The sequence below is a fragment of the Loxodonta africana genome, chromosome 7 (assembly GCF_030014295.1).
Source record: "Loxodonta africana isolate mLoxAfr1 chromosome 7, mLoxAfr1.hap2, whole genome shotgun sequence".
Taxonomy (NCBI): Eukaryota; Metazoa; Chordata; class Mammalia; order Proboscidea; family Elephantidae; genus Loxodonta; species Loxodonta africana.
Window position 1 is genome coordinate 68,646,671 of NC_087348.1, and position 61,732 is coordinate 68,708,402.

Consider the following 61,732-nt stretch of genomic DNA (forward strand, 5'->3'; position numbering starts at 1 on the left):
TGTGTTGAGGTTCATTCCACATAGTGGATAAAAAAAGACCCTATTCCAAGTCGTATCATTGTGAAATATGAGAACAATAGGAATAAAAAGAAGATCCCAAAAGCTTCCAGAGTAGACAATAACAAACAAACCCCAAGTCCCATAATAGGTCTTGGTGTCAAATTTCTCAATGGCACGGTGGACAGCTAGGAGACAAAGGAGCAATGCCTTTAAAATTCTGAGGGAAAATTATTCCCAACCTAGATTCTATACCAGACTATTATTCAATTGTGATGCTAAAGACATTCCAGGTGTCAAAAAAATTGACCTCTCAAGACTTTTTTACAGGAAAGTGTTGTAGGATGAGCGCCTCCAAAACAAGTAAGTAAATTAAAAGGAAGACATGAGGTCTAGGAAACAGGATTTCCAACAAAAGGATGATGCAGAAAGAATTCCCAAAATGATGAAAAAGAGAAGTCTCAGGATGACAGCTGGGCAGCTGGCCTAAGAACAACCAATAACCAGGACCTGGAGAGTGAAAGCTTCAGATGACATCAAGAAGAGATGTCCATGTGGAAACAAGTAAAACCGACAGAGTGAGAGATCGGCAATTCTGCCAGAGGCGCCAGAGTGAAATTTGTGATTGTTGCATGAAAACTGAAGTTAAATAAAGGCAATTATTGACCTAAGGGAAAACAAAATTATTGTATGAGATAGGAAGTATACACCAAGTAGCTCGCTTGTGGACAATATTTCCATGGGCACAATAATGTAAACATTAAAAATTTATTTAACTAAGATGGTGATATAATTGTAATGGGAGAATGAGGATAGGAGAAGGATATGTGTTGTAGAGCATGGTGTAAGAGAGCTAAAATCTCACCTTCCACATTAGGAAATCAAGAGATAATATCTGAAACTGGAAGGTCAAAGAAAAAAACAGTATAAGCACCAGAAGAAAAGGCTAAAAGATGGTTGGCTCTGGAGAGCAGAAATCAGAACCAGAGGATAGATAAAGAGACTGCCTGCCATTTTTTGTCATTGTTGTTTTTGTTGTTAGAAGTCTTATATTTTACTGTTTATACTATGTGCCTGTATGTTTTCATTTTATTTTTAAAAATACGTTAGAGAAGAAGTAAGAGACAAGAGAAAATTGGGGTAGAAAAAATAAGATGAAGCCAGAATTAGTATTAGGTTCAGTGTACATTATTGCTAAAGATAGGCTGAAATTTTGGTTCTGAGCTTTTTAGCAGCCAGCACAAAGGGGAAAATATAATCACTTATACAATTTCACAATGTCTGAGAGATAAAAACCACTTAGGAGAAATGCATCTATTCCTGGTACTGAGAGCTGAGAGACATTTTTTCCCATCTGTCCTCCTAAAGAGGACATCATGTGAGGTAGCGAGCCACATCCTCATCAACTTGCCTACAGTAGTATATGCAATAATAAATTTCATAGAGCTGTCTGTCACCATGTCCCGCAACGCAGGTCGATGGCAAAATGCCAGTGCAGAGTCCAGTAAAAACAATTCTGTGAGAAGATAAAAATCTGTTCACTTCAGAGGGGCAATAAAGTATGATGGTTAGCACATAGGCCTGGGTTTCAAACTGTCTGTCAACTAATGACTGAGCAGGTTACATAACTACTCTGTGTTCAGTTTTCTCATCTGTAAAATGGACCTAAATATTCCCACCTCTTAGGATTTTGTAAGGATAAAATGAGTTTATGCATGTGAAGCACTTAAAACAATACCTGGCATATATGAACACTAAAAAAAAAAAGATAGCTACTATTCAGAAAAATTAATTTTTTTCATGGTAAAATGTACATAACAAGAAATTTGCCATTTTAACCATTTTTAAGTGTATGATTCTTTAACATTAATTACATTCACCATGTTGCACAACCATCACTACTATCCATTTCCAAAAGTTTGTCATCACTCCAAAGAGAAACTCAGTATCCCTTAACCAATGACTCCCAATTCCTCCCTCTCCTCAGCCCCTGGGTATCACTAATAAACTGTTATCTCTAGGCATTTGCCTCTTTTAGATATTTCATATGAGTGGAATCATACAATATTTATCCTTTTGCATCTGACTTACTTCACTCAGCATAATGTTTTCAAGGATTGTCCATGTGGTAGTGTGTATCAGAACTTCACTTCTCTTTCTGGCAGAATAATATTTCATTGTATGTGTATGCCACATTTTGCTTATCCAATCAGACAAAAAATATTTTTTTAATGGATCTTATATGCTAAGACTACAGTAATCAAAACAGTATAGTATTGGCAGAGGGCTATACACATATTATCAATGGAACAAAATAGAGAACCCAGAAATAGATCCACACAAGGAAGGACAACCGATTTTTTTACAAATGTACAAAAACAGTTCAGTTGAGGAATGCAGTCTTTTCAACAAATGGTACCAGAACAACTGGATATCCATAGTAAAAAAAATGAACCTCAATATAAATCTCACACGTTCTATAAAAAATAACTCAAATTAGATTATAGATTTGAATGCAAAATGTCAAAATATAGAACTTACAGATGAAAACATAAGAGAAAATCTTTGAGACCAAAAGCACCATGTATAAGAGAAAAAACTGATAAATTGGACTTCATCCAACTGAAAATCTTCTGCTCTGCAAAAGACCCTGTTAAGAAGGTGAAAAGATAAGACTCAGACTGGGAGAAAGTACTTGCAAACCAAATATCTGACAAATATCTGACGGAAGACCCATATCTAGAACATATAAAGACTCTCAAAACTCAACAGTATAAAAACAAACAATCCAATTCAAAAATTGACAAAAGACATGAGAAGACATTTCAGCAAAAAGGACATACAAAAGTCTAACAGGCAAATAAAATATATTCAACATCACTAACAATTAGGGAAATAGAAAGTAAAACCACAATGAGATATAACTACTTATCTATTAGCAAAAAGCCAAACCAAACTCATTGCAGTGGAGTAGATTCCAACTCATAGTGACCCTATAGGACCGAGTAGAATTGCCCCATAAGGTTTCCAAGGAAGACTTATGGATTCAGAATGCCAACCCTCACGTTCTTAACCACTGAGCTAATGGCTAAAATAAAAAACAGAGAAAATACCAAATACAATGAGTCTTTCATACATTGCTAGTGGTGATATAAAATGGTATAGTCACCTGGAAAATAGTTTGACAATTTCTTAAACATCTAAACGTACATTTACCACATGACCCAACAATCACATTCCTGGGCATTTACTGAGAGAGATAAAAGTTATGTCCACATAGAAATGTGTACGAGAATGTTAATTGAAGTTTTATTTGTAATAGCCAAAAATCAGAAACATCCCAAATGGCCATCAGTGGGTGAATGGTTAAACAAACTGTGGTACTTCCATACCATGGAATACTACTCGGCAATGAAAAGAAATGAACTGTCGATATGCCAACAACTTGGATGGATCTCAGGGAATCATGCTGAGTGAAAAAGAGGCAATCTCAAAAACTGACCACGATATATGATTCCATTCATATAACATTCTTGAAATGACAAAGTTATAGCGATGGAAAACAGATTAGTCATCATCAGAAATCAGGAATGGGAGGAGGCAAAAGGGAGGAACATGGGTATAACTATAAAGGGGTAGCAGGAGGGGTCTTTGTGGTGATGGAACAGTCCTCTATCTTGATTGTGATTGTGGTTATATGAATCGATGCAAGTGATGTAAGTGCATAAAACTACACACACACATACACACACACACACACACCAATGCATATAAAACTGATGAAAACTGACTATGGTCTGTGGATTGTACCAATGTAAATATTCTGGATTTGACATTACACTATAGTTATGTAAGATGTTGACCACTGGAGAAAATTGGATGAAGGGTACATGGGACCTTCTTTACTGTTTTTGCAACTTTCTATGAATCTACAATTATTATAAAATAGAACATTTTAAAAATAAACCTTAAGAAAAATTTTAGGTGTGTGCTACAATAAAACCTTACAGACGTGGATACCAGAATTTTACTTTATTTAAAAAACCTCTTCTTTATAAATTGTATAAAATAATAATTTAAACATTTGGGGGTTAGGAAAAATTTGTTAAAGTATAGTGCTCCTTTCAAAAAATGGTGAAAGCAAAGAGGAACACTTGCATGTGCGTCTGTGTGTGTGTTTGCACACGTGCACATATCCATGAACACACTGTTTAAGGTCACTAGCATATGTCCAAGAGGATTCACAGAATGGCACTCGTATAGGACAGGCAAGTCCATGACATTTCCTCCCACTTCTGCAGAGAAATAGCAGACGTGCTAATGAAAGTATTGTACTCCAAATTTGCAAAGCGCTTAAAAGTAATTTTGATGGTAATTCCCTGTACATTTATCTATGTGAATAGAAAATATTATCCTTTCTATCTTGCAGGTGGTGAATAAGAAAAAGCAATTAAAAATAATAATAGAATACAAGGTTATTTTTCCCATAAAAAATTTAACCCATGGGAGAAAGAATAAAATTTAGGCTGAGTCTCTTCCCTCAAACTCTATCTATCGTTGTTAGGTGCCATTGAGTTGGTTCTGACTCATAGTGACCCTGTGTACCACAGAAGAAACACTGCCCGGTCCTGCGCCATGCTCACAATCACTGTTAGGCTTGAGCCCATTGTTGCAGCCACTGTGCCAAACCATCTCATTGAGGGGCTTCCACTTTTCCGCTGACCCTGTACTTTACCAAGCATGATGTCCTTCTCCAGGGACTGATGCCTCCTGACAACATATCCAAAGTATGTGAGTAGTAGTCTTGCCATCCTTGCTTCTAAGGAGCATTCTGGTTGTACTTCGTCCAAGACAGATTTGTTCATTGTTTTGGCAGTCCATGGTATATTCAATATTCTTCGCCAACACCACAATTCAAAGGCATCAATTCTTCTTCAGTCTTCCTTATTCATTGTCCAGCTTTCGCATGAATATGAGATAAGTGAAAACACCACAGCTTGGGTCAGGAGCACCTTAGTCTTCAAGGTGATATCTTTGTTTTCAACACTTTAAAGAGGTCTTTTGCAGCAGATTTGCCCAATGCAACCTGTCTTTTGATTTCTTTTTTTTTTTTTTTAATTTTTGCTTTAAGTGGAGGTTTACAAATCAAGTCAGTCTCTCACACAAAAACCCATATACACCTTGTTACACACTCCCAATTACTCTCCAGCTAATGAGACAGCTCTCTCTCTCCCTCCACTCTCTCTTTTCCTGTCCATTTCGCCAGCTTCAAACCCCCTCCACCCTCTCATCTCCCTTCCAGGCAGGAGATGCCAACATAGTCTCAAGTGTCCACCTGATCCAAGAAGCTCACTCCTCACCAGCATCCCTCTCCATCCCATTGTCCAGTCCAATCCATGCCTGAAGAGTTGACTTTGGGAATGGTTCCTGTCCTGGGCCAACAGAAGGTCTGGTGGCTATGACCACCCGGGTCCCTCTAGTCTCAGTCAGACCATTAAGTCTGGTCTTATGAGAATTTGGGGTCTGTATCCCACTGCTCTCCTGCTCCCTCAGGGGTTCTCTGTTGTGTTCCCTGTCAGGGCAGTCATCAGTTGTAGCCGAGCACCAACTAGTTCTTCTGGTCTCAGGATGATGTAGTCGCTGGTTCATATGGCCCTTTCTGTCTCTTGGGCTTGTAATCGCCTTGTGTCCTTGGTGTTCTTCATTCTCCTTTGATCCAAGTGGGTTGAGACCAATTGATGCATCTTAGATAACTGCTTGCTAGCATTTAAGACCCCAGACGCCAGGATGCAGAATGTTTTCTTAATAGATTTTATTATGCCAATTGACTTAGATGTCCCCTGAAACCATGGTCCCCAGACCCCTGCCCCTGCTACGCTGGCCTTCGAAGCATTTAGTTTGTTCAGGAAACTTCTTCACTTTTAGTTTAGTAAAATTGTGCTGACCTCCCCTGTTTCGTGTGCTGTCTTTCCCTTTACCTAAAGTAGTTCTTATCTACTATCTAATTAGTGAATGCCCCTCTCTCACCCTCCTTCCCTCCCCACCTCATAACCACAAAAGAATGTTTTCTTCTCAGTTTAAACTATTTCTCAAGTTCTTATAACAGTGGTCTTATACAATATTTGTCCTTTTGCAACTAATTTTACTCAGCATAATGCCTTCCAGTTTCCTCCATGTCATGAAATGTTTCACAGATTCCTCACTGTTCTTTATTGATGCGTAGTATTCCATTGTGTGAATATACCATAATTGATTTATCCATTCATCCATTGATGGGCACCTTGGTTGCTTCCATCTTTTTGCTATTGTAAACAGTGCTGCAATAAACATGGGTGTGCAAAAAATCTGTTCGTGTAAAGGCTCTTATTTCTCTAGGATATATTCCAAGGAGTGGGACTGCTGGATCGTATGGTAGTTCTATTTCTTGCTTTTTAAGGAAGCGCCAAATCGATTTCCAAAGTGGTTGTACCATTCGACATTCCCACCAGCAGTGTATAAGTGTTCCAATCTCTCCACAACCTCTCCAACATTTATTATTTTGTATTTTTTGGATTAATGCCAGCCTTTTTGTTGGAGTGAGATGAAATCTCATCGTAGTTTTGATCTGCATTTCTCTAATGGCTAATGATCATGAACATTTCCTCATATATCTGCTAGCCACCTGAATGTCTTCTTTAGTGAAGTGTCTATTCATAGCTTTTGCCCATTTTTTAATTGGGTTATTTGTCTTTTTGCAGTATCATGCAGATTTTAGAGATCAGGCGCTGATCGGACATGTCATAGCTAAAACTTTTTCCCAGTCTGTAGGTAGTCTTTTTACTCTTGGTGAAGTCTTTGGATGAGCATAGGTGTTTGATTCTTTTTACTCAGTTACTTAGTTTTTCTTCTACATTCTTTATAATGTTTTGTATACTATTTATGCCATGTATTAGGGCTCCTAACATTGTCCCTACTTTTTCTTTCGTGATCTTTATTGTTTTAGATTTTATATTTAGGTCTTTGATCCATTTTGAGTTAGTATTTTTTTGTGCATGGAGTGAGGTATGGGTCTTGTTTCATTTTTTTGCAGATGGATATCCAGTTATGCCAGCACCATTTGTTTAAAAGGCTGTGTTTTCCCCCTTTAACTGTTTTGGAGCCTTTGTCAAATATCAACTGCTCATATGTGGATGGATTTATGTCTGGATTCTCAATTCTGTTCCATTGGTCCATGTATCTGTTGTTGTACCAGTACCAAGCTGTTTTGACTACTGTGGCGGTATAATAGGTTCTAAAATCAGGTAAAGTAAGGCCTCCCACTTTGTTCTTCTTTTTCAGTAATGCCTTATTTATCCAGGGCCTCTTTCCCTTCCATATGAAGTTGGTGATTTGTTTCTCCATCTCATTAAAGAATGTCATTGGGATTTAGATCGGAATTGCATTAAATGTATAGATTGCTTTTGGTAGAATAGACGTTTTTATAATGTTAAGTCTTCCTATCCACGAGCAAGGTATATTCTTCCACTTATGTAAGTCTCTTTTGGTTTCTTGTGGAAGTGTACTGTAATTTTCTTTGTATAAGTCTTGTACATCTCTGGTAAGATTTATTCCTAGGTATTTTACCTTCTTGGGGGCTACGTAAATGGCATTGATTTGGTGATTTCCTCTTCAATGTTCTTTTTGTTGGTGTAGAAGAATCCAACTGATTTTCGTATGTTTATCTTGTATCCCAATACTCTGCTGAACTGTTCTATTAGTTTCAGTAGTTTTCTGGAGGATTCCTTAGGGTTTTCTGTGTATAAGATCCTATCATCCGCAAATAGAGATACCTTTACTTCTTCCTTACCAATTTGGATGCCTTTTATTTCTTTTTCTACCCTAATGCTCTGGCTAGCACCTCCAGCACAATGTTGAATAAGAGCGGTGATAAAGGGCATCCTTGTCTGGTTCCCGATCTCAGTAGGAATGTTTTCAGGCTCTCTCCATTTAGGGTGATGTTGGCTGTAGGCTTTGTATAAATGCCCTTTATTATGCTGAGGAATTTTCCTTCTATTCCTATTTTGCTGAGAGTTTTTATCATGAATGGGTGTTGAACTTTGTCAAATGCCTTTTCTGCATCAATTGATAAAATCATGTGATTCCTGTCTTTTATTTATGTGGCAGATTACTTCAATTGTTTTGTTAATGTTGAACCATCCCTGCATTAAAAAAAAAAAAAATTTTTTTTTTTTTTTGTATAAATTCTACTTGGTCATGGTGAATTATTTTTTTGATATGTTGTTGAATTCTATTGGCTAGAATTTTGTTGAGGATTTTTGCATCTACATTCTTTTCTTGTGGTGTCTGTACCTGGTTTTGGTATCAGGGATATGGTGGCTTCATAGAATGAGTTTGGTAGTATTCCGTCCTTTTCTGTGCTCTGAAATACCTTCAGTAGTAGTGGTGTTAACTCTTCTCGGAAAATTTGGTAGAACTCTGCAGTGAAGCCATCTGGACCAGGGCTTTTTTTGTTGGGAGTTTTTTGATTACCTTTTCAATATCTTCTTTTGTTATGGGTCTACTTAGTTGTTCTACCTCTGTTTGTGTTAGTCTAGGTAAGTAGTGTGTTTCTAGGAATTCATCCATTTCTTCTAGGTTTTCAAATTTGTTTTGAGTAAAGTTTTTCATAGTAATCTGATATGATTCTTTTAATTTCACTTGGGTCTGTTATAATATCAACCCCCTCATTTCTTATTCAGGTTATTTGCTTCCTCTCCTGTTTTTCTTCTGTCAGTTTGGGCAGTGGTTTATCAATTTTGTTGATTTTTTCAAAAAACCAGCTTTGGTCTTGTTAATTCTTTCAATTGTTTTTCTGTTTTCTATTTCATTTAGTTCAGCTCTAATTTTTATTATTTGTTTTCTTCTGGTGCCTGTGGGTTTCTTTTGTTGCTCTCTTTCTATTTGTTCAAGTTGTAGGGATAATTCTTTGATTTTGGCCCTTTCTTCTTTTTGGATGCGTGCATTTATTGATATCAATTGGCCTCTGAGCACTGCTTTTGCTGTGTTCCAAAGGTTCTTATAGGAAGGGTTTTCATTCTCATTGGATTCTATGAATTTCTTTATTCCATCCTTAATATCTTCTATAATCCAGTCTTTTTTGAGCAGGGTATTGTTCAGTTTTCAAGTGTTTGATTTCTTTTCCCTGCTTTTCCTGTTATCGATTTCCACTTTTATGGCCTTATGGTCAGAGAAGATGCTTTGTAATATTTCAATGTTTTGGATTCTTCTAAGGCTTGCATTATGACATAATATGTGGTCTATTCTAGAGAATGTTCCATGTGCACTAGAAAAGAAAGTATAGTTGGTTGCTTTTAGGTGGAGGGTTCTGTATATGTCTACAAGGTCAAGTTGGTTGATTTTGGCCTTTAGGTTTTCCATGTCTTTATTGAGCTTCTTTCTGGATGTCCTGTCCTTCACCGAAAGTGGTGTGTTGAAGCCTCCTACTATTATTGTGGAGCTGTCTATCTCACTTTTCAATGCTGATAGAGATTGTTTTATGTATCTTGCAGCCCTGTCATTGGGTGCATAAATGTTTAATATGGTTATATCTTCTTGGGGTATTGTCTCTTTAATCATTATATAGTGTCGTTCCTTATCCTTTCTGATGGATTTAACTTTAAAGTCTGTTTTGTCAGAAATTAACATTGCCACTCCTGCTCTTTTTTGATTGTTGTTTGCTTGATGTATTTTTTTCCATCCTTTGAGTTTTAGTTTGTTTGTGTCTCTAAGTCTAAGGTGTGTCTCTTATAGGCAGCATATAGACAAATCTTGTTTTTTAATCCATTCTGCCACTCTCTGTCTCTTTATTGGTGCATTTAGCCCATTTACATTCAGGATAATTATGGATAGGTATGAATTTAGTGCTATCATTTTGATGTCTTTTTTTGTGTGTTGACAGTTTCTTTTTCCCACTTGATTTTATGTGCAAAGTAGACATTCTTTATATTTTGTCCTTTCCTCATATTTGTTGTTGTTGATTTTGTTTCTGCTGAGTCTGTATTTTTCCCTTGTATTTTATTTTGACGAGTAGGATAGTTTGTCTGCTTTGTGGTTACCTTTATTATTTAGCCCTATTTTTCTAAATTTAAAACTAACTTTTATTTCTTTGTATCGCCGTATCTTCCTCTCCATATGGAAGGTGTATGATTACATTTCTTAGTCCCTCTTTATTATTTTAATGTTGTCTTCTTTTATATAATAACATTGCTGTTACCCTGTTTTGGGCTTTTTTTTTTTAATATAATCTTGCTTTGTTTTTTTTTTTTTTTCCCTGTCTGGATTGACTTCTTGTTGTTCTGTCCAGTGGTCTAGTCTTGGGTTGATACCTGATATTCTTGATTTTCTAACCAAAGAACTCCCTTTAGTGTTTCTTGTAGTTTTGGTTTGGTTTTTACAAATTCCCTAAACTTGTGTTTATCTGGCAATGTCTTAATTTCACCTTCATATTTAAGAGACAGTATGGTTGGATATATGATTCTTGGCAGGCAATTTTTTTTCCTTCAATTTTTTAAATATGTCATCCCATTGCCTTCTTGTCTGCATGGTTTCTGCCGAGTATCAGAGTTTATTCTTATTGGCTCTCCTTTGTAGGTGACTTTTCATTTATCCCTCGCTGCTCGTATAATTTTCTCTTTATCTTTGGTTTTGGCAAGTTTAATTATGTCTTGGTGATTTTCTTTTAACATCTACCTTATGTGGAGTTCAATGAGCATTTTGGATAGATATCGTCTCATCTTTCACAATATCAGGGAAGTTTTCTGACAACAAATCTTCAACAATTTTCTCGGTATTTTCTGTTATCCCTACCTGTTCTGGTACTCCAATCACTCGTAGGTTATTTCTCTTGATAGAGTCCCACATGATTCTTAAGGTTTCTTCATTTTTTTTTTAATTCTTTTATCTGATTTTTCTTCAAATATATTAGTGCCAAATGATTTATCTTCGAACTCAGAAATTCTAGCTTCTACTTGCTCAATTCTGCTCCTCTTTCTATTGAGTTGTCTAATTCTGTAATTTTATTGTTAATCTTCTGAATTTCTGATTGCTATCTGTCTATGGATTTTTCCAGCTTATTAAACTTTTCATTATGTTTCTGAATAATCTTTCTAATTTCTTTAGTTGCTTTATCTGTGTGTTCCTTGGCTTGTTCTGTGTATTGCCTCATTTCCTTCATGATGTCTTGAAGGGCTCTGTATATTAAACTTTTGTATTCTGTATCTGGTAATTCCAGGAATGCACTTTCATCTAGAAGATCCCTGGATTCTTTGTTTTGAGAGCCTGTTGAGGTGATCATGGTTTCTTTATGTGACTTGATATTGACTGTTGTCTCCAAGCCATCTATAAGTTATTGTATTAGTTTATGCTTGCTTACTGTGTTGTAACTCCTTGCTTTGTTTTGTTTTGGTATACCCCATGGGTTGCTTGAGTGAGCTAGCTTGATTATTTTCGCCTTTGGAGCTCTGGTGTCCTGTCCCCAGCTGGCTAGAGCTGTTACAAGTATATCAGTCTAGCAGTCCATTTAGTTCTCTTGTATGAATTCGGCTCAGGTTTCCAGGTAGCTGATCATCAAGTGTGTGGTACAGGCTCTGTCCTACAGTCTTAGAGGGGCAGGGGTGATTGGTGTATATACCGGTATCTGATTGCAGCAGGGGGTCACACTCTGAACAAGGTAGGGGGCTGACAACTGACCCCCAAGTGTCTCTGAGGAAAATGCGTCTCTGTTCCCTACAGCATGCTAGTGTGTGGGTTCTGCAGAGGGACCATAGGCGCCCAAAGTTTTTGGTTGTAAGGACGGGAGGTACCAGTTACCTTTGGACCCCTGTCGTGGATGGCTGGGTGACCTAAGTGGAGCTACCAGTCCTTAAGTCCCTGATGTGGGTAGGTGAGGACCTTGTTTAATAGGCAAAGCAATGTCAAATGTCAAACACCCACCTCTCCACCAGACAGCTGAAATGGTTGGAGTTTGTCAACAAGGGCCTATTCTCTCGAAATAGGCCCAAACAAGTCCACGCAGAAGGGAAAGTTGCTGAAGGTCCATGGACGGTTTATGCCTGGACAGGAGCCACTTCTGAGCTCCCCCAGTTAATGGAGCTAGCAAATTATCTTTTCCCCTCAATTGCAAATTTTTTCTTCCCCAAGGCTGGGAGGGTGGCTCTAGGTGCTCACCAGGGTCTATCTCAGGCCCAGGGATTCAGCCGCTGAAGCCTGCTTGGGGGTGGAGGAGGGTGTGGTAAAATATACCCAGGTACTTAGCTTTTGCCGAAAGCGCTGTTCTCCTCAGGTTCTAGAGGCGTGAGTAGGCTGTGTGGCTGGCTGCTTCTCCCTGAGGAAACTGCGGCCGAACACTAGTACCAGACCGCCATCGCCACTCTGGGAATAGTGCCTGAGGGCTCCCCGTGATTCAGGTCCAGTAACTCCTCTCCACTTTTGAACAGTCTCTTCCTCCCCCTGCCCCTCAGTTCGTTGTCTAAGTTTGCCTTTGATGCTCAGGGCTCCCAGTTTGTCACAAATACACTCGTTTCACTTGTTTTTTCGGGTCTTTGTTGTAAAGAGGACTTACCAGAAGCATCTGTCTATTCTGCCATCTTGGCTCTGCCTCCTCTTTTGATTTCTTGACTGCTGCTTCCATGGCTGTTGATTGAGAATCCAAGTAAAATGAAATCTTGACAACTTCAATCTTTTCTCCACTTATCATGATGTTGCTTATTGGTCCAGTTGTGAGGATTTTTGTTTTCTTTATGTTGAGGTGTAATCCATACTGAAGGCTGTGGTCTTTGATCTTCTTCAGTGAGGGCTTCAAGTCCTCTTTGCTTTCAGCAAGGAAGCTTGTGTCATCTGCATAACATAGGTTGTTAATGAGTCTTCCTCAATCCTGATGCCCCGCTCTTCTTCACATAGTCCACCTTCTCAGATTATTTGCTCAGATTACAGATTGAATAGGTATGGTGAAAGGATACAAGCCTGATGCACACCTTTCCTGACTTTAAACCATGCAGTATCCCCTTGTTCTGTCCGAACAACTGCCTCTTGATCTATGTAAATGTTCCTCATGAGCACAATTAAGCCTTCTGGAACTCCCATTCTTTGCAACGTTATCCATAATTTATAATGATCTGTGCAGTCAAATGCCTTTGCATAGTCAGAACACAGGTAAATGTCCTGGTATTCTCTGCTTTCAACCAGGATCCATGTGATATCAGCAATGATATCCCTGGTTCCACGTTCTCTTCTGAATCTGGCCTGAATTTCTGGCAGTTCCCTGTCAATATACTGCTGCAGTGGCTTTTGAATGATCTTCAGCAAAATTTTGCTTGCGTGTGCTATTAACTTTTTTCAAACTCTGTTTAGTTATGTCATATTCTTTAGTAACATTTTGCTTGTCTTATTTCTTTTTCAATTTTTTTTTCTTCTCTAGTTTTCTTAAAACAGCATAAGCAGGGTACCCCTTATTACTAATGAGCTCTTCCCAATCTTAATCAATTCATTATACCCAATAAAGCCAGAAATAATACCAGCCAATTGGCCTCAAAAATGATTTTGTAATAGTTCTTTCTATCCAGATAAATGGATTTATTGTAGCATCTTAGGGTTTCTGAAATAATTCCAGTACCATTTTAGATTCCATATGTAGTACCTGAGAAAATGAAGGTTTGTTTTTGTTTTTGTTTTAGCTCATTTCTACTGGTTTGGGAGTAAAATTTAGCATAATGTTGCTATCAAGTTTTGCTGTTTTATTTCAATTTGATTCCTTGACTATTTATGAAACACATGAATGTTTATGAAATACATGAATATATTTACTCTGAGAGTTGTTTTCCTCCAGCTCATGCATAACGACCCTTTTTTTCATTTAAACTTGAAATAATAAGCTAGATGTGTTCAGCTCTGTCTATTTAGATGAAGAGATGCAGTCATAGCCCCAGAGGGTAGTCATATGGTCTCCATTGCCTCTCAGCATGATTCAAGTAATGACTGTGCTCAGGATCTGTTCAGATGGCCATTTCACCTCAGGTACATTTTTGTTAAACACAGAACACCAGGCTTTTGGAGAAGATGAGGCTCAGAAGGGTTAACATGTTTTGTTAAAATAAAAAAGAGCCAGTCTTCGCATTGTTAACTATCGACTCCACCCTCTGGGGTTGGAGCATCAGGACAGAATCTTTTCAAGTTCTCACTGTGCAGAGAACTAGCCTTGAGCACACTCTGTGCCATTCATTTTACCAAGAGGATCCAAGGGCAGGAGGGAGGGGCAGGGCAGGGGGAGTGAGGGAGCTGCCTACTGCTGCTGTGTTTATGAGGTGGCAAGAGCGTCTCTTTAGATTTGATTTTTACTGCAGGAAATTACAAAATCAGGTTACTGCACATAATAGGGCTCACTGCAATAGGCTAGAGTGAGATTTAGAGGCCTTGCAGCCCACTTATCAAAATGCTTACGGCCCCCATTTCATTGCCAATGAAACAATAATAAATATTCAGCAAAGGAAGTTAATCCACATCTGAAGAATTTTATTAGTTAAACAGCAAAAGTTGTGCACATCCCAGGCAATGAGTTTCCTATTAAAATTCACAGCAACGTATGGGCATATTTCATCAAAAGCCACAAATAGACATTGTAATGTGTCTTTTTAGCTACTGGTTCTATCATGAGCCTAACTGAAAATCAGACATTAATAGCAGATATGTTTCATCAGTATTTTTCTTTCAGCAACATAGCAGATCTAGGATTGCCACAGACCTAGGATATAGTGTTGTCCACAGAGCAGTATCGAGGCATATTTTTCTATAATGAAATTTAATTTAACATTTTATAACACACTTTTATCTTCTAAACAAATCTCTTTATTTGATCTTTTAACCAGTATAGGCTGAGTGAGGGGAAAAAAAAAAAAGCCATTGCTGTCAAGTTGATTCCAACTCATAGCTACCCTATAGAATAGAGTAGAACTGCCCTATAGGATTTCCAAGGAGCACCTGGTGGATTCAAACTGCTGACTTTTGGTTAGCAGCCAAGCTCTTAACCACTGTGCCACCAGAGTTTCCAAGTGAGAGGAAGTAGGTCAAAATAAAGTTATTTCACAGCAGGGCTTCAAACCAGTTCAGACTGGTTCAGTCATGGCCAAGGAAGAGAAATAGGAACAGATGCAAATTTTTAAAATTTGGATGCAGGGGAATGACAACCAGATTGGGAAAAATTGCAGGTCAAAGCCCTGGAATGGGAGACTCGGAAGAGATGTAGTGACCTCTTTCGGGAACCTAATGTGGGAGATTGAATTATAATGTGGAGAACAAAACACATTTAATGCGATGCAGTAGGCACCATCTTTGCGCTGGACACCACTGTTACTGACAATGCTGGTCAAGAGATTTGGTTGCTATGCAACACACATGCTCCCCTTATTTTCTAAGGAAGAGATTAAATTTCTAGCAGGGCATCAACCCATAATTTTTCCCATTCTTGTTATGATCCAAGTTCATTCACATTTTACGAATTCAGGTCTATTCCAGGTTTATTTCGTCAGCCATAACTGAATCATGAAAAATCAGTTAGAAGCCCTGTTTCACAGTCAACTAAAGACAATAAATTTCTTGTAGTTAGTATATTTTAACTTTGTTTTATATTTGGGGATTTTTAATTTATTTGTGGTTTATAGTGTGAATTAATTTCATTATGTTTTTCATTATATATGTTACATATGTATATCTACCTGTGCATCTATGTGATATCTACATCCAATGGTATACTAGTAAACCAACTCTTTAAAAAAAAAAAAAAAAAGCCTGATTTATTGCCTTTGCCTGTTTCCATACTGTAAATGATTCCATCATGGCTGACTTCAAGTTACCAATATGTCACTGGATGTGAAGTTAGGAAGAGATATGTGCAATTGGTTCATGTGAACCAGTACAAACAGGCTCCAGCGCACCGTTGTATCTGTACATATATATATACATATGTACACACACACACAAACATATATATACCTGTGGGTATGGGTGTGTACAAATACCCTCATTAAGAGGTTTATGGAGTAATGATGAAGAGTGAAGTCAGTGCCTACCTTGAAATTTCAAGTCTACCACTCACTCAGTTATATGGCCTTGGGCAAATCACTTGACTATTCTGTGCCTTAGTTTCCTCAACTGCATAATAACCATAATAATAATAACACTTAGTAGGCTTGAGTTTAAAGTGTTAAAAAGCAAAGATATCACTTTAAGAACTAAGGTGTGCCTGACCCAAGCCATGGTGTTTTCAATCATCTCATATGCATGTGAAAACAAGACAATGAATATAAGGAAGACCGAAGAAGAATTGATGCCTTCGAATTACATTGTCGGTGAATAATATTGCACATACATGAACTGCCAGAAGAATGAACAAATCTGTCTTGGAAGAAGTACAGCCAGAATGCTCCTTAGAAGCAAGGATGGTGAGTCTTCATCTCACATACTTTGGACATGTTATCAGGAGGGACCAGTCCCTAAAGAAGGTCATCATGCTTGGTAAAATGGAGGGTTAGCGAAAAAGAGGAAGACCCTCAGTTAGATGGCCTGACACAGTGCCTACACCAATGGGCTCAAGCACAACGGTCATGAGGATGGCACAGAATGGGGCAATGTTTCCTTCTGTTGTACATAGGATAATTATGAATCAGAACTGACTCCATGGCACCTAATAACAAAAACAACAACAGTAGGCTTGTTGTAAAGGCCATTGGAGTTCACCCAGAAGTGCCTCGGAAGAAAGGCCTGGAGATCTCCTTCTGAAAAGTCAACGATTGAAAACCTTACGGAGCACAGTTCTACTCTGACATGTATGGGGTTGCCATGAGTCACAATCATCTAAACAGCAACTATTTTTTGTTTTTGTTTTTATCAATAACTTGGAGAGACTGGGGCAAGCAGGGAGAGACAGAGTTCTTAATGCATGTACAATACCTGATATGTTTTTTCTCACATCCATCTGCTTGGAATCCTGACTGATGACCTTGTTCTGGACCTGCCCCAGTTTTTAACCATTCTTACTGGGCTCCCAAATTCTCTTCATCTGGGATGCTTGACCAGAAATCTATAATTTTGATGACCATTTAACACTTAGTAGGCTTGAGTTTAAAGTGTTAAAAAGCAAAGATATCACTTTAAAAACTAAGGTCTGCCTGACCCAAGCCATGGTGTTTTCAATCCATGTTTTCCACAAAAGTGCCAATTTTTAATGTTACGTCTTTTGACTCTAGTGTTTTGACATACAAAGTATATTGCCCAGACAATGTTAGATGACAGAAAGAACTACGAGACCCCATTGTCAAATGTCTTTTTTTTTAATTCAGAAAATATGATCATGGTTTTCTAACAACTACCTTTTAAGTTCCAATACTGAAGTGCCCACATTTTCTAATGCCCAATCCCAAACCAGAGCTCAGGTTCTACCACTAATCAGAACCCATTGCCGTTGAGTTGATTCTGACTCATAGTGACCCCATAGGACATAGTAGAACTGCTCCACAGGGTTTCCAAGGAGTACCTGTAGATTCCAACTGCCGACCTTTTGGTTAACAGCCGAGCTCTTAACCGCTGCACCACCAGGGCTCCTCTACTACCAATAAGCAGTACAGTATCACATGGTAGAGGTCATTGGAAAGACGGCACAGTTCAGAGGAAGAATTACCAAAAAAAAAAAAAAAAAAACCCTTCCTCCCGCTTTCAAACAATGGCAGGAAAATACACGTTCCATTCTCAGATTTAAAAATGATTCTATTTGTCTGTGCATACTGTAATTATCTGATATGTGTTATCATTTGAATATAATGGAGCCAAACAACTTGTTCGTTTTCCATGTGTGTTAGCAGTTGTCTATCTAAATCTTTTATCTGATGGCTTGCCCTGGTAAACTCCCATCTCAACTAAGAAATGTCTAAATTTCTGCAAAATCCTAAATCAGTGGTTTGAGTTGTTACCCCACCCTGTTTCCAACTGACTCAATCTCTGCTGCCAGTTTTTCTGCCTCATCAAGCATTAAAAAGGCAGACTCTAGAAAACATTGCCTCTGGGTAACCTTCAAAATCCACATTTCCACCAGAGTGCTAAACCATAGCTGTTTCTCTAAGTTAATGTCTTCTATTAAAGGAATGAGCATTATATTATCATTTGGTGGCAGTGGTATGTATGTAAGGGTGGTGGTGACTGTGGGGGCAGGGCAGAGGTGGAGGAGGAAGGGGAGGGTCACAGCCAAATCATGTTTTCTTTTGAAACTCACACACAAGGAATGGAACCCTCTTGCCCGCTCTTTTAAGAAGTGACTCAGTCTCCTCCAGCAGGTCTCCTTCACTAAAAAGACACAAAGGGTAGAATTAGATAGAAAGAGCACTGGACTAAGTCATGAGATCTTGATTTTAAACCAGTACTATCACTAACCTTCTACGGAGTTTCTTAACCTTGTATCCACAGATCCCCAAAGGGATCAACAGATGGAATTCAAGGTGTCCATGAACTTGAAAAGGAAAAAAAATTACATCATTATTTTCACTGTCCTTGTTATGAACTGAATTGTGTCCGCCCAAAATGTGTGTCAACTTGGCTAGTCCATGATTCCCAGTATTGTGTGATTGGTCATCATTTTGTCATCTGATATGATTTTTCTGTGTGTTATAAATCCTACTTCTATGATGTTAATGAGGTGGGATTATAGGCAGTTATGTTAATGAGGCAGAACTCAATCTACAAGATTAGGTTGTGTCTTAAATCAATCTCTTCTGAGATATAAAACAGAGAAGTGAACAGAGAGACATAGGGATCTCATACCACCAAGAAAGCAGCGCCAGGAGCAGAGTGCATCCTTTGGACCTGAGGTTCCTTCAAGGAGAAGCTCCTAGACCAAGGGAAGATTGATGACAAGGATCTTCCTCCAGAGTCGAGAGAAAGAGAAAGCCTTCCCCTAGAGCTGTCGCCCTGAATTTGGACCTGTACCCTACTAGACTGTGAGAGAATAAACTTCTGTTTGTTGAAGCCATCCACTTGTGGTATTTCTGTTATAGCAACACTAGATAACTAAGACAGACCTCTAATGGAAATTTAGCTTTTTTTCCAGGATCTCCCCCACCTCTGTCCCATCTTTCACCTCCTCCCACTTGTAGGCTTAGATTGACCGTGTAGTCCTTTGACTATTAATGTAGACAAGAAACCATAGAGTATTAGCAGTGCTTTGTTACCAATAGAAATCACAGATATTTTCTTACTATTTTTATGTTTTTTGCAGATATCTCAAAATATATACATTCATCGTTACTTCAAAATTATGGTAGTTAATAGACCTGCTGCTACATTTTATAACTTAATGTGTTAATAAAGCACATATATCACTCTACCACAAATTTGGTTTTTTAATGTATTTTGATCATTGTGTTTCAATAGAATTTGTTTTCTTTGGAATATTATGCATTTTATTTTTATAAACGCCTTTACTGAGATTTTAAGGAACCCTGGTGGTGCAGTGGTTAAGCACTCAGCTGCTAACTGAAAAGTCAGTGGTTCGAATCTGCCAGCATTCTGTGAGAGAATGTGGCGGTCTGCTCCCATAAAGATTATAGCCTTGGAAACCCTATGGGGCAGTTCTGCTCTGTCCTACAGGGCCTCTATGAGTCAGAATCAGCTCCATGGCATTGAGTTTGTTTTTTTTATTTTATTGAGATTTAATGCATCTAACATAAAATTTGCCATTTAAAGTGTACAACTTAATGATTTAAGTACAGTCACAGAACTGTGCAATTATCAATACAATCTCAGTTTACAACATTTTCATCACCACCAACAGAAACATTGTGCCCGTTAACAGTCATTCCACACTCTCCCTCCCCACCTCAGACCTAGGCAATGACTAATCTTTTTGTCTCTATAAATTTGTTTATTCTGGTCATGTCATAAATGGAATCAAATGTTATATGGTCTTTTATGAAAGTATTTTATAATGCTTTCAAGGTTCATCCTTATTATAGCATATACCAGTATTTCATTTCTTTTTACTGCCAAGACGTATTCCATTTTATTAATCTATGATGAATGTTTGGGTTTTTTGGGTTGTTTCACTTTGGGGCAATTATAAACAATTCTGCTATGAAAACACATGTACTAATTTTTGTGTGGATATGTTTTCATTTCCTTGAATATATACCTAGGAGGAATTGCTGGGTCATACGGTAACTTTGGAGCCCTGGTGGCACAGTGGTTAAGAACTAGGCAGCTAACCAAAAGGTGGGCAGTTCGAATCCACCAGCTGCTCCTTGGAAACTCTATGGGGCAGCTCTACGCTGTCTTATAGGATAGCTACGAGTCGGAATCAACTTGACAGTAACAGTTCTTTGTTTTGTTTTATGGTAACTCTATGCTTAACCTTTTGAGGAACTGCCGGCCTGTTTTCCAAAGCAGCTGCACCATTTTACATTCCCGCTAGTGATGTTGAGAGTTATTTCTTAATATTTTTGTTAACATTTGTTTTCACTTGTCTTTTTTATTACAGTCATCCTAGTGGGTATAAAGTGGTGTCTCAATGTGGTTTTGATTTTCATTATCCTAATGGCTAATCATATTCAGCATCTTTTCATGGGCTTATTAGCTGTTTATATATCTTTATTGGAAGGAGCCCTGGTGGCACAGTGGTTAAACGCTTGGCTGCTAACCAAAAGGTTGGCAGTTAGAACCCACCAGCAGGAGAAATATGTGGTAGTCTGATTTTGTAAAGATTTACAGCCTTGGAAACTCTATGGGGCAGTTCCTTTGGCCATTTTTTAATTGAGTTGTTTGTCTTTTTTTATTACTGAGCTGTAAGAGTTCTTCTGATATATTCTGGATACAGTTCCTTTTGAGATATATGAGTTGCAAATATTTTCTCCAATTCTGTGGACTGTCTTCTCACTTTTTTTTTTTTTTTAGTTTTTATCTTCTCACTTTTTTGATGGTATCACTTGCAGCACTAAAGTTTTCATTTTGATTTGATCCAATTTATCTATTTTTCCCTTTCGTCTCTTATAGCTAAGAAATAATTGCCTATGTGATGGTGGAACAACTCTATAAATACTAGAAACTATTGTATACCTTAAATGGGTAATTTGTATGGTATGTGAATTATATCTCAATAAATCTTTTTTTTTTTTTAAGTCCAATACTGTAGAGGAAAAGGACAAGCTAAGAAAAATCCAGACCTAATTTTGATCTTCTCAGTACGTGAGCCCCTAAAAAACCAAACCAAACCTATTGTCGTCGAGTCGATTCCGACTCATAGCAACCCTACAGGACAGAGTAGAACTGCCCATGAGCCCTTAGCCCCCACCTTATTGTTTAAAAAAACAAATAAAATTCTAAAATTATATCATGATGATAGTTGCACAACTCTGTAAACATTGAATTGTAAATACTTAAATGGATGGATTTTATGGTATATATGAATTATATCTCAATAAAGCTGCTTTAAAAAGGAAAAAAATAAAAATTGCCTAATCCACAGTAATGGAGATTTACTCCTATGTTTTCTTCTGAGGGTTTTATAGGTTTAACTCTTATATTTAGATCTACTATCCATTTTGATTTTGTTTGTGTATGGTGTAAGGGACGGGTCCAACTTCATGTGATTAATGCTCTGAAAAATGAATTCCCACACTTCCACATATTGCCAGGGTAGTCCGCGGCATAGAAAACGTAAAGAAATCTTGCTGTGGAACATGGATGACACTCTTACTTCTCTGGGGCTCAGGTTCTTTGCATAAAAATTCATGGATATGATTAAATGACTTCAAAGCCCCTTCCGGCTCTGCCGTACCATTCCCTGTGCAGACATTATGGGTGGAGAGCTAAGACTCTTACGAAACTAGCTCTGGTCTGTGACACCAACTGCTTCTGAGTTATTTTTCAAAGGAAGCCAGGGTCTGGCAATCACCAAAGGGTTCAGCCAGAGCTTTGTGAAGTGTTTTAGGGGGTGGAGGTGACACAATAGGGGAAGGAAATGTTTTCTATTGAAAAGCAGTCAATTGCCTTCAACAAGTTGCCAACAAACTGTTTGGAAAAAGCATTATTTTTCTGGTTTCAGCTGCATGCCAGCTTTTAAAAGGTAAATTGGGTGGGTTAGATGAATGAGTTACAGACACCTCCAAATGAAGGAAAGGGTTGTTTGTACAAAGTTGCCACAAGGAGAAACGGTAAGCATGCAATTGAGCCACAGGTGAACAAAAATCAGAAAAATATAATCAAGTTTTTACTTTTAAAATTGCAAAAATACCTTCACAATTTTACAATTGTTATTCTGTACTATTTACATATTAAAAAAAAATTTAAACATGGTATGGGAGGTGTTAAATATAGATTGGTTGGGTCTCTTTTGAAATTAATTAAATGACTACGAGATAAATCATTTTAATTCCTTAAAAGCTTTTGCATCAAATTTTATAATCTATTTGATCACTGTCTGCATGCATTATAATTTTTCCTGGAGTCTATCTCTATACAGTGGAAATGCTGATAATAATTATTATATAATGAAAGCAAAATGTTTATGTTTACAAAAGTTTCATTAAATATGAAGTTTAAAGAAGACTACAGGATATTTGCAGAAGGACTAGCATATTCTCCTGAGGTTTTTTTAAGCTCTCTACTCTGGTGCATAAAAAAAGGCTGTGCTAAATTCTCTGTGTTCTTGCAAATTTTGCATGACATCCTTTTAAATTAACAGCACCATTCTTTTGTCCAGGAGCCTTGTGGAGCAATGGTTAAGGGCTCAGCTGCTAACCTAAATGTCTTTGGTTCCATGAGGGATCTGCTCCCATGAAGATTTCAGCCTAGGAAGCCTTATGGGGCAGTTTCACTCTGGCCTATAGGGTAGCTACAAGTTGGAATCAACTCGATGGCACAGGGCACCAACAATGTGGGAGACAAGAAAACTGTGGGCAGTGAGGAAGGAGGATCCAAGATCTAGAACCCTGCCAATTAGTTAAAGGTCAGCACGGAAGGGACTGTCTGCGAGAGGACAAGGAAGCTGTACTTTTCTTGAGCCAACTGAACTGGATGGCAGCCAATCTCTATCTGCTTCCTGGGCTAGAGTTGAGCTCCCCACAGCTCTGTGTCCCCCTGCATAAAGGCAAAAAAGCTCTGTAGAAAAAGGGTCTAGTTTTACTTTTTTAGGTGAACAGACCGAGCCAGATCTCAGCAGGGTGTCAAGGGACAGAGGGCAGAGAGGACCAAACTGGTATTTGCTGCTTATTTGTAAAGAGTAAAATTAAATAAAAGTTACTTGTTAGCACAGAAGTAGAGTTGTGAAATCTGGTAAAAGGGTTTTACATATATATATGCACCCCCCCGCCACACACACCAAAACCAAACCAAACCCAGTGCCGTCGAGTCAATTCCAACTCTATAGGACAGAGTAGAATTGCCCCATACAGTTTCCAAGGAGCACCTGGAAGATTTGAACTGCCAACCCTTTGGATGGCAGCTGTAGCACTTAACTACTACACCACCAGGGTTTCCAACACACACACACATACACACACCCATATATATACTCTTATGGTGATGGGAAAATATACAGGGAACTACATTTTAATTAGGGGAGAAAACTATTATTTTTTAAAAAATTTATAGCATTTTTCATGTCAGTAATTTTTTCTTTTTCAAACATGGAAATGGAAATTTTTGCCCCCAAAATGAAGGGGGGAGTAAAATTCTTTTCACAGAAATGAAATGTACACTTTTTTTAAAAGAGCATTAAACCTACATTAGATGACTTATTATAAAACAGTTTTCGTTATTAATTGGGCTTTTCCTCAGATTTTTAAGAGGAAAAGTTGACCTCTAACTCCACATGTTAGTTTCTTTTCTAGTTCCTTTTTTGCTTTCATAAACTTTCTCACATTCATTTTTTGGTGGGTGCAGTATTTTATGGAAAACCTAATTGCATTCTGTAAAATATCAGTTATTAGCAAGGTTACTGGTTACCTGTTGCCATTGAATCAATTCCAACTCATGGTGTATAAAACTAACCCCAGCTTATTTTCTGGAAGTATACATTGAACTATAAGTGATATCATACTTCTCCTGGGGACATAACATTTCCTATAGGCCTATAGGCCTGGGTCTACTTCACTGTGTCTCTCATGGGGGAGAAGAATCCCAAGGACTGGGTCCAACTGGGAAGAATGTTACCCAGGGTGGCCTGAGACAACACAACTGGATGGAGAGTTCCAGTTTTCATCATTTTAGACAAGGTCATGACACAGAAGGCAACTTTGTGCATTAGTGGGCCAGGCAAAAGCAAGTAGTGAAGCTAAACCCAGGGGAGTGAAGATCTGGACAGAGCTAGGCCAGTGGGGATAGGGTCAAGGCAAGGGTTTCAGTACTGAAGCCACAAATGGGAAGCTCTTGTCAGAGTGCCCCTTTTATGGTAGCTGTGGGGAGGTAGCTCAGCTACCTAGAGTAGCCACTCAGAGCTCCAGGCTGGACACTGCAAATCTAGATACACCATATTAAGTTTTAGTCTCTATATACTCCCTTTTCATTTTGGTGCTATATGGCTTTTTATCCCTTAATTCTTCTTCCATGGGTCCTGTTTTTAAGCTCCATTTGCTACAGCTTTAGGTTCCTTTAGGGTTTGTGCTTTGTTTTTGTTTTAAGAGCTCTGTAAAAGCTAGCACTTTTCAAGATTTTCTTTTCTTTGTGCATGCAGTCTGATCTGGAAACCAGGACTTTATGTTGGGCTGGATTTTGCCGGACTCTAATCAACTCTGTGGAAAATGGGGTGGCTTGGCGATAGGCATAATAATAATTAAAAATAACAGTGAACACAGAACTAAGAAATAAGATTCAAAAATAAGAAGGAAAATGACATAGAGTCATAAGCTTTCATCTGAAAATATCTATTTTGGCCAACTGAGAAGCCCCTTTGAAAATCAGCTAATATTTCTCTAAGCGGAGAAAAGCAAAACCATAGGGAAATTGGGTTTGCTTTGTATATTACCTTCTGGTGATATTCCTACATAGAAACAAATCTTTAAAACACAAATGAAAACAATGGATGCCACTAGGAAGATTTCCAAGGGTATTTTTAAAGCACAGAGTCGATTTGTTTTTCCGGCACAACTAATCAGAGACGTTCCCATTTAAATCTATGCGTGATCATTTTTTATCTCCTGTTACACATTCTTGTTTGCTGAATGTATGTTTTGTCAACGAGTTATTTTAAAAAATACTTTTGAAAGTACCCACACCCCAAACAGCAGAACTGTTGTGTGTATACAAATGTTCTGGAGATGCACAAGTCAAGTATTGGGTGTAGGCACAGGACAAACCGCATGGTCTGCCTTGGCAGTCCTGTCCTCACCTGCAAGCTGCCCACACACACTCCTTTCCAAACGGGGCTCCTCTGATGCCAACTGGCTGGCTGAGCTACTTTGGGAGGAAGCCTATGGGAGGGGAGTGGTGAGGCGGATAAATGTTTTATAAACTAAACTTCAAACTTGATTTACCCTTTCAAGCAAATTCACATTGGAAGTCCTATCTCTTCTTAAGATTCCTGAACGTTGAAGAGTTAAAGGGGTATGAAGCTGGTGTGCCCTGGGGCTGCCATCCAAAGCCAGCTTGAAACGGCAGCAGGAAGGGTTTGGTTCTGGCCAGGCTACAGACCGGCCATCTGGATGCAGGGAGGCCTAGAATGCCAGAAGCAGCTTTTCTTTTTGGTGTTAGGCTTCATTAAGTTCAGCCTGGAGACAGCCTTGGTCTAAGACCCAAACTGAGTCTCTTTTGAACAAGGATTTGATATTTTGGATTTTAAATAAAACAAACCTCCACTACCTATATTCTTTTGGTAAAGAAGGTCAGAAAGAGTAATATGTACACTAATAAACTTAGAAAAAGATGTAGCTCAGATTCACCAGACTTAAAAATACGTAGAAAATATACGTAGTCCTTAAGTAATATTGCTAGGAATAGATAAATCTAGATAGGTTTTATAAAAAAAAAAAAATTAAAAATTAAACTTTTAGGTTTTTTATATTGCATCCCTCTGCGACTCTTATAAAGAACTGTTTTATTGCTCTTCCTATAGTTCACTTGAAAAAGTTATTTTACTACATTTAAATTGCTTCTAGGTCTTTAAAACTATTTTTCTTCTCCATTTTTGTTTTATAACTATATTACATTTATAATTAATTGTGCTTGGCATAATGTTATCCTGGGCCAGTTGCAATTTTTTTCACAGGAAATTTTTCTTTCGTAAAATCGAAAAAAAGAAAAGAAAACCCTACAGGGAAATTATAGCAACTTCCTCCTCTGTATCACTCATGAACATACACTCTTTTTGGAAACCACCCTCTTTAAAAGATATGATCTCTTTTTCCTTAGCTATAGCAGTCTATGTTAGATTTGTATGTGTTATTCTTAACAATTAAAGGAAAAGGTGAATGTAAATTCACTGGGACAAAGTAAAGCAGAAAAAAAAAAAGAATATTACCCTTAAGAGAATTCTTACCTTCAGGAAGAGAAAATGCACGTATCTTTCTGAGCAAAGAGGGTGGGTGGGTGAAGGGGAGAGAGGATTTTTTTTTTTTTTCTTCTTCTCTCCAAGTCATTAATTGCCACCTAGCAGCAGAGAAGGGAATTGCATGCTAAGCTTATGACCCAAAATGACAGATTCTAGAAAACATTGGTTTTAATCAGCACACTGCTGTTACTGTGACTAATACCTTAGGTGTTTTTAGCCTACTGATAGACTAGGAGGAAACGCTGATGGCTTCGTGGTTAAGAGTTTGGCTGCTAAATCAAAAGGTCGGCAGTTCCAATCTACCGGCTATTCCTTGGAAACCCTGTGAGGCAGTTCTTCTCTGTCCTATAGGGTTGCTATGAGTTGGAATCAACTCAACCGCAACGGGTTTGGTTTTTTGGTTTTGGTAGACTAGGAACTGAATTTTTTTTTTTTTTCTTTTAACGTGAAGGGAAGAAAAGTAAAACAAATGAAACAGTTAAGTTTGCTTATTTTATAAGAATACTCTTTCCCATCATAAAATGGTTCTGTTCTTTTGTTTCTCAGTGGTTCCCCCTTGTCACCCCAGCAATAGACCAAAAGAAAAGAAATTCTGAAGTAGCTCCCACACTAAGCTTAAAAATTCTGGCATTGGCCCATTAGAGGAAGAAATACATGTCTTAATACTGAAAGGGGTTTCCCAGATAATCTCAGGGTGAGTTGCTATAAAAATGAGATCAGAACAGATTTTCATTACGTGAAGATAATAACAAGACAATAAGAGGAGGTTTATTTTCAAAATTAGAAAACTTTTTATAAAAGATGAAATAATTTCCAGAGCAAGTTATTCAAATATGTGAAAGAAGGATATCCTTATTTCAAACTTCACCAACCATTTTTTATTTTTGGAGCAGTCTTCCATCCTGAATGTCAAAGCTTTAAAGGTGAATCTATTAAAAGAGATTAAAGCCAAAATTAAACATTTAAGGGATCTCAAAAGCTAGCAAGAAGAAAAAGGATTTTGCCTAAAAGTGTAATTTATTTAAGAAATTAGATATGGGGCAGGGGGTGGCCCATTGTCCAGTTTGCAACTCACTATCTAGATTAAAAAAAAAAAAAAATTAGGCATCACTACCACATTGGTTACCTAAGTATATTATCACTGAATCAACGCATGAAATTTTGGAAGATAAATGCTAGTTTTAAAAGTAATAATTGAGCCCTGGCGGCACAGTGGTTAAGAGCTCAGGCTGCTACCCAAAATCTACCATTCTGAACATTACGTTCTATGCATGTATTGGTGGCTCTGTGAGTTGAATGGAGCCCTGGTGGTACAGTGGTTAAGAATTCTGCTGCTAACCAAAAGGTTGGCAGTTTGAATTCACCAGATGCTCCCTGGAAATTCTATGGGGCAGTTCTACTCTGTCCTATAAGGTCACTGTGAGTCAGAGCTCCTGTGAATTAAAGGTGGTTGGCCAAAGCCCCACTTGTGGCCCAACAGAAGAGACATTTGGTCTCCTGGGGTTTTAACGGCTTTCAGCTCCTGGCGTAGTGGTCAAGTGCTACAGCTGCTAGCCAAGAGGTCGGCAGTTCGAATCCACCAGGCGCTCTTTGGAAACTCCATGGGGCAGTTCTACTCTGTCCTATAGGGTTGCTATGAGTTGGAAACGACTCAACAGCAGTGGGTTTGGATGTGGTTTTTTAAGCACGATTTGGCTCAGGATACATCCTGATTCTTAACCAGGAGTTAAAAAATTGGTAGCTGAAAAGCGTTTTGTAGGAAAAACAGGCCAGAAAAGCATTACTGCTTCCCTAATTTAAAAGCTATTAGAATTAAATAAAAATAAATCCTAATAAGAGCCAAGTTAAAATTTTCCCACGGACATGTAATAGTCATTGTGTTACTCAACTAACAAGCTGACATTCTGTAATACTTGGTTATTTCTGGAAAAAAATATTTCTAAACCACTTTCAAGTATGCCAGCAGCTTTTGTAGAGGCTTCTCATTTGGTCACATACAGAGAGGTGGGAAAATTATATTACGTAGTTTAGATAGAACTGAATAAAACAAACAATTGGTATTCTTTCGAATTATGTCTGTCGATTCCAATTTGCTTGATTTCAAGCATTGTCTATTACAAAAGAGAATCTTAGCTTCTGAATAACTCATAAATAAACAAATAAGGTGGAAGTAGGTGCAGACAAGGCTAGTTTTATAGTAAGCTATCTAAAGGCTATCAAATATTGGTTAAATAAGTGATGTTACATTTATATGATGGAATACCTTCTGGTTATCCAGACATTTAAATGCATGTGATGTGAAGAAATGTTTGTGGTATAATGTTGAAACACATAACACATTATAAAGAAACATATAATTTGACACAAATTTTTTGTGGCTGTTTGTTTTATTGAGCTATTACTTCTATGTGCTCTCCCTGCTCCCCAACATCATCCAAGCAGGTATCCAGACCCGGGGCAGGGGGGAGTTGTAAAGGAAAAGAAAGAGCTGCTTAAAGATAATGGAGGCCCTCTTTCTTTACATTTTGAAATGAGAAGGGAAAAAAAGGAATGCCTTTGAGGGTAAGGTGAACGAGAGATTCTTCAAGATTAGAAGTCTGAAGCCTATAGGTTGAATGAACAGCTAAGAAGACCTCTATCTTGCTCTTTGGCAGAACCCAAGAGGTGGCAAAATCTCAAATAGGGCACCTAGGGAGGTTGCACCCTGGGTGCAGGGGCTCCCAGATTCACTCAAGATTCTTGACTTCCAAGGGGGATAAAGGAATATCAGAAACACCAGACCTGAAGGGAAGATAGCACAAAAGGGTCTCTTAGCAGTAAATCAATGTAGACAGATGACCAAATAATTTGAGGTACATTGGGGCACTTCCACAATATTTAAGACCCTAGGAACTTTGCACGACTCTAGATGGAGAGGAAATGCTTAATGATAACTAAGATTGAACTCCTACCAGCATGGCAGGATAGAAACTCAGGGTTAGATTCAAGCTGATCCAAAGAAATACAATATTTCTTTCTATGGAATGAGTCATACCCACAGTGTGTGTGTATGTGTGTGTGTGTGTGTGTGTGTGTGTGTGTTATACATATTGAAAAATATATGCTCGGGATAATTTCCCTTCCTTCTCTAGATAGATACTATTGGAGGAAAAAAATAACCACCAAAATTTTAATAGTGACTTTATCTCTCTAGTGGATCCTAAGGGGTTGTTTTTCATGCTCTTTGAATTTGAAAAAAAATTAAAAATAACTGTGTATTCCTTTCATAATTGGAAAAAAATTTTAAAACCAACTGTAAGCTGATTTTTTCCTGTATATTTGAGCAGGTAAAAAACAGGGAAGGTCATATGTCATAATCTTGAGTTCGATTTATCCAGCTGTTTCAGACCTAACGATATTAACATTCCAAAAGTATTATATGAATTCAACTTCAAGAAAGATGGGTTTTTCTCATGTTAAAAAAAAGATATAACGTATACCTCCTACCCACCCAAACCAAAACAAACCTACTGCCATCAAATCAATTACAACTCATAGTGACCCTATAGGACAAAGTAGAACTGCCCTATGGGGTTTCCAAGGTGGTAAATCTTTACAGAAGCAGATTGTCACATCTTTCTCCCCAGGAGCAGCTGATGGGTTTGAACCACTGGCTCTCTGGTTAGCAGCAGAGCGTTTTTCACCACTTTACCACCAGGGTTCCTATACCTCCTACACCCTATAAAAATTAAAAATATTACTGTATCAGTCAGGGTCCCAGCAAAATACAGATGGCACGCTCAAAAGGAGCAACCGAAGAGAGTTTAATCAAGACCTGGGTAGAGAAACAGCAAGGGACGATGCAGTACCACCGACAACCTGTGGCAAGCACGGAGGGCGGGAAGGTAATAAATACCCTGACCTCTCTGCTACAACCTTCTGATCTCCTGCTACGTCTTCCATTAGCTGAGCCCAGCTGGAAGCCAGAAGGGAAGGGAGCTTGCAGATGTGATCTGTAAAGGGCGAAGCAGATGTATAGCGGCAGCAGAGGACAGCTAGCACAGTGAAATCAAAGTGCAAGCAATTCTACAATTTTGCTGTAAATCTTTGCAAATGTAAATATTTCTACTAGAAAGGTACTAGAAACATAGACTTTGGGAAGTCAATCTTTTTTTTTTTTTAGTCGTGGTAAAATATATATAACGAAAATTTTGCCACGTTAACCCATTAAGTGTACAATTCAGTGGCGCTGATTACATTCACCATGGTGTGCAACCATCACCACTATTTCCAAAAGTTTTTCATCACCCCAAAGAGAAACCCCTTAAGCAATAAGTTCCATTCTTCCCTTCCTCCAGACCCTGGTAACCAGTAATAAACTTTTGTCTCTATGCATCTGCCTATTCTAGATATTTTAAATAAGTGAGATCCTATGATATTTGTCTTTTTGTGTCTAGCTTATTTCACTTAACGTAATGTTTTCAAGGTTCGTTCATGTGGTCACATGTGTCAGAACTTCATTTGGTGTCTGAATAATATTCCATTGTATGTATATACCACATTTTGTTTATCCACTCACCTGTCGATGGGTGGATGCTAGGGTTGTTTCCACTAGATCTCAATCTTTGGTGCTACATAATGTATTTGAAATTATTGCAATTATTAAACTACCTCTATTCATTCACTAACTCTTTCAAATAAACTTTATTGACTACCTAGTTTGTATGACACATTAGCTAAATATACAAAGGTAAATATGACACAGTCCTGCCCTCCAGAGGCTTGCAATTTAATAAATAGAGACAATATGCAATGAAATATTATAGGTGTGCAGCAGGATGGTAAAATGGGGCTCTTTCTGTCTCAATTTTGGCTGAGGCTACAAGAAAGTGAAGTGCCAACTACTCCCATGCTCCACAGTAAGTTGGAAGACTACCAAAGAAGAAACTGAAAAAAAAAAAAACCAAACACGGCTTTTGCAACCCTTAACTGTCCACTCTCCTGTAATCTAGAAAAAAGTTGGAGTTCAGAAGATTTTGCAGAGGCTGGTGGTGTTCTATGACTGGACATTATTTTTGCCTCATGTTGTGCCTAGGGAAAGAGGTTTTAATGGAACTTTGATATATGACCCCTAGAGCTGGGAGTGGGGTGGTGATCACAGTGGACTGCCATCTGGCTCGTGTCTGAGGGATTCTCTCATTCAATACTTTCGCAGCAATTTTTAAGTGACAGTCACTATGCTAGCCACAGGTGAATACAGTGGCAAACAAAACAGACTAAAATCCCCTGCCTTCAAGTAGCTAACATTCTCCTGGCATCTAGATAGCAAGAAATTTTGGCTGGATGAGTTTTGGTCTGGGTCAAAGTCTGCACTCCCAGAGGTGTGAGGCAAAATCAGTTTGTTGAGTTTCTATGGACCGGGCATGGGCTACCAAAGAGGATCGCTTGAAAGGGTGAGGAGACCGCCACAGAAAGAAGCTGAAGGTGTTCCACAGATGCCAGGAGCTGACAAAGAAAACAGTGATCTGCCACCCAGATGAGATATATTTCCCCAAGTGCAAGGGAGAGATTACTAGTATTTGCTCACTGGGATAAGAGGATGATAGTGGTATTTCTGAAGGACCATAAAGTAACAAGTGTCAACTTTAAACATTAAACAGCAGCCAAGCTCAGAGTACACCCTTAATCACATGTAAAAACTTTCTTGCCTCTTCCCGTATTTCATCTTGGAAGAAGCAAGGTGACCTAGCTGTGTGGTAGTGGTAGACTTTTTGAGAGAAATGTTAGGCAGGGCTATATAGAAGGAGGTGCCCTGGTGGCACAGTGGTTAACAGCTCAGCTGCTAACCAAAAGGTCGGCAGTTCAAATCCACCAGCCACTCCTTGGAAAACCCAAAGGGCTGTTCTACTCTGTCCTATAGGGTCGCTCTGAGTCAGAATTGACTCAATGGCAATGGGTTTGGTTTGATTTGGCTTTACACAGAGGGAGGAGTCCCTGGGTAGCACAAACGGATAAGCTTTTGACTATTAGCCAGAAGTTTGGCGGTTCCAACCCACCCAGGGGCACCTTGAAAGACAGGCCTGGTAATCACCTTCCAAAAGGTCACAGCCTTATAAACCCTGTGTAGCAGTCCTGCTCTGCACACGTGGGGTCACCATGAATTGGAATTGACTAAATGGCAACTAACAACAACATAGAGAGGAAGTCAACCATATCCCGTTTTGCCATGGTAAGCTCAAGCTGGGATAGGGAAGAAACTTCACCCTTAAAATTTTTGTTATGATACTGGACAAATTAATTACTGATCTGAGGCTGCTTAATTGACTGGTTAACTCTTTTTTACTTGACTGACCAGAAAAGGCATGAAACTGGTGCAATATTTCATTCAAGGAGGAGGAACTAGCTCCACAAGCAGCGTTTGAAGAGATAGAGGAAAAAAAATAAGTTACTTTCTAACTGCATCATATACATTTCATTTGTTCAGTATATTGGTTACAGTTGCTAAATAAAATAACACAATGGGATTTACATGTCCATGGGAAAAAGTTTCAACTTAGCTTTTCTTTAAAACATAATTTTTATTTGATTCTAAGACTGCCTGACACGACTTAGCAATAACTTTTAAATTAAAGAAGTAGTGCTACTTGCTCTGGCCTTGTCTTCCTACAAAGTATATTTACTGATCAATTTTTCAGCTCCTAGTTAAGGATCAAGACGTATCCTGAGACAAAGCCCCAAAATTTGCATAGAGGAGCTGAAAGTCATATGAAATTTTGACGAAAAGGCCAATCAAATATCCCTTCTGGTGGTCTACAAGGGGACCTTTAGAGCCACTCTGAAAAGCCTAGTCAATCGCAGTAAACAAATGATACATAACAAAGTTCCAGATATTTGCTTCAGGCATAATAACCAAAAGGACAGGTTTTTGAGTGAGAGACACATCCATTTTTCTATTTATTCATTGAACAAATCTTTATTGAGGGCTTACTATATGCCAGACACTGTTGTTCTTGTTAGGTACTGTCAAGTCTATTCTGGCTCATAGTGACCCTGTGCACAACAGAATGGAAAACTGCCCAGTCCTGCACCATCCTCACAATAGTTGCTATGCTTGTGCCCATTGTTGCAGCCACTGTGTCAATCCATCTCATTGAGGGTCTTCCTCTTTTTCACTGACCCTCTACTTTACCAAGCATGATGTCCTTCTCCTGAGACTGATCCCTCCTGATACCATATCCAAAGTATGTGAGACATAGTCTTGCCATTGTTGCTTCTAAGGAGCATTCTGGTTGTACTTCTTCCAAGACAGACTTGTTCATTCTTTTGGCAGTCCATGGTATATTCAATATTCTTCACCAGCACCACAATTCAAAGGTGTCAATTCTTCTTTGGTCTTCCTTATTCATTGTCCAGCTTTCACATGCATATGAGGTGATTGAAAACACCATGGCTTGGGTCAGGTGCAATTTAGTCCTCAAGGTGACATCTTTGCTTTTCGACACTTTAAAGGGGCCTTTTGCAGCTGATTTGCCCAATGCAATGCATCTTTTAATTTCTTGACTGCTGTTTCCATGGGTGTTAATTGCAGATCCAAGTAAAATGAAATCCTTGACAACCTCAATCTTTTCTCTGCTCATCATGATGTTGCTTATTGGTCCAGTTGTGAGGATTTTTGTTTTCTTTATATTGAGGTGTAACCCATACTGAAGGGCATGGTCTTTGATCTTCATCAATAAGTGCTTCGAGCCCTCTTCATTTTCAGCAAGCAAGGTTTTGTCATCTGCATGATGCAGATTGTTAATGAGTCTTCCTCCAAACCTGATGCTGGGTTCTTCTTCATCTAGTCCGATTTCTCAGATTATTTGCTCAGCATACAGATCGAATAGGCATGGTGAAAGGATACAGCCCTGACTCACATCTTTCCTGACTTTAAACCACGCAGTATCCCATTGTTCTGTTCCAGCGACTACCTCTTGATCCATATACGGATTCCTCATGAGCACAATTAAGTGTTCCAGAATTCCCATTTTCCACAACGTAATTCATAATTCGTTATGGTGCACACAGTCGAATGCCTTAGCATAGTCAATAAAACACAGATAAACATCTTTCTAGTATTCTCTACTTTCAGCTAGGATCCATCTGACATCAGCAATGATATGCCTGGTTCCACGCCTTCTTCTAAATTCAGCTTGAATTTCTGGCAGTTCCCTGTCAATGTACTGCTGCAGCCACTTTTGAATGATCTTCAGAAAAATTTTGCTTGCATGTGATGTTAATGATAAAAAAAAAAAAAAAATTTTTTTTTTTTTTATAGTGTTCAATAATTTCTGCATTCGGTCGAATCACCTTTCTTGGGAATATGCAGAAATATGGATCTTTTCCAGTTGGTTCACCAAGTAGCTGTCTTCCAAATTTCTTAGCATAGACGAGTGAGCACTTCCAATTCTGCATCCGTTTGTTGAAACACCTCAACTGGTATTCCGTCAGTTGCTGGAGCTTTGCTTTTTGCCAACGTCTTCAGTGCAACTTGGACTTCTTCCTTCAGTACCATCGGTTCCTGATCACGTGTTACCTCCTGAAATGGTTGAATGTCGACCAATTCTTTCTGTATAGTGACTCTGTGTATTCCTTCCATCTTCTTTAACGCTTCCTCCATCATTTAGTATCTTCTCCGTAGGATCCTTCACTGTTGCAACTCAAAGCTTGAATTTTTTCTTCAGTTCTTTCAGCTTGAGAAATGCTGAGCATGTTCTTCCCTTTTGGTTTTCTATCTCCAGGTCTTTCCATATGTCATCATAATACTTTACTTTGTCTTTTCAAGCAGCCCTTTGAAATCATCTGCTCAGCTCTTTTACTTCATTATTTCTTCCTTTTGCTTTAGTTACTCAATGTTCAAGAGCAAGTTTCAGAGCCTTCTCTGACACCCATTTAGGCCTTTGCTTTCTCTCCTGTCTTTTTAATGACGTCTTGCTTTCTTCATGTATGATGTACTTGATGACATTCCACAACTCATCTGGTCTTCGGTCATTAGCGTTCAACACGTCAAATCTATTTCCTGAGATGGTCTCTAAATTCAGATGGTCTTTAAATTCAGGTGGGATATACTTTGGCTCTCATGGACTTGTTCTAATTTTCTTCAGTTTCAGCTTGAACTTGCATATGAGTAATCGATAGTCTGATCCGCAGTCAGCCCCTGGCCTTGTTCTGCCTGACGATATGAAGATTTCCCAACTTCTTTTTTCACAGATGTAGTCAATTTGATTCTTGTATATTCCATCTGGTGAGGTCCATGTGTATAGCCTGTTTATTCTGGTGAAAAAAGTTATTTGCAATAAAAAAGTTGTTGGTCTTGCAAAATTCAATCATGTGATCTCCAGCATCATTTCTATTACCAAGACCATATTTTCCAGCTACCAGTCCTTCTTGTTTCCAACTTTCACATTCCAATCACTAGTAATTATCAGTGCATCCTGATTGCATGTTCAATCAACTTCAGACTGAGAAGTTGGTAAAAACCTTCAGTTTCTTCATCTTTGACCTTAGTGGTTGGTGTGTAAATTTGATTATTAGTCGTATTAACTGGTCTTCCTTGTAGGCGTATGGATATTATCCTATCACTGACAGCATTGTACTTCAGGATAGATCTCGAAATGTTTTTTTGACGATGAACTCAATGCCATTCCTCTTCAAGTTGTCATTCCTGGCATAGTAGACCATACGATTGCCTGATTCAAAATGACCAATACCAGTCCATTTCTGCTCACAATGCCTAATATATCCATGTTTATGTGTTCCATTTCATTTTTGACAATTTCCAATTTTCCTGGACTCATACTTCATACATTCCAGGTTCTGATTATTAACAGATGTTTGCAGCTGTTTCTTCTCATTTTGAGTCATGCCACATCAGCAAAGGAAGGTCTCGAAAGCTTGACTCCAGTCAACTTTACTTTGAGGAAGCAGCTCTTCCCTAGTCGTGTTTTGAGTGCCTTCCAACCTGAGGGGCTCATCTTCCGGCACTATATCAGACAATGTTCCACTGCTATTCATAAGGTTTTCACTGGCTAATTCTTTTCAAAAGTAGACCACTGGGCCCTTCTTCCTAGTCTCAGTCTAGAAGCTCAGCTGAAGCTTTTCCACCATAGATGACCCTGATGGTATTTGAATACTGGTGGCATAGCTTCCAGCATCAAAGCAACACACAAACCCCCACAGTACGACAAACTGACAGACACGTGGGGGGGAGGGGGTTCCAGGCACATACGTGTGTGTGTGTGCACGTGTGTGTTTTCCAGGCACTAGGATACTGTTATGGACTGAATTGTGTCCCCCCAAAAATGTGTGTCAACTTGGCTAGGCCATGATTCTTAGTATTGTGATATTTTGTCTTTGATGTGATTTTCCTATGTGTTGTAAATCCTACCTCTATGATGTTATTTAGGCAGGATTAGTGGCACTTATGTTAATGAGTCAGAACTCAATCTATAATGTTAGATTCCCTCTTAAGCCAATCTCTTTGAGGTACAAAAGAGAAAAGAGAGCAGAGAAACAGAGGAACATAATACCACCGAGAAAACAGCACCCAGAGCAGAGAGTGTCCTTTGGACCTGGGGTTCCTGTGCAGAGAAGCTCCTAGACCAGGGGAAGATAGATGACAAGGACCTTCCTCCAGAGCCATCAAAGACAGAAAGCCTTCCTCTGAAGTTGGCATCCTGAATTCTGACTTCTAGCCTACTAGACTATGAGAGAACAAACTTCTGTTTGATAAAGTTATTTGCTTGTGGTATTGCTGTTATAGAGCACTAGATGACTAAGACAGATACCTTAAACCAAAACCACGCCCGTTGCCATCGAGTCCATTCTGAGTCATAGTGACGCTACAGGACAGAGTAGAACTGCCCCACAGTGTTCCAAGGAGCAGCTGGTGGGTTTGAACTGCTGACCTTTTGGTTAGCAGCCTGAGCTCTTACCCACTATGCCACCAGATCTACAAGATACCTTACCAAAAACCAAACCTGTTGTCGATCAGATAAAAATGTTAAAAATTTCTTTCTTTTTATGTTTATGGAAACCCTAGTGGCATAGCGGTTAAGAGCTATGGCTACTAATCAAAAGGTCAGTGGTTGTAACCCACCAGGCCCTCCTTGGAAACCCTATGTGGCAGTGCTATTCTGTCCTATGGGGTCACACTATGAGTTGGAATCAACAGCAACGGGTTTGGTTTTTGGTTTTCTTTTTTTGTTTATGCGTTTCCCTAGTATCTATTCATAATATTCCCTCTCCCTTAAATTTAACTTGCACTAACTTCAGAAGATTTCTTTTCTTTGTATCTAAAGGCTCCTTCTTATACAAGTAACAAGCAATACAAGGTTGCCATCCCTAACGGTAGGAAGCTCTTACAAAGCAATGAGAAAATGATTAACATAAAAATTAACAATTGAGAAAAGGAATGAAGTGGAAATTCTTCAAAGTAATATAAATAGTCGAGAACTATCTCAAAAGGTATTTGTACTAGTAATAAAAAAAATACAAATAAAATTAAAACAAGAGGGGTTTTCCACCTATGGACTTGGTAAAGGTAAAAATACTTAGCATATCCAGAGTTGGTGAAGGTACAAAACAAGTGAACTTCCAGGCACTGCAGAGCTTCCAGACTAAGACAGACTAGAAAGGACCTTGCGATCCACTTCTAAAAAAATTGACCAATGAAAATCTTACGAATAGCAGCAGAACATTGTCTGATATACTGCTGGAAGATGAGCATCTCAGGTTGGAAAGCACTCAAAAGATGACTGGGGAAGAGCTGCCTCCTCCAAGTAGAGTTAATCTTTTTTTTTTTTTTAATCGTACTTTAAATGAAGGTTTACAGAACAAATTGGTTTCTCATTAAACAGTTCATACACATACTGCATTATGACATTGGTTAACCACCCCAGACATGTCAACACTCTCCCTTCTCAACCTTAGTTTCCCTATCACCAGCTTTCCTGTCCCTTCCTGCCCTCTAGTCCTTGCCCCAGGGCTGGTGTACCCCTTTAGTCTCCTTTTTTTTTATGGGCCTGTCCAGTCTTTGGCTGAGAGGGGAACCTCAGGAGTGGCTTCATTACTGAGCTGAAAGGGTGTCCAGGAGCCATACTCTCAGGGTTTCTCCAATCTCTGTCAGGCCAGCAAGTCTGGTCTTTCTTTTTGAGTTAGAATTTTGTTCTACATTTTTCTCCAGCTCTGTCTGGGATTACAAAAAAGAATCATTCTTAGTGACATGGATGGAGTAAAGCTTCCAGGAACTTCATTTGCTGATGTCACACAACTCAAAATGAGAAGAAACAGCTGCAAACATTCGTTAATAGTCAGAACGTGGAATGCACAAAGTATGAATCTAGGAAAATTGGAAGTTCTCAGAAATGAAATGGAACACTTGAAGATCAAAATCCTAGGCATTAGAGAGCTGAAATGGACTGGTACTGGCCATTTGAATCAGACAATCAATGGCCTACTGTGCCAGGAATGACAACTTGAAGATGAACAGTGTTATGTTCTTGGTCAAAAACAACATTTAAAGATCTATTCGGAAGTTGAAACTGAAGAAAATTGGAACAAGTCCACAAGAGCCAAAGTATGACCTTGAGTATATCCCACCTGAATTTAGAGACCATCTCAAAAATATATTTGACGCATTGAACACTAATGACTGAAGACCAGACAAGTTGTGAAATGACATCAAGGATATCATACACGAAGAAAGCAAGAGGTCATTAAAAAGACAGGAGAGAAAGAGAAGACCTAAATGGATGTCAGAAGAGACTCTGCAACTTGCTCTTGAACATCGAGTAGTGAAGGCGAAAGGAAGAAATGATGAAATATAAGAGCTGAACAGAAGATTTCAAAGGGTGGCTCAAAAAGACAAAGTAAAGTATTATGATGACATGAGAAAAGAACTGAAGATAGAAAACCAAAAGGAAAGAACATACTCTTTCTCAAGCTGAAAGAACTGAAGAAAAAGTTCAAGCCTCGAGTTGTAATACTGAAGGATTCTACAGGGAAAATATTAAACAACACAGGAATCATCAAAAGAAGATGGAAAGAATATGCAGAGCCACTATACCAAAAAGAATTGGTCAACATTCAACCATTTCGGGAGGTAACATAAGATCAGGAACCGCTGGTACTGAAGAGGGAAGTCCAAGCTGACTGAAGGCATTGGTGAAAAACAAGTCTCCAGGAACTGACAAAATACTAATTGAGATGTTTCAACAAATGGATGCAGCACTGGAAATGCTCACTTGTCTATGCCAAGAAATTTGGACAACAGCTACCTGGCCAACCAACTGGAAAAGATCCATATTTGTGCCTATTTCCAAGAAAGGTGATACAACCAAATGCAGAAATTATCACACAATATCATTAATATCACACACTTGTAAAGTTTTGCTGCAGATCATTCAAAAGTGGCTGCAGCAGTACATCGACAGGGAACTGCCAGAAGTTTAAGCCAGTTTCAGAAGAGGACATGGAACTAGAGATATCATTGCTAATGCCAGATGGATCCTGGCTGAAAGCAGAGAATACCAGAAAGACATTTACTCATGTATTATTGACTGCACAAGGGCATTCGACTGTGTGGATCATAACAAATTATGGATAACTGTGCAAAGAATGGGAATACGAGAACACTTAATTGTCCTCATGAGGAACCTGTACATAGATCAAGAGACAGTCATTCGAACAGAACAAGGGGATACTTGTACTGAACATTGAATATACCATGAGCTGCCAAAAGAACTAACAAATCTCTTTCGGAAAAAGTACAACCAGAATGCTTCTTAGAAGCAAGAATGGCGAGACTACGTCTCATATACTTTGTACATGTTATCAGGAGGGATCAGTCCCTAGGGAAGGACGTCAAGCTTAGCAAAGTAGAGGGTCAGTGAAAAAGAGGAAGACCCTCAATGAAATGGATTGACACAGTGGCTGCAACAGCGGGCTCAAGCATAACAACCATTGTGAGGGTGACACAACACTGTTGTACATAGGGTCACTGTGAGTTGAACTGTCTTGTTGGTACCTAACAATAACAACAACATCCTGAAGTACAACACTGTCAGTGATAGGATAATATCCATAAGTCTACTCTATCCTATAGGGTTGCTATGAGTCGGAATCGACTCGACAGCACTGGGTTTTGTTTTTTTTTTTTTGTAGAAGGAAGACCAGTTAATGTGACTATTATTCAAATTTACACACCAACCACTAACACCAAAGGTAAAGACATTGAAGATTTTTATCAACTTCTGTAGTCTGAAATTCATTAAACATGCAATCCAGATGCATTGATAATTACTAGTGACTGGAATGTGAAGTTGGAATCAAAGAAGAAGGATTGGTAGTTGGTAAATATGGCCTTGGTGATAGAATTGGTGCCATATACACATGATGGAATTTTGCAAGATCAATGAGCTATTCATAGGAAATTCCTTTTTTCAATGGCATAAATGGTGGCTATACGCACAGATCTCACCAGATAGAATATACAGGCATCAAAACAACTACATCTGTGGAAAGAAACAATAGAGAATCTCAATATCATCCATAAGAACTAGGCCAGAGGCTGGCTGCGGAAGAGTCCATCAATTGCTCGTATTCAAGTTGAAGCTGAAGAAAATTAAAACAAGTCCATGAGAGCCAAAGTATGACCTTGACTATATCCCACCTGATTTAAAAGCTTAGTATTTCTCAAGCTGAAAGAACTGAAGAAAAAATTCAAGCCTCAAGTTGCAGTATTGAAGGATTCTATGGGCAAAATAGGAGCCCTGGTGGCTGCAGTGATTAAGGGCTTGGCTGCCAACTGAAAGGTCGGCAGTTCAAACCCACTCGCTGCTCCACAGGAGAAAAGACCTGGCTACCTGCTTCCTTAAAGACTACTGCCTTGGAAACCCTATGAGGCATTTCTACTTGGTCCTATAGGGTCACTATGAGTTACAATCGACCTGATGGTAACAGGTTTGGTTTTTGGTTGGGTAAAATACTGAACAACACAGGAAGCAACAAAAAAAAAAAAAAAGGAAGGAATATCCAGTCACTGTACCAAAAAAAATTGGTCAATGTTCAACCATTTCAGGATGTAGCATATGATCAAAAACTTGAAAGAGGAAGTCCAAGCTGCACCGAAGGAATTGTCGAAAAACAAGGCTCCAGGAATTGACGGAATACCAAGTGAGATGTTTCAACAGCTGGATGCAACGCTGGAAGTGCTCATTCATCTATGCTAAAAAAAATTTGGAAGACGGCTACCTGGCCAACCATCTGGAAGAGATCCACATTTGTGCCCACTCCAAAAAAGGTGGATCCATCAGAATGTGGAAATTACAGAAAAATTTCATTAATATCACATGCAAATGTTAATTTTGCTGAAGATTATTCAAAAATGGTTGCAGCAGTACATTGACAGGGAACTGCCAGAAATTCAAGCCAGTTTCAGAAAAGGACTTGAAACAAGGGATATCACTGCTGATGTCAGATGGATCTTGGGTGAAAGTAGAGAATACCAGAAAGATGTTTACCTGTGTTTTATTGCAAAGACATTCATCTGTGTGGACCATAATAAATTATGGATAACATTGCGAAGAATGGAAATTCCAGTACACTTAATTGTGCTCATGCAGAACCTATACACAGACTAACAGGCAATCATTCGAACAGAACAAGGGGATACCGCTTGGTTTAAAATCAGGAAAGGTGTGAGTCAGGGTTGTATACTTTCACCATAATTATTCAATTTGTATGCTGAGCAAATAATCCAAGAAGCTGGACTGTATGAAGAAAAAAAATGGGGCATCAGGATTGGAGGAAGACTCGTTAACAACCTGCATTATGCAAATGACAAAACCTTGCTTGCTGGAAGTGAGAAGGACTTGAAGCACTTACTGAAGAAGATCAAAGACTATAGCCTTCAGTACGGATTATACTTCAACATAAAGAAAACGAAAATCTTCACAACTGAACCAATAAGCAATATCATAATAAACAGAAAAAGATTGAAGTTGTCAAGGATTTCATTTTACTTGTATCCATTATCAACACCCATGGAAGCAGCAGTCAAGAAATCAAACGACATATTGTACCAGGCAGATCTGCTGCGAAAGATCGCTTTAAAGTGTAAAAAAAAAAAAACCAAAGATGTCACTTTGAAAACTAAGGCGGTTCTGATCCAAGCCCTGATATTCTCCATCTCTTCATATCCATGTGAAAGCTGGACAATGAGTAAGAATGACTGAAGAAGAATTGATGCCTTTAAATTATGGTGTTGGCAAACAGTATTGAGTACACCACGGACTGCTGATTAAAAGCTGGCTGCTAAGCAAAAGGTCGGCAGTTTGAATACACCAGCCACTCCTTGGAAACCCTATGGGGCAGTTCTACTCTGTACTGTAGGGTCGCTATGAGTGGGAATCGACTTGACAGCAATGGGTTTATACAGACAAATCTGTTTTGGAAGAATTACAGCCAGAATGCTCCTTAGTAGCGAGGATGACAAGACTTCATCTCACATACTTTGGACATATTATCAGCAGGGACCAGTCCTTGGAGAAGTTCATCATGCTTGGTAGAGGGTTGGCGAAAAAGAGGAAGACCCTCAAGGAGATAGACAGACACAGTGGCTGCAACAACGGGCTGAAACAGCAATGATTGTGAGAATGGCACAGGGCCGGGCAGCGTTCTCTTCTGTTGTACCTAGGGTCGCTATGTGTTGGAACCGACTCAATGACATCTTGAGTACTCAGGAAAGTACTCAAAATGTGTGAATGTACAAGAATTATAGCATTATCTATAACAGCAAAAGTTTGGAAATAATCTACTCACCAGTAGGTAAAGTAAATTACTGCATTTCCACTCGGTGTAATACTATATGACTATTGAAAATAATATAGACATAAAAGATGGCCATAACTTTTTAAGTGTGCTATTTTTTTTAGTATGGAAGAGCTTAGTATGATCTTGTCTGTGAAAAAAATTGTATGTTTATTATATCTCTGTGTGAGTCATAAGTATACATAGGTAAGTGAAAAATGATTTTCAAAATGTTTCTGTACTGTAAGTCAATTTTAAAATGAGCATTTATTTAATCATGCATTTGATATTATTATCTATCCATTCAGCAAATATTTATTAAGCATGTAGTATATTCTAGGCAAGAAGCCCTGATGGTGCAGTGGTTAAGTGCTTAGCTGCTAACTGAAAGGTCAGTGTTTTGAACCCACCAGTCGTTCCATGGGAGAGAGATGTGGAAGTCCCCTCTCATAAAGATTACAGCCTTGGAAACCCTATAGGCCAGTTTTACTAGATGGCAATGGGTTTTAGGTTTATAAGGTCACTATGAGTCAGGACCAACTTGATGGCACTGGATTTTTGGTATATTCTAGGTATGATGCTGGGTGCTGGGGAAACAATAGAGAAGAAGCTCTCATAAAGCTTATGGTCTAATGAAAACCATACTTTCTCTCATCAGGAAAAAGATATTTTCATTTAGGGGAAAAAACTCATCTTTTGGAAAAATGTATATATGCAGCACATATGACAGAGTTAGTGTCATTAATATTTTAAAAAATTCTTGCAAATTGAAAAGAAAAAGACAAACACCTTGAAAAACAGGTAAAGACCATGATGAGAAAGTTGCAAAAAATTACAAATAAGCAAGAAAAAAATGGCTAGCTTCACTACAAATCAAAGAACTATGAGTTAAAATCTTACTTTAATCCATTAAATTAACAGTATATATTTTTTTTAATGACAACTAGTATTGGTGAGTTAAGGAGGAAGGCAATGTCATGTACTATGTCGAGGGTATAAACTGGGAAAACATTTTTGGAGGGCAATTTAGAGCTTTTATTAAAAGCCTTAAAAATGTCTATTTCATTTGATCATACAATTCTATTTTTAGGAACTTATTCTAAAGAAAAGAGCATGGATGTACACAAATATATATATATATATATGTATACAGCAACCCATAGATGAGTTGCTTATGGAAGAGAGGGGGAAAATTAAATATTCAACTCTAGGGATTTTGATAAATAAAATAGCGTAATGCAGAATGACTCCGGAGTCATGTTTAACATGTTCCCATGTTAAAAGCCACAATATATAAGTGGAAAAAGTTTTAAAGGAGTGTGTTCAGTGTTATCACATGCTGTAAAATATAATAAATATATGTACATAAAAAGAATTAAAAACGAAACCTCAGATAATATTGAAAATTCACAGTGCTTATTTTTGAGTGGTGGAATTCAGAAGTTTTCATTTTATTTTAGATTTTCTACAATGATCTTGTTTTATTTTCGAAATAAGAAAACATTTAAAAGTATACTGAAATTCTTAACAGCAGTGAGACTGTTTAAAGAAAGGACACTTGAAAGCACTTAAGCAAAATGAAGACAAACTTGCTGACCTAGGAAAGGGCACGGGACCTAGGTTCTGACACTAAATTGCTGTGAACTTGAGGGGATCATTTAAATATTCTGAACCTGTTACTTCATCCGTGAACTTCAGAGTGGCCTGTAGGATCCTTAAGGTCCCTTTCAACTCACCTTTCCTGAGTCTCGGGGCTCAACCTTAAGGAAGAAAGTAAAAGTCCCCATTATCAGTGCACATGTTAGGTATTTCCAAAGCTATTTAACCCACTTCATTTGAAGATTTATCAAAAAACGATCTCAAAAGAGAAAACATCCACGTTTTCTCAGCAGCCTACTCTACCAGGCAACGTGCCTGGTTCTGAGGGCTCAGAAAGACTTTAGTGCCCTCATAGAGTTCAAAGCCTGATGGGAGAAATCAATACTTAAAATAAAAAGTGATAACTGACAACAGGGCTTGAAAGATGAGTTCTCCAGAGAATAGGGTAGAGTATTCTAAAGAGAAAGAAAAGCCCCGTACACACACAAGACACTAGAGGGAGGCCGTGGCTAACACACACAAAGGGACCATTGTTTTGTGGTCCTTCTGGCAGCCTCATTCTTCTCACAGTCACACAACACCCAATCTCTGTGGAGGCTGAATGAGAGGATCTAGAGGAATTGCAGCAGTCGTTTCCAGAGGTTTCATGTGTATTCGCTCCGGCGGGTGAAACTGGAGGGAATCGGCAACACAGAAAATTTTCACCAAGGCACCAGGAAGGCCCAGGTTGTGAAGGTCGCTTCGCTGCTCTTAGCCGCCCGGGGCACTTTCGATTGAGGGTTTCCCGCCAATCTCGGTTCCTCTGTCTTCTAAGGCCCCGCCCACCCCAGGGAGGCTGCAGGCTTTGAGGGCCCGCACGCATCAGGAACCTATCGATGTCTCTGGAATAGACTGCCCTGCCCTGTCCTGCCCTGCTCCGTAGCACCCAAATCCCGTAGTCTTCTCTGTCGATTGCCGAGCGATAGTTTCGGCCGCGCTGTTTGATCCGCCGTTTTACCGGAGGCCGCCGCAAAGCCGGAGCTGGAACCATGGTACGTTGGGTCCCGTGCCACTGCAGGGTTGGGGTAGAGGTCCGATATCTTGGGGGATGGCAAGTCGCTTCTCCTGTCACGCTTTGAGCACCCCGGGGTCTCGGGAGCCTCAGCCGACGGGAGAGCCTAGACAGTGATTCAGCATCTCCGGCCAGGCCGGGCGAGGAGCTGTCGGTAGTCGGTGCGGCCTTTACTCCGGGGCGTATTTCGTTTCCCGCGGGACTTTGAACACCTCCTACCCGAGTCTGCCCCTCAGAGTCCTTCGCTGGTGTAGATTCCGAGTAATCCAGAGTGGCCCTTTATGCTGTTTGTGGAAGAGAGAGGAGAAAATAGGGATTTAATTTGGAGGCTTTCCAGTACCTCCAGTGAGGACTTGACCCCAGGATTTGGGTTCCAGGACTGCGCCCATTTTCCTGGTAGGCCTGTGTGATTTACTCTCCCCTGCGACTCAGTCAGAAAATGCCCTTTTCGGTCACTTTTCTAATCACCTAGTTCAATAAATGAGAGGGAAAGTGATGGAATCAGGGCTACAGTACTATGTTTGCCTTTCCAGCGCTCAGCCTTCTCACCCCATGGTTATTCTTTCAAGGACTGTGCTGATAAATTTGTCAATACTGTCATTACAGCAGTAATAATTCTGTTATTGCACTTATTTGCATCCACCTCGAACTTCTGAGGACAGTTTTCTGTTTATTCAATATGAATGTATGCACACTACATTGTTTTAAGTGCCATGATGGTTCAAATATAAATCAGGTATGTCCCTAATCAGAATATAAGGTAAAAAGGGAAGTGTAGGTAAAGAATTATGAGAGTCTGCATTGGAAAGATTTTTGGAGAAAAGATGGAGAAGACTTCAAGGAAGAGACTTTGAGCTAGTTTAAAGAAGAGGAAGGGTTTGGGCCATATCTTAGAGTCCAGTATAAGGGAACAGCATACACAAAGATATATGGGGAAGAGAGAAGAGAAAATAGGGATCTGACTTGGACGCTTCCCAAAAAGTTGTATGAACTTTAATAATTGACTGAACCTGTGGGGTTGCCATGAGTTGGAATCAACTTGATAATAGTGGGCTTGGTTTGGCTTGGAAAGGGAGTGCTATGGAGAGTGGTAGAATAGGAAGTTGGGGAACCATGACCCATCCAGATTTACACACTCCCCTCCATGACAAATGTATGTAAAATTGACTTGCAACTGAGTAGAGTAGTAATCTTACAATAAGGTTGTATTAACAACATTGTTTTTGTGTTGAATGGAAACGTATCTGTGAACATTTCTTAATGATACAGCATATTGAGAATTGGGATTTGTAATGTTCTTATTAATAAATCTTTTTTCTTTTACTTTCAGTTTCGCAACCAGTATGACAATGATGTCACTGTTTGGAGCCCTCAGGTAAAATAAGTCATGTGCCATTTCTATGAAGTGGCTTTTGGTGGCTACCATATGTTTAGAAAGTTATGAGATTGTATGCTGTGAGAACGTGGAATATAATCATTTTAGATATTTCTGGAACTTAAAATTTTCGTTAAAATATTTCCTGGTTTAAAAAAAAAAATCATTTGAGATTTAACAATGCTCGCCTGAAGATTGGAAGCTCCACAATAACTTCTACTTTGTAATAGTCTTCTAACATGACTCTAAGATGTGTTGTTTTTTTCTCTTCAGGGCAGGATTCATCAAATTGAGTATGCAATGGAAGCTGTCAAACAAGGTTCAGCCACAGTTGGTCTGAAATCAAAAACCCATGCAGTGTTGGTTGCATTGAAGGTGAATAAAACAATAAATATGTCCTTCTCCTTTAGAAACAGAACTACCAAACATAAGTTTCACTGTATAGACAATAAAGTCATAAATTTTTTTTTCATTGTTCTGGTAAAATATGCACACCAAAACATCTGCCAATACAACAACTTCCCCATGTACAATTTAGTGACATTGATTACATTGTGCCACCATCATCACTACCCTTTTCTGAAGAATTCCACCACCCTTAATATAAACTCAGTGCCCCCCCAAAACCAAAGTGCCTCCTTTCCCTCTCCTTCCTACCCTTGTAACCATTAATAATCTTTTATTTCTGTATGTTTGCTTATTTCATCATAAACTTGCCTTTTTGTCTTATAATGTCTCTAGAGGGCACAGTCAGAGCTTGCAGCTCATCAGAAAAAAATTCTCCATGTTGATAACCATATTGGTATTTCAATTGCGGGCCTTACTGCTGATGCTAGATTGTTATGGTGAGTATGATTATGAAGAACAAAAGAAATACCCTTTTTAATTCATATTTGACTAGTCTACATTTTAGAAAAGATCTAGGTAAAGTATTTTAGGAAGTTGTTTGCCAGAATGTTTATAAATTAAAATTGTGGGCTTAGTGGATTTGGGCTCAGTTACTAACTGTTCCATTGCTTGGTCCCTGTGTGGTAACTAATAGGATAAACCGTATTAACACTGTTGAGAAAAAGTTGAATAACATGATACTTGTTGATTCAATGTATATTGTTTGAGTCCGTGTCTGAGAAGAGCTAGACGCTTGTCTGGTTTCTAAGGATGAGCTGAACCACCTTGCTTCCTTTCATAAGTATTTACCATATTAGACATTTATTGTTTGCAAACCTCAACCCTGGATACTGTGGAGTATACAGAGGTGAATCATACGTGAATCTTGATTTCAAAGAACTTAAAATCTAGTTGTATATAACGAGCCTAATAGAATACAAAGTAGAAAGTGGAGAGTTTTCAAAAAGTAACATGTAAATTTCTGTGAAAGTCTGGAGGAAATAGAGATTATTTCTCGTTGAGAGGCAATATGTAAGTGAAGAGCTGGGGCTCTGAAATCACATAAATTGGGATCAGTTCCTACCTTCACCACTTTGAGACGGGGCTAGTTACTTACAACTCTGAATTTCCATAATATTTTCTTTCTTAAAGGTTATTGGTAACCTTTTCATGGGTGAATTATTTTCTGTTTGGAATTTTGTGGTGATGCCATATTTTTTCACTAATGGAACGGATGCAGAATCATTGTTTATTGGTAGTTTTTTATTATTTGAAAAATTGGGGTACCAATTACAACCAGGACATATTGGTCCCATGTGCCATGAAGCATATCACACATGCAGGACGTATCCCATGGCCCAAGTAATGCATCATAAACTGTTTCACCCCCAAAATAACTCATTTACTTGAATATTTCCAAATGCCGGTAACCGTACCTTCTCACTTAGACAAAGGAAATAGTAAACATACTTGCAAGCAATTTCTTGCTGTGCAGAAGCCAAAAGATACAGAAGTTTCACACAATCACTCCTCCAGGAAGCATCTTCTCATATGAATGGCTCTCAACAGTCAAATGTGGCACAGACCAACTTCTTTGTTTTTTTAGGCAGTTGCACCAGTGTCTGCCGTGACACCGGAATGTACTAAAGTGGCTCAAATGCCTGCCAGTAAACCTCCAGGGGCAGAAAATGTAACTGGAACATGTATACCCCAGGGACTATGAAAGGGTTTTAAATAGTCTAACATGTAGAGCACTAAACATGGTACCTTTCAGGTAGCATGTGAGAGTTGTATTGGGAGGTGGGAGGTGATTAGCCCACACTTATCTTTTAAGTCCATGATCTGATTGGGAAGGAAAGAATATAAACACTAAGAGAAAAATAGTAGTGCTGATGTTTAAGATTTTCAAGTTATCCAGCCAGACTTCCTCTCTTAGGTTAGCCATATAGTGGCAGCATTGTTGGTTTGTATCAGCTCTTGAAAATGGAAAACATTTTCAGGTACTACAGAGACTTGGGCACAGCCCTCTGGGCCAGCACTCCCTAAAAAGTAATATAATGCAAGCTACATATGTAATTTAATGTTTTCTAGTAGCCACATTAAAAAACATCTAAAGATACAGGAGAAATTAATGATCTATTTTATTTAAACTGATCTGTGTAAAATGTTACTATGTCAGCATGTAACCAAAATAAAAATTAAGATATTTTACGTTCAAAGCTAAGGCTTTGAGCTTTGGTGTGTGTTTTGCACTTACAGCACATCTCAGTTCAGACTAGTCACTTTTCAAGTGCTCAGTAGCCACATGTAAATGGTGTGTTGGACGGTGCAGTTTTAGGCATCACTGGGAAGTGGACTTAATTAAATGTATTGAACAAACAGCTTGGTGCCTACAGTCGAAATTTGATCAGATATGACAAACAGTAAGCTGGACCAAGTAACGGGGAAAGAAAGGCACATATCCATTTCTTGTTGTTTATCCTTTTGACTCTAATAGTTATACTCACTTGAATTTTATCATTTTTAACAATGAGACTCAATAGTGCTTATGAATAGAAATAACATTGGCAGGGACTCATAATTATGTTCTCTGGTATGAATTCTATTTCTTGCAGTTACTTTATTGGGGAAATTTTAGTCTGTCCTCAAGAAACAAGCAGAGTACCATAGGTGCTCTTTTGCTTATTCAAGACCTAGAATTAAGATAAACGATTGCTGATGGTAGGGAGGATAAGAGAAGATTGCTTCTCTTCCCTTGATCAGCCTTCTGTCCGTTCTGTAAAGTGCTCTGAGACAGAAGTTTTCTAAAGCTACAGAATATTTCAGTCTTAGAAAAACCTCATGTGGCCCCAGAGTTTGGTTCAAAAATATAGCCCTGTAGCCATGTCTTTTTTTTAACCTTTCTGATTTTCCTATGTGGATGTAATGCATGTAAATGCCTGAAAGAAAGCAAAATGAAATTAAACTATTTTATTTAGAATGGACTTGCTCTATGTGATTTGAAATTACTAATTTTTCTTGTTTCTTTTTTAGTAATTTCATGCGCCAAGAGTGTTTGGATTCGAGATTTGTGTTTGACAGACCTCTTCCTGTGTCTCGTCTTGTATCTCTAATTGGAAGCAGTATCCTTTTTTTGTTAACATTTATGGATGTGAACTTTAAAGTATTTCGATACTTAATCCTTGTGTTAGTTATTAGGAATTTGATAATACATAACATAGGTACCAAAACCAAACCAAACCCAGTGCCGTTGAGTCTATTCTGACTCATAGTGACCCTATAGGACAGAGTAGAACTGCCCCATAGAGTTTGCAAGGAGCACCTGGCGGATTCAAACTGCCGACCCTTTGGTTAGCATCCGTAGCCCTTAACCACTACACCACCAGGGTTTCCTAACATAGGTAAGCTTGGGAAAATGTTAAAGCCAGGTATTTTTCATTTAAATTTAGAACTGGATTTCCACATAATGTTATGTTAAGTGTTTGTGTGGGTGTGGGTGTAGGATTTGGAAATTTTCCCTTGGAAGAATGGGTACTAAGTAAGGAATTGGGTTGACTCTTTCATCAGCCCTTGTAAGCAATTTGTATTTTCCAGGTATAGATACAGGTACCCCCTCTTTTTGAAGGTTCACTTTATGCCACTTCACTTTTATGAAAGACCTATATTGGTACCTGTTTTTGCTAACTGAAAGCCAAAGAGGATTTTAGCTTTTACAGAAAAAGGTGAAAAATGGAAATGGCATTCAGCCTTTGTTTTGCAGTGAACCGTTAGAGAGGGAACGTACACCCGGAGCAGCGAGAGTGGCATGGCCAAGCTCCTTTTTATATCATTCGTACTCTGACTGTATGTTAGTGTTATTTTACGTTTTATGTGTTATTTGGTATGATTTGGTAGGTTGTTTTTTGGGTCTGGGAACACTTAAAAAATTTTCTCATATAAATTAATGGTAATTGCTTCTTCTCTTTACACCAATTTAGCTTACAAAAGTTTTCATAGTCACGCTCTAGTTTCGGATAGCTGGGGAAACCAGTGGGCCTGTTTCCAGAAAACTATTCAAGCATTTTTCGAGACAATTTAAGGTTTCTCATTGGTGGTTCTATGTCCTGGACCTCTTATATCCAAAACGATTGAGGTACTACATGGAAACAGATCATTTTACTAGCATTCATTCTTGGATTTGGTGGAGGGTCAAGTATATTTTAATATTAAGCCAAAGAAATACTGCTGTATTTTATTTTGTTTTTCCTGTGTGTAATATGTGGTAGATTATACGGCAATTAAAAAAGAAGCTATAAAAAAAAACCATTAAAAGCAAAAAATGTTTGATTAGTTTGAGCTATATTGAAAACAAAGGTAGAACTTTATTCCTCGTTAAAAACAGGCTCTTTAACTAGTTAAGAGACCCAGATACCAACGCAGCGATATGGCCGGAGACCATATGGGGTGGGGCTGCTCATTGCTGGTTATGATGTAAGTTCATAGAGTATCATTACATTTTTTGATTTAAAAAAAACTACCTAAAAATTTTTGTAATTTTTAGCTAAAGTAAAAAATTATGTGATGTATTTTTTTTCTGTTTGTAGGATATGGGCCCTCACATTTTCCAAACCTGTCCATCTGCTAACTATTTTGACTGCAGAGCTATGTCCATTGGAGCCCGCTCTCAATCAGCTCGTACTTACTTGGAGAGACATATGTCTGAGTTTATGGAGTGTAAGCGATAGCCTTTTTTTTGTTTGTTTCTTTTTTTTTGCCTTCCAGTTTTTATATAGTGAATAAATAGTATCATCCTAAACAAAGAAAATGATCAGCCCTACAGAGTTTTTTTTTTTAATTAAGCTATGAAGTGTTTATTGTTCCTGTCACACATACTAGTTTTCCCCCTTCGAGCTACCACAGTAGTTTCGGTCAGCAGCGAACTTTTTCAAAATACAAATGTGTTACCTCAACCTTAAAGATGTCTTGATTCAGTTAGTTTGCAGTATGCCCCAGCCAGAGTTGAGCACCACCCTACTAGCTACCGATTGTAAGTTCTGTTTATAACTTTAAGTTTTCTGCCATTCTCTTATTTTTAACCACACAGACATTTCTGCAGCAAGTAGTCCATAAACCAAAAGTAAAAAGGCAATGTAACTGTGGGAAAGAAAGGTAGAAGATGTAAGATGTGCTGATAAGGCAGGTTTTGCTTCACATTGGAAGAGGGTATAGTATTAAAACACACACACAAAAAAAACTTTTTTTAGTATTAGAGCTTTAATATTTCTCTTTGGCTTTTTATCTGTTTTCTTGTGGCATTAGGACACCTTAATACAGTGTACAGCATTCTGTGGAGGAAATATTTGGAGTTTAGTGAATTTAATGGAAATAATTGATTCATAACCATTACTCAAAGCAAATTCTTGTAGGTTTATAATAGGTTCAACTTTGGGGAAAATGGTTTCTTGGCCTGATAAGCTTGGAAGATGCCTGGTTAAACATTTTTAATTGTGGTAATTGCTTCAGAAGTCCCCAAGATCACCCCACATTTGGAGATTTTTCTTGGCATATAACTTTACTTGTAACTAAAATGTATTATAGTAATATAGTCAAGATACAGACCTGGATCATTAGGCAAAAGGGCAGAGTCTAGAGGAATCCATGTGCAGTCTTCCATACGCTCTCTTTTTCCCATAAGTGGTCACACAGAGCACACTCAGCAACAAAGTGCAGCAGTGTGTGTGGTATTTATGTCCAAGGAAGTACATTAAAGACTCAGCATCCAGGGTTTTGATTGGGGGCTAGTCATGTGAGAACCCTCTGCCTAATATGTCAATCTGGAGGTGAAATTAATAAGGATTGTGTTGGATCTGTAGATCAATTTGGGGAGTATTGCCATCTTAACAATGTAAGTCTTAACGATCTATGAGCATGGGTGTCTTTCCATGTATTTAGGTGGTCTTTAATTTCTTTCAGCGATATTTTGTAGTTTCTAGTACAAGCAAGTGTATAGAAATAAAATTGGCTTTTGTGTGTTGGTCTTGTATGGTGCAATCTTGCTGAACTCGTGTATTAGTTCTAATAGCTTTTTTGTGGATTCCTTAGACCCAAGATCATATCCTGCAAACAGATAGTTTTGCTTCTTCCTTTCCAATCTGGATACCTTTTATATACTTGTTTTTTTACCTAATGTTACTAGAACCTCCTCTACAATGTTGAATAGAAGTGGTGAGAGTGAACATCCTTATCTTGATCCTGATCTTTGGGGGAAAACAGTCATTCACTATTAAATCTGACCTTAGCTGTGGGTTTTTCATATATGCCCTTTTTCAAGTTAAGAAAGTTTCCTTCTATCACTAGTTTGTTGAGTATTTTTATTATGCAAGGGTGTTGGATTTTATCAGATACTCTCTTTGTGTCTATTGAGACGACCGTATGGGTTTTTTTTCTTCCTTCATTTTATTAATGTAGTGTATTACATTGATTGATTTTCAGATACTAAGCCAACCCTGCATTTCTGGGATTAATCTCACTTGGTCATGGTGTAAAATCTTTTTTATATGTTACTGGATTCAGTTTGCTAGTATTTTGTTGAGGATTTTTGCATCTGTATTCACAAGGGATATTGGTTTATAGTTTTCTTGTGATGTCTTTGTCAGGTTTTGGTATCAGGGTGATACTGGCCACAGAGAATGAGTTGGAGACTGCATTTTTAAAGAGCAGATACAAGAACTATCATTCTGAGCTGCGTTATTTGTAAATCAGTACTTCGATTTAACCTAGCATAAGAAAAGGTTCAGTTTAATGATGGAAATCATGTATCTTCTCATTAAGTAAAATAACAGCAATGTTACTGATGGCTGTTAAAAGGTTGTGTATGACTGGACATTAAACTTTTGGCTGTTTTTGTTGTGATACTTAGTATGTGGGTAAAACCAAGACTTCAGACTGAAGATGAAATTAAAAAATAATTGTTAATTTATTACATGTAGGCAATTTGAATGAACTGGTTAAACATGGTCTGCGTGCCTTAAGAGAGACGCTTCCTGCCGAGCAGGACCTAACTACAAAGGTAAATATTACATTTCCCAGTAGTAGATGTTAACATTACAGTTTAGCCCTTTATTCCATAATGTAAGTAATAGAAAAGAGTGTATACTAAGAGTTCTTTAATTTGGTAGATGGTTGCTTTGGCTCATTACTTCCCTGTAAGCTATTCACTAAGTGATCTGATTTGAAATCTAATTTTTTTTTTGTTAACTTTCTTTTTGGTATAAAACAATAAAACCTGTAGGTGATACAGAAGGTTCGTCATTTCTTCAGCAGATAGGTATATCTTGATATTATTAATTCCGTCAACAAAGATATATGTTGAGCCACCTACCATGTGCTGGGCAATTTCTAGGCATTGAGCATTTGGTAAACACAATAGGCAAACATCTTGGCCCTCGTGGAGCATACATTCTAATTCTAGTAGGGGAAGATAGACAATATACACATAAGTAAATTACACAGTATATAAGAAGGTGATAAATACTATAGGGAGAAGGAAGAAAGCAGTTAAGAAGAGAAAAAATGACCAGTTGGGTGTAGGTAGGTAGGTGGGATTTTACTGAGTGGGCTGTTAGAGGGGTTTGAGCAGAGGAATAGCATGATTTGATTTTTAGGTTATAAGAGTGTTTTGAGAACAGATTATAGTGGGTTAGTGGATGGAAATAGTTTTAAGACTGTTAGCAATAATTCAGGTGAGAGATGATGGTGGATTACAGCAGAGTGATAGAGTTGGAGATAATGAGAAGTGGTTCAATTTTGGATGTTTTGAAATTAGAGCCAAAAAGATTTGCTAACAAATTGGTTGTGCGGTGTTGGGGTGCAGGGGAGATGTCTCCCAAGTTTCTGACCTGATTAACCAGGAGGAGAGATACATGATTACCGAGATGGGCAGGATGGTGGGAGGAACAGGTTTTGGCTTAGGGCTTATGGGGGAATATCAGTTTTGGACATGAAAGGTTGAAATGTCTGGTTGTCTAATTGGAGGTGTAGGGTAAGCAGTTGGACATGTACCCCCTGGATTTCAGGGGAGAATGGTCTAGCCTAGAGAGAGAAATTTTGGAATCTTTATGGAAACCCTGGTGGTGTAGTGGTTAAGAGTTCGGCTGCTAACTGAGAGATTGGCAGTTTGAATCCACCAGCTGCTCCTTAGAAACCCTATGGGGCAGTTCTACTCAGTCCCATAGGGTCTCTATGATTTGGAATCTACTCAAAGGCAATGGGTTTGGTTTTCTGATTTTTGTTTTTTAATGTAGAAATGGTATTTAGAGCCATGAGACTGAATTGGACAAGACAAAGTTTGAGGACTGGGCCATGGGCACACTAACTGTTAGAGGTTGGGAGATAAGTAACAGCAAAAGAGACTGATGGCCAAGTAGGAGGAAAACTTGGAAAATGAGGCATCCATAGAAACTATTTTGGGCAGGAGGGAATGTTCAACTATGTGAAAAACTGCTAATCAAGGAGGATGCAGATTGAGGATTAACCATTTTATTAGAATGATGTAGTCACTGGGGACTTGACAAGACAGTTTTAATGGAGTGGTGAAGCAAAAGCCTGATAGAGGTGGAATCAGGAGAGAATGGGAGAAGAGAAGTGAAGAAAACTCTTTGGAGAAAATTTTCTGTTGGGAATCCAGAGAAATAGGGTGGCAGCTGGGAAAGGATGTCCTAAGGGCTTTTTGTTTGGGTTTTTTTAAAAGGGGAGAAATTTAACAGTGTGTTTGCTGTGTGGTTGTAAGAATGATACAGTATAAAAGGAAGCATTTATATAGGAACACTATGGTGAAAAATTGCTGGACCCATGTCCTTGAATAGTATACAGGTGGAGGGTTTGGCCTGAGGAACTTAGACTATTCATTCAGAATAACAGGAAGGGAGGGTGTCTAAGGGCATAGGTACAGGAAAGAGAGTAGATACACTGGGAGCTCATTAAAGTTCTCTTCGAATTGCTTCTGTTTGTTTAGTGAAATAGGAGCGAGGTTCTGAGCTGAAAGGAGAATGGAGAATGTTAGAGTTGTCCAGGAGAGTGGGAAATTAAATGAGCTGGAGAACTTCGTAGTTTGACCCAGGAACCACTAAGGGCCTACTTGAGGTTAATGATCATTAAAGTGAGATCAGTCAGCATTATGAATTCAGTTTTTTATTGGAGAACTATTACTTACCATCTATGTGATGATTTATAGCCTGTATAATCTTTTTTATTGTTCCTATTGTAAAAATAATAACTATCCTTTTCAAGAAATTAGGAAAATTTAGTTGCTTTTATTTGTTCAAAGTACCTATAATGCAATTATCCCATGGCGACTAGCTTTTAAATTTGGGTACACAGTTACCTGGTGACATTTACAATTTGGAAAAGTTTGTTCAAGCATCTGGCCTCCTGATTTCATATTTTACTGAATCATGGGGAATGGCTTATATGTCCTTATACCTCAAGCTTTCACGAAAATTTTAATACTGCATGTACTGGTTAGTGTTCACTGAACATTTAAAAAAAATTGCTCCTTAGTTTTTCCGTGTATAATATAGTTCCACACCCCCAACCAAATTTAACACGCCATAACCCAAAACTTATTTCCTAGTTAAGAATCAGTTATTTCTTAGCTTAAACAAAAACAAATTAGATGATTTCTTAGGACTTAAGCTTATTTCCTAGCTAAGCGACTTGCTCCCTCACAGTGACCTCTAGCACGTTCCCATTATGAGCCAGGTTGCTAACTTGTAGAGGTTACTTATGATAATCACAATTGGATATTAAATGTGCAAATGACATGGGTTTACTATTTTCCTTCTAGCTTTTGTCTCCTGCACTTAAGTATTTTTCAGGTCTTATTCAAATGCTATGTAAATTTTTATTCGGCTTTTTTTTTACCCAAAATTTTATCATAAATATTTTCCCAAACTAAGTTCTCTTGATTTTTTTTTTTTCTTTCGCCCTTTTTTTTCTCCTCAGAACGTCTCCATTGGTATTGTTGGTAAAGACTTGGAGTTTACAATCTATGATGATGATGATGTGTCCCCATTCCTGGAAGGGCTTGAAGAAAGACCACAGAGAAAGGCCCAGGTACATACAATAACTAACCGGAAATACCAGAGCCCTTTCTTCTTAGGCTACTGTTCCCATAACAACTGTGTAAAGCTACCATTTTTGTCTTTAACTATTAAGATAAGTCCATCATTCAACTGGTAGTAGGAAAATTAAGAACTGAGTAAAGTAAAACATTGAGAGGGCAGTGATATCCATAAATACAAAAAGGGGAAAGGAGTTGATTTGGTTAGCTATTGCTATATCATAAGCTACCCCAAAACTTCGGGGCTTAAAACAGCAAACATTATTTCTCACAGTTCTGTGGGTTGACTGGGGCTCAGTTGGATGGCTTTTTTTGCTGGTCCCACTTGGGGTCTCAAATGTTGCCGACAGATTGGGGGATGAGACTAGAATGTCCAAGATAGCTTTACTTACATGTCTGGTGCCTTAAAGGGGCAGCTAGAAGGCTGAGACCTCAGCTGTAAGTGGCTGGGCCTCATCTCAGGACCTCTCTTTCACCAGGTTTTTTTTTTTTTTTTTCTATAGCAGGGTAGCTGGTCTTACATGACAGCTCAGGGCTTGCAAAAAGTTCAAAAGTGAAAGCTGCCAGGCTTTTTTCATGTGAGACTGAGGACTAGCACAGCATCACTTCTGCACATTCTCTTGGCTAAAGCTAGTCACAGGGCTAGCCCAGATTTGATTTGGGTGGAGACGAGAAATGATTAGCTGAGAACCAGCTTTGGAGGCTTAAGTTGGCTCTTCATAAAAACTGAGAAAAAGGTTCAGGAAGTGTTTGTGAACTTCAGGTTAAATAGGGTTCTTGGTGGATGTTTAGAATACACACTTGCTACTTATAGGTGCTTACTTGATAGTTGTATAATTGAAAATAAAAAAGTATACTGTGCAGAATTTCTTCTACAGCATGAGTTTTTTCAACTTGAAAAGGATGTTGTTGGTATTTGGATTATTTAAATTGCTGTTGGTTATGTGAACTATCGTTGTTTGTGAAGGGTGTTGAGTGCCACACAGCTGATTTACTTCATGGTATTTGTGCTGTGTTGATTGGTGGTGGAGGGCGTAAGAATATCCAAAAAGTGCTGATTGTATTTTAGTGCTAATAGTGATACTATAAGGAAGGCCTCTACTCTTGAGCAAGAGTGAAGTGTGATAAAATGCTGGAATTATTCAACGATATTTAGATTTTCAGAGCTGTAATTATATCTATTTTGAAAAGCCTTTGTTCAGAAATTTTGCAGGATAATGAACTGAAATCGCATATCCGAAATATCCCCAACCCCCTTTTAAAAAAATATTTAAGAAATAATTTTTATATAATTCTTATAATATTTGTGATTAGAAGTACCTGTTGATCATGCAAGTATTTTTTGTTTGTTTGTTTTAACATATTTTCTTTTTTCTTCCCCTCTTAAGCCTGCTCAACCTTCTGATGAACCTGCAGAAAAGGCTGATGAACCGATGGAACATTAAGTGATAAAGCAGTCTATATATGTATCATCAAATATGTAAGAATGCAGGAAGAGAACTGGGTGACAGTAATCTGTACTTTAAGAATCAAAAGATGCAGAGTTGTAGAATGGTATGTTTTAGGAATCAGTCCAGATGTGAGCTTTTTGCAAACAACCTAATTGAAACCATGTGATGGGGTTCATTTTTTCTTTGAGAGGGCCTATATAATCATTTTCTAGAAAGTATAGGGTACCTGTACTAATGTTTTTATATGAAGAACATAGTGTCTTTGTGGTTTCAAAGACAGCTATGAAATAAAATTGTTTCACTTTCTGGTGTATTGGGTATTTTATTTTTGTTTATTTTTTAAGTAGCTTCAACTGTAAATAGTAGTCTGGGATTACAACTGGTATTTGCCATGTTTGCCAAATTAAATTACCTTCTTTTTAGTGATGTGGAAAAATAATACTTCCTATCTATCACAGACTTAAAACAATTTCCCAATGTATGGACTGGCTGCATGAGAATCTCTGGATATATGGTTCATAATACAAATTCTTAATTAAAGCCTAAGAAACTACCACTTCCTAACAAATGTACCAAGATTATTAACATATGAGCTGCTTTTCTTTTCAACCAGCAGATGGCAGTAGTGATAGCTCTGATTTCAGTGTAGCCAACTAGTACAAAAATAAAATGGAAATTTTAATCTAAAACCATCATTTCCTCATCCTTCTAGCCCCACTCCAGCATAGTATTCGGACTGCCTTCCCATCATTCCCATGAGCAGGGCGGATTAACCAGTAAGCACGGTATGCATCAGCTTGCGGTAAGCAAGGGACATTAAGCAAGGTATGCAGGGGCTTAATTGTGCTTACTAATCTGTAGTGCACAGTTTCACCTGGTTTTCAAAAGCCAGGTGACATTGTACACTACAGATTAGTAAAGAAGCACAATTAAACCTTGCTTATCAGGTACTCCATCCCTGCCTATGAGCTACATACCCAGATATTGCAGAATAACTTATATTTTAGATCATGCAAATTAGAGGAAATGTGACTTTTGTGAAAAAATCAACGATACAAAACTTTTGCTGCTAAAAGCAAAGTTACAAAAAATAGGACCTAGGGTAATTAGTGTTAAATTGCTGAATGATCTCTCAGCTTGCGATGGAATCTGTGATGGCCAATAGAAACTGCTAACTGTCCCTCTGCCTCAACGGGTGCCCAGGGCAAGCACAGGCCACCCAGGGCACATACCCTACCTGTGACCACCGCACCCCGCCAATTAGGCCTCTGGCTAAGAGGCATACCCACTGCCCACTGCCATCAAGTAGATTCCACTCATACCAACTCCATAGGGTTTCCAAGGCTGTAAGTCTCTATGGAAGCAAACTGCCACATCTTTCTCCTACTGAGCCAATGGTGGTTTCAAGCCACCCACCCTTCAGTTAGCAGCCAAGCACTTTAACCACTGTGCCAAGAGGCATAGAGGAGTTATTTTTTCTGAGATATTACATTTTTTAGAGAGGAGATGTTTGTTTATAGCTAGAAACCTGGATTTTAATCCCAATTCTACCAATTAGCTGCTATTGGCTTTGGGCAGGTTACTTAGCCCTATTTTAAGGAAACCCTGGAGAATTACTGCGAAGATTAAAACAAAAAACCCACTGCTGTCGAGTCGATTCTAACTCATAGCGATCCTATAGAACAGAGTAGAACTGCCCCATAGTTTCCAAGGAGTACCTGGTGGATTTGAACTGCTGACCTCTTGGTAAGCAGTGGTAGCACTTAACCACTATGCCACCAGGGTTTCGGTTGTGAAGATTAGACAGGAGAATTTATGTGAAAATGTTTTGTGAACTCTAAAGTTAGTAAAATGTTAAATTTTTTTTTCAGGTTGCTCAAAATTTTAAAAACTTTAGTGAGTTTAAGTCTCTGACTTCTTAAAGGGAGTGTGGTGAGAGAATCAGTGGCTGCCTTGCTGAGAGAAAGACCTCTTACTATACTGGAATTGGTGAGATGTTGGCCTCTACTCTAGAAGTAGCCTCAAGGGTTATCAGTCTGCCACTTAAGCTTGGGACTAGGCCACAAGTACCATGTGGCCATTTGATCTACAACCAACATCAAGCATGTGCAACTTTCACACACACACACACAGAAATAACTAGTGAAGGAAAGGGACTCTTTCCACCGCCATCATTGCCAAAATGAGATTACAGCCTGGAGAAGAGTATAAGTGGGAAATTTAATAATCTCTTTTCCTTAGCAAGGTCTCATGTCCCTTGTGCCTTTCGTTGTGAGAGTGTCTGCCTTTGCTGAGTGATTCTATTTTTAAAGATAAAGACTATATGTGTGTGCATCTTTTGTGTTTTTTTTTTTTTTTGTACTTGTACTTTTCGGTGCTCAGCTGAAAAGAAAACAATACAAAAAAAAAAAAAACA

The 61,732-nt window shown here is 38.5% G+C and overlaps 1 protein-coding gene across 1 annotated transcript; it reads left to right on the top strand.

The window, feature by feature from the left end:
- Positions 1-45,856: 45,856 nt before the first annotated feature.
- Positions 45,857-59,627, top strand: PSMA1 (proteasome 20S subunit alpha 1). Its single transcript, XM_010592213.3, has 10 exons — positions 45,857-45,984; positions 47,335-47,379; positions 47,653-47,754; positions 48,121-48,224; positions 50,800-50,888; positions 52,166-52,236; positions 52,350-52,479; positions 54,735-54,814; positions 57,748-57,858; positions 59,254-59,627. The coding sequence occupies exons 1-10, from the start codon at positions 45,982-45,984 to the stop codon at positions 59,308-59,310; spliced, it is 792 nt and encodes a 263-aa protein (XP_010590515.1). The 5' UTR covers positions 45,857-45,981; the 3' UTR covers positions 59,311-59,627.
- The last annotated feature ends 2,105 nt before the right edge of the window (positions 59,628-61,732 follow it).

What these genes read in the sequence shown, in the direction of transcription:
- PSMA1 (XM_010592213.3), top strand. An exon ending in CAGTGTTGGTTGCATTGAAG is followed by an intron (nt 47,755 to 48,120) that starts GTGAATAAAACA and finishes TAATGTCTCTAG; the next exon opens with AGGGCACAGTCAGAGCTTGC. An exon ending in TATGTCTGAGTTTATGGAGT is followed by an intron (nt 52,480 to 54,734) that starts GTAAGCGATAGC and finishes TATTACATGTAG; the next exon opens with GCAATTTGAATGAACTGGTT.